We start from the raw sequence: 71,122 nt of genomic DNA, 5'->3' as shown, positions 1-71,122 counted from the left end.
TATGGTTTTTCCTTCTTTAATCTGTTTGTATGGTACGTTTATAGATTCTCCAGCATTAATTCATCTCCGTATTCCTGGAATAAACACAACTTGATCATGACACATCGTCATTTTAATACGCTGCTGAAATTGATTTGCTAATATTTTGCAGGGATTTTTGCAGTTATCTTTTTATTACTAGCTAATTTAATTGCTTCCATCGTCCTGGTGAGAATGGCCCGTGGCTTTCTTTGGCACACAGTTTGCTCTCGGCTATGCTGGTCATGCGCTGAGGAACGAACGTTCTCTCTTTCCGTTCTCTGGAAGAGTTTGTTCTTTTCCGGTTGAGATGATCCGTTCCTTGCCAGTTTGGTGGAGCCTGCCTTATGAAGCCAGCTGGGCTCGGTATTTTCTTTGCGGGGAGATTTGTAATGACTAATTAAATCTCTTTAATGGTTCAGGGAAAATTCAGGCTTCTCTTTTTTCTTTTTTTTTTTTTTTTAAGTGTCAGCATTTTTTTGTTTGTTTGTTTTTTAAAAGATTTTATTTATTCGACAGAGAGAGACACAGCGAGAAAGGGACACATGCAGGGGGGGGAGGGTCAGAGGGAGAAGCAGGCTTCCCGCCGAGCAGGGAGCCCGATGCGGGGCTCGATCCCAGGATCCTGGGACCATGACCTGAGCCGAAGGCACACGCTTCACAACTGAGCCACCCAGGCGCCCCCTCTTTTTTCCTTTTGAAAAAAATTTTATTATGGAAAATATCCACCACACAAAAGTAGAGAGGATGGTATGGTGAGCCCTCATGTACCAGCTTATAACCGCATCTTTTCATCTGCACCCCCACCCACTTCCCCTGCCCACATCCTAGACCACCTGGAAACAAATTCCAGACACCTTATCATTTCATCTGTAAGGATTCTACTAATTCTCTCCAAAAGAGAATGATTTTATTTATTTATTTTTTTAAAGATTTTATTCATTTGAGAGAGCGCACAAGCAAGGGAGGGGAAGAGGGAGAGGCAGGCTCCCCACTGAGCAGGGAGCCCGATGCGGGGCTTGATCCCAGGACCCTGGGATCATGACCTGAGCCAAAGGCAGACACTTAACAGACTGAGCCACCCAGGGGCCCCAAAAGATAAGGATTTTAAAAACACAAAATGTAACCCTTCTATATCATGCCTACACAAATTTTTTTTTTAAACTTTTTTTTTTTTTTTAAGATTTTATTTATTTATTTGAGAGAGAGAATGAGATAGAGCATGAGAGGGTCAGAGGGAGAAGCAGACTCCCCACAGAGCAGGGAGCCCGATGCGGGACTCGATCCCGGGACTCCAGGATCATGGCCTGAGCCGAAGGCAGTCACTTAACCAACTGAGCCACCCAGGCGCCCATGCCTACACAAATTTAACAATTCTGTAATATTAAATAGTCTGTTTCCATCTTTCCCCAGTTGTCTTATATGTTGGGGGGTGGGATTGGTGGTTTTGTTTGTTTCAGTTAGTTTGTTTGAAAATCAGGAGCCAATTAATGCCCATACATTGTGACAGGTTGATGTGTGTCTTCAGAGGCCTGCCCAGCATGAGGGTTCACGCCCCCCAGTCCCATTTGTTTCCACTTCTCCGGCCATGCACAGGCCCCCCTCCACGGTCATCCGCACCCCCAAGCCACTGAGCAGCCTTGCACTTTCCCCAGGAGAGCAGTGCACCTGCTGCCATAACCCCAGGACATGGGTCTCAAGGGTCCACACCCAGCCCACCCCCGGTGAGCCCGCGGAGTCCCCGAGACGTTGCTTCGTCCCATGACTTCAATTCAGCCCTAGCTGATCAGAACTAGGACACGGACCAGTTGAAAACGGACTGAGTAGGTGATATCACAGTATTGCTAAATATATTAGGAGGGGACAGAAAGCAACAGACAGGCCACTGGTGGTGGCTCCCAAGGGGGCAGGGGCCAAGGCTCCTGCTCCGTGGCTCCAGGGACAGCGGTGCCAGCGGCAGCCCTAGGCACCCTGCTCCCCAGGGTCCCCCGCGAGGCCTCCTCTCTCCCCGCGGGTGCTGTTCCTGCCGACGGCGCGAGTCCCGTGGGCCTTTGCTCCCTCGCAGTCCCCTGCGGCTGCACAGGCTTCTGTGGCATCCTGTCCCCCGTGTGTGCGGGGGCACATGGGACATCCTGGGCACCGGCTTCTGAGCGCGCTCGTTCTCATTCTGGACACGCCGAGGACGGGCGGCAGGCCAGGCGCTGCACGCGGGGGCCTCCCAGCCTGCTCGGGGGAGGGGGTCCACCTGCTAGGAGCGCCCCCGGAGCAGCAGAGACTCGGCTGCGTCAGAACTGACGGCGGGGGCGGCGGGCGCGAGGGTGGGGTGACCGGGGCCGGCTGTGGGGCACGGAGCCCGTGCTGTGCGGCTTCGCTCCCAGACAGACCGGGAAGCGGCTGCTTGTGGGGCAGACACCGGGCCGGCCGGGCCCCCTCCGGAAGCGGGAGGCACAGTCCCCGCCGACACAGGGCCGCCACGTCTGGGCCTCTCCCTGTGATCCTACACGCTCTCGAACGCACGGCTGTCTGGCAATTGCAGGCTGCCTTCCGGACAGTTTTCCGGCTACGGTCTGCCCCTCCTCGCGGCCGCGCTGCTCTGCCATCTGGACCCCGCTCCGCACGGTCGCCGTTAACCACGTGGTCCTCCTGTTTCTGGCGGGAAGATCCCCGGGACGGGAAACGGACCGCCTCCACCGTCCAGGGTGCAGTTCCGTGGTGGTAACCGCATTGACACTGTTGTGCGACCATCCGTACCACTGGGCACTTCTGTTGACCCCGTCCCCGCCCGGCTGCCATCCGTCACCGGGCCGGTGGGGTGGGTTGAGGGGCAGGTCCTGGGGCCCCTCACTGCTGCCGGCTGAGCCTGCTTCTGATTCTGGCATCTGCCTCCTGTTAGGGACTGTGTCTCCCCCACCCCCCCCAAATTCATATGGCAAAACCCTCCCTCCCCATGTGATGGCATTGAGAGGTGGGGCCTCCGGAGATCAGGGTTCGAGGAGATCGTGACACGGAGCCCTCATGATGGGATTAGGAGTGGAGAGAGAGCATGCTTCCCTGCTCCGCCATGTGAGGACACAAGGGGAAGTGGGTCATCTGCAAGACAGCCCTCGCCCGGCCATGGGGGCACCCTGATCTTGAAATTCCCGCCAACTTCTGCTGCGTAAAAGCCACCCAGTCTATGGAATTTTGATAGCAGCCTGAACTGCGACACAGCCAAAGGTGGTCCGTCGCGGTCCCACTTCTCAGCGTCTCATACTGCCCAGGCTCCTTGTTAGGCTTTGTAGGCAGGACACGTCTCACTCCACATTTTCAGGGGTGCAGGGGATGTGGTTTTAAAATGTTTCTGTGTAACTTACTTTGTATGTCACACCTGCCGCTCCCCTGCAGTGGTAGAAACCACGTCAACGGTGGAGCTTTTCCTAGGACACGTCTAAATACTGACCTGATACGAAGGCATTTTAACAGCAAGTCAGATCTCTGCAGGTGCGTCTCTCATCCTTGCTCCCCAACCCCGAGCTAGCGCTCACTCTCTGCCTCCTTTGGCTGCCCGTGTATTTTGCCCCTATGGACACCATGGCCTTGCCAGAGAGCTCCGAGGAGCAAGACCCCCCTTGTTGCTGCAAGGCATGGTAAGAACGCCCTTCTCTCTTCTGTGAGGTATCACGTCGTCATCATCCAAACAGTTAAATGCCATGCGAGAATCCCCTCATTTCCAATGACACTAGGAAACCCAGCTCCACGGCAGCATCAACTGCTGTCAACTCTGGCCCACGGGGGTCAGCCACCAACAGCTCCCAGATGACTCAATGCCCCCCTCACTGTCTCATCCCCTACTGCCTCAGCAGAGGGACATCCTCTGGGCAGCCGCCGAAGAACAGTCGAATAGGGGCGCCTGGGTGGCTCAGTCGGCTAACTGTCTGACTTTGGCTCAGGTCATGATCCCGGGGGTCCTGGGATGAGCCCCACGTGGGACTCCCTGCTCAGCAGGGAGCCTGCTTCTCCCTCTGCCCCTCCCCCCCCGCTCATGCTCTCTCTCTCTCAAATAAATTTTTAAACTCTTTTTTTTTTTTTTAAGATTTTATTTATTTATTTGACAGAGAGAGATATAGCAAGAGAGGGAACACAAGCAGAGGGAGTGGGAGCGGGAGAAGCAGACTTCCCACCAAGCAGGGAGCCCGATGCGGGGCTCGATCCCAGGACCCTGGGATCATGACCTGAACCGAAGGCAGACACTTAACGACTGAGCCACCCAGGTGCCCCAAATTTTTAAAATCTTAAAAAAAAAAAAAAAAAAGGAACAAATGGTGAATCTTCTGGTTTTATGTAATAAACCCACTCTAAGATCCCCACTCCCCCTGAGCCTTCAGGCTCCTTCTTCCAAACTCAGCCAAGGCAACTCTGGCATCTCCAGGTCATTGACTGAGGCCACCAATGTGTCCAAACTTCTGGAGGCATTAGGATAAGCTCTGGGTGTTCTTGGCAGGACTTTAGGTCTTGAGTCATGGGAAATGCTCCCATTACCAATCAACTCGTTACCCAATATTATATATCCCACCACCATCTAGTACCCTCAGGATCCACTCCTGCATGTGCTGCCCTTAGGTCCTGTGGTTAGACCGTTCCTGCAACTTTTTGGGCAATTGAGCTATTTCCTCCTAGAGGAAGGACTGCGCTTCACTGCTGAGGCTAAGCGGAGCCCAGTTCTAGTTGTTGGTCTGGAGGCAATGGGCAGAGGTGATCTCCACAGTGATGAGCATCATTTCGTAAGACAATCGGCTCAGGTGCGATCTCTGCATGGCCTCCGGGCAAAACGAGGCTATTCTTCTCTATCAAGGGGGGGGAAGGAAGCAGCAGCTGCTGGCCAGGGGCATTCGGGGGCTCTGGGGCTCAAGATCCTTAGGTATATCCACCCAAACATCCCCATGCCAGGCCTCAGGATCGCATTCCACAGCACCCCCCTCGATGGCCTGACTTTATAGCACAGGAAAATTGCTGTGGATGACGGGTCTCCTCTGCAGCTCTGCAGCCCTTACGATCACATCGTGGGCCTCGCTGCCAGCATGCTCTGCTTCCTGGCTGCAAAAGTGAGCATTTCCTTACGTTGCCTCAGGAGACTTTCTGGCTTTCATATCACGCCCTGTCAAGGGGGTTCACTTGAGCCTTATCTTCTTTCAGTAAAGTTTCTAAAGCAGGTTTAGAAAAACTAGCCGCCTCCATAATCCTTGTAGCTACAGCTGCCCTCCTATCTTTCAAGTGCCAAAGCTACTCCATAAGCCAAGCTCTCCCTTCCACTTCTATCTTATTCCAATCTATAGAAGGTAAGAGTCTCATGCTCCAGGACGCAAGGGGTTAGCACCACCCACTGACCAATAGTGGTGAGAAGTCACTGTTGCCTTCTGAATGGTGGATGAGCCATAGTTCTAGATTCCTATCCCCACAGTGTCCCTTCTAGGGCTACTCCCTACTGTTTTAGCTTGCATCCCCATAAAAGCTTGAGCCTAGAACTTGGGTGCAGTTGATTTGGTAGATGAATCCAGGAAATGGGAGAGAGGGAGTGAGGAGAGTGACACAGGGCAGAAGGAAAAGTCAACAAAGTCTATTTTGGCTCCCATCCCTTATGGGCTGAAGGCATTCGCTTACCTGCACTCCCAGGCTAGGCCTGTGGGGTTGAGAGAGCTCCTGAGGCTTAGGAGAAAGCCACAGTAGACGCTGGAAATGAGGCACTGACAGTGTCCACGGAGCCATCTACCCTTGCTGTGGCTGAAGTCAGAGGTGGGCTGATTGGATGGAACCAAAAGTTCCAGAACATCTAGTACACCTTTCTTGCCTTCGCAGGGATCAGAAATCTGGGACAATACCAAAGGCCACACGCCGTCGGCTCCCTGGGACTCAGCTGCCTGCCTCTGTAGACCTCTGTGCGTTCTAGAAGTATGTGGAAAGGGCCTACTAAGTGTTGTTAAGGACTTTTCTACAATGAGATGCAGGAAAGAACAGAACGAAAAGCCCTGAGGAGCTTATGTCCTAGTGGTGGGGGGCAGAGGAGACCAACAGTAAAATAGCATGCCAAGGGGTTACGGACGTTAGAAAACAAAACGGGCAAGGAGGATCCGTTGTCCCACTTTGGTTGGGTTGGGAAGAAGACGGACTCCTTTAAACAGTCATCAGGGAAAACCTCGCTGAAAAGGTGATATTTAGGCAGACATCTGAAGGAAGTGAGAGTAAGACCAGCCAGATACTGAGGAGGAGGAATGGGGAGGGAGGAGGGAAATAGTGCCCAGGAGCTCGTAGTGCCTTGGAAGCCAGGTGAAGACAGTGTTTCCAGGAGGAGCGGGAGGGGTCAACTGCAAGAAATGCGGCTAATGGGCCAAGACGAAGGCAGAGAATTGGCCAAAGTCAATAACATTGGAGGGTGATGGCGTCTGTAAGGAGAGCAGGCTGGGGAGAGTTGGGGTTGAGAAACCCAAACTCGAGGGGGATTAAGAGCGAAGAGGGAGGGGAAGAATTGAGGACAGTGAATACAAGCAACTTTTTGGAGTTTAGTTACAAAAGGAAGCAGAGAAATGGGGCAGTAGCTGGAAAGTCATGTCGGGTCAAGAAAGGCTATGTTTTCCAAGATGGAAGATCTACCAGGTTCTCTACTTCCATTTCCCTTCATCTTCCCTCTTGCTGTTGACAAATCTGTGACCTTTTTGACCTCCCTCTTCAAGCCCAAAAATATTTTTTGCAAAGCTCTAGATACCCAGAGAGTTCTGAGCTGTAGGAGGTGAAAGCCACAAAGAGTCCTTTGTTCCTGCTTTCTGCTCTGTCACATCCTTCCCTGGGGCAATGAGCCCGGCTGCCTCGTCAGGGGGTGAAATTCCACAGCAGAAAGAACAAAGTCAGATATCTCAAAATATCATCCTGCTCCATTTATTTTGGGCCCTTTAGCCACTTGGATGCCTTTCCCTAAACACGGGGCTCCCTGCCTGCCTGCTGCTGGTCTAGCAGGACAGATACTTTACTCTAGAACTATTTATTTTCAAGTAGTTTGGCCAAAGCAATATTCCCTAAACTTTAGACATTCTTGGATCGCTGTTACGATTTTGGCTATTTTCCCATACCTCATATAGTTTTTACTCCATGTTTTTATATAAAGCACTTTCCTTTACATTTTTTTTTATTGTCTAAAATTTGCCTAACCTAAAACTCACTAAAGTGTATACAATTCGGTGGCTTTTAGAACATTCACATTGTTGTGCCACCATTACCAAACAGTTCCAAAACCTTTTTATTCAGTCTAAAAGGGAACCCTTCACCTGCCAAGCAGTACCTCGCTCCTTCCCACTCCCCCCAGTCCTTGGTAACCACCAATCTGCTTCCTGTCTCTATGGATTTGCCTATTATGGATATTTTATATAAACAGAATCATGTCAGGGTGCCGTGGCTCAGTCGGTTGACCGTCTGCCTTCGGCTCAGGTCATGATCCCAGGGTTCTGGGATCGAGGCCTGCATCGGGCTCCCTGCTAGGCGGGGAGTCTGCTTCTCCCTCTGCCCCTCCCCGACCCCCCCCCACTCGTGTAATCTTAAAAAAAAAAAAAGCAAACAGAATCCCAAAATACATGGTCCTTTGTGTCTAGCGTCTTTCACTTGTATGGTTTCTCCATTAGTCCCTTCTTTTGGGTTTGATTTTTTTTCTAGTGTATCATTTTGATTCCCTTCTCATTTCCTTTTCTGTATATTTTTTTTCTTATTTTAAAGATTTTATTTTTATTTATTCTTTTTAAGATTTAGTTGAGATAGAAAGCATGGGGGGGAGAGGGAGAGAGAGAAGCAGACTCCCTGCTGAGGGTGGGGGGGAGGCTCCATCCCAGGACCCTGAGATCATGACCTGAGCTAAAGGCAGACGCTTAACCAACTGAGCCACTCAGGTGCCCCAAGATTTTTTTTTTTTTTTAAGTAATCTCTACTCCGAATGCAGGGCTCGAACTCGCGCCCTGAGATCAAGAGTCACTTTGCTCTTCTGACTAAGCCAGCCAGGCCCTCCCACTTTTCTTAGTTATTTTAAAAGGAAAATTCATTTCACCATCATAACTATTTTAAATACTTTGTTTAATATAGGTTAATGTAAATATAGAATTATTAAAATACAAAAAAGCACTGCTCAAAAGAAATGTTTTTCAATTTTGTGTCTAATGACCTGTTTTGTATTGTTTTGCTGCTTGAATGAATAAGGACACATCTTCATACAAAGCAGATGTTTAGTAATCCCTAGTCTGCGCCTGAAACAAAGGCTGAGGCAGGACACCCACTTCTCTCACAGCTGTCATATGGCCCTCGAGAAATGTGTCCCCAGTCTCAAGTTTCAGTGGATGCAGAAATGCACTGTCTATATTCCAGGGAAAAGGTTAGAGATTGCGAGGACCAGTGTCACCACAAGTACAGTCCACTCCCCAAAGCACCTTATATAATACCTCGTGTGGACGGGGGTTGGGGAAATGGGCTCCCCACGTCCTGGGAAAGAACACGGACCCAGAAGGGATCTAGGAAGAGATCAAAATCAGACACCTACAACAAGGAAGGAGTGAAGCGACCAGGAGGTGACAGCCGCACTTCAGCTCAAGGAAACTGGGGCTGGACAGAATGAAGGTCCAGGGTGGTGGCCAAGACTCTTCTTCATGAGAACACAGGAAATCTGGATTTTTAATGTGAAATCTCCAAATTCTTAAATGTTGGCAACGAATGCAAAATCTTTAAGCAACGTGGGTGGAGCAAATCCTATCTGTGCACAGGATTTGCCCCGGAGAGGGCTTGTTTGTACCCTGGGTCAGACAAACCCTTTCTTCTACGGAGGAGAAAAAGCGAGGCCTGGAACAGCGAAGCGACTCGCCCAAAGCCACACGGCCAGGTGGGAGAGGCTGCGCCCAGGTTCGAGAAAGCTGAGTAAAACACACCTACTCTGGAGCCAGGCTGAAACCCCCTGGCCCGCTCGGCGCCTCTAAACCGGGGCGGGGGGAGCCAGGAGCGAGGTTCCCGACCCCGTCGGCCTGCCCACCTCCCCGCACCCTCCAACACCGGGCGCCCAAGGTTTCGCGGCCCCCCAAGACTCGGTCCTCGGTCCCTCGGGCCCAGAATGCCCCTGCCCGCTCCTTCTTGCCGTCCTCGCGCCCCTTCCCCGCCCCGCTCCGTGGGCACTGCCGGCTGCAAGCCCGGCTCCCCGTCCCGCGTTCCCAGCGGGCCGCACACACACACCTTCCTCCACAGCCCTATCGCGCCCTCCCGGGACCGGCTGCTGGCTGAGTCACCCGTCCACACTGGGCACTAGGTGACCGTCCCTACCCGCGAGTCGGGAGCCCGCGCCGGGCCCGCTTCGCCGCCCACGAACGCGCCCCGGCCGGCGGCGAGCAGCGAAGTGCGCGTGCGCCGCACGGGCTTTATTGCGTCAGCGCGACTCCAGAGCGCGCGGCTCGATCATGAGCGCGCCGCTCGCGCCCTCGCGCTTGCGCATCTTCCTCTGCCAGGCGCGCGCCGCGGCCGCCGGGCTGGCCTGGCTGTCGAGCTTCTTCTCCAGCAGGTGCATGCGCGCCGTGGTCTCCGTCAGCATGTCCATGAGCAGCTCCTGCTGCAGCTTCAGGTAGTTGTTCTCCTCCAGGAGCACCTGGCTCCTGACCCGCGGCAGCGGCGGCTTCCAGCCCGAGACGGTCGGCGAGGACAGCGGCGGCCGCGACCGCACCGGCAGCCCCTCGGCGGTCCAGCGGCCGCCGCGGAACACGAAGGCCTCGTCGCTCAGGCGCGTGCGCGGCGCGCCGTAGCTGAGGCCCAGCTCGGCCTGGCGCGTCCGGTGGTCCAGCAGGTAGAAGGTGGACATGGAGGAGATGCGGCGCAGCGGCGGGCGGCGCGGCGAGAAGCGCCGCGAGCAATGGTCGGCCCAGAACTGCCGGAGCTGCTCCCACAGGCGGCCGGCGTGGCCCGAGGCCGGGCACCGGAAGGCCTCCAGGGCGAGGGCCGAGTGGGCCTAGTCCGGCGCGCGGGTGCCCGGTGCCGAGCCTCGAGGACGGGGACGACCGGGGCTGCGCCCTTGCCTCCGGAGCCCCGGTGTCCGGAACGATGAAGGCGAGCCAGGGGCACTGCTGGGGAGCAAGAGTCCGGGTGAGCAGCCTGCTTGGACGGGCTGGCCCGTCGGGCCGCGAGCACCGGTGGGCAGAGCTTAGCTCTGAGGCCGGCACCAGGGGCCAGCCAGCTGCTGGCCGCTGAGGAGCCCGTCCCTGCGCCCTGGGCCGACGGAAGTGTCCTGAAACTACCTTCCCCAAAGACCACTGTGCGTCAGGCGCAGGGGACGTGTGTGCAGACGGAGGACCGCAACCCTGGCTTTCCGAGCCTCGGCGGGGCTGCTGGAAGGGGTTAGGGGCCCGGGAGTTGGGCATGGTAGAGACAGGGACTTACAAGTTAAGCAGGGCTTTGCTAGGTGAATTGGGGGTAGATGAGGGAGAGGGCCCCTAGGCAGAGTGAAGAGCCGGGCACGGCTTGCCTGTTCCGGACGTGAGGAAGAGCTTGGAGTAGGGTCGGTGTAGGGTGCTCGGCTGCGAATACAACAGGAAGCTGGAAGGGGGACCAGGGCCTAAACTGCATTCTGGCACCGCTGGTTTACAAAGCCAGGGCTAGCTCTGGATTCAGAAAAGTATTCGGTAGGATATCTGAACTAACCAGTGGCATCATGCGCCCTGGGCCAGACCTGGTCTGGGCAGGGGTTCTTAGCCTGTGGCCGCCCTCAAGATGCTCCTGGTCCAGCTTGGAACCCAGATGTGTGTGTGGATGACAGTAGTTCAGTATGCTCAGTGACGTGCCGTGGGCTAGGACCAATGCTTAGGATTCGAGGCCATAGGGGGTATGCAGACTACATCCTCAAGGAAGCTGAAGGACAGGTAACAAGTCTCATTCTCTGTCTCCCCTAAAGCCTGGAAGTGCTGACTCTAGTCTACGGGAAAAGGACTATATGTTCCCTCTTCTCCCACATGGAGGGTGAAAAGGGCAGGAACCCTCTGTCATGCCTACATCGATCCAATACACACGTGTTCCTCTTGCACGTAGCTGGGCTGAGGGGATGGTACTGTCCCCTAGATCTGACTCCGGGCGACATCCCTGAAAGCCCCAAGAGGGCCCGAGAGGGTGCAGCCGGCCCGCGTGCAAGGCTGCATGCTCCCAGAGGCCCTCCCCAGGAATCCTCCCTGCAGGTTGGGCCTCACCTGGAGGACGCGCCGGAGGTGCTGAGCTGCTGCCCCGGGCCTGGCCCATGTCTGAGCCGCTCAGCTGCTCTCCCCCAGCTGTGACTCACAATGCCGCCAGGCCGGACTAGCCCAGGACAGGAGGGCTGCCCACAGTCCGGCCATAAAGCAGCCTCTGCGCTCTCCCCGTATTCCCGCAACACATGTGTAGAGTGTTTGCTGCGTTCCCGGCACAGCTCTGCAGAGCCGGAGATAGGGATTTGATGTAAGGGAACGAACAAGGTAGTCCCCCGTGAGGCTTACCGAGGGTGGTATGGGTCAGGTTCCCAGAAGCAGAGCCAGAGGTGAGAATTCTTGTTTGAGTGATTTACTGGGGAAGTGCTCTCCGGAGAAGGGTGTGAGAGAAACAGGACAGGGCAGGGAAACAAAGGAAGCAGGAGAGTGGCCTCAAGTGGAAACTAGCTTCAGCCCCATCCCCCAGGTAACTGCATAAATTGCACCACAGAGTTAGGCCTCCTTACCACAGGAAGGCCAGTCTTTTGTACCCTCCCTTCTCTCCCACACCCTCATTTCCCATCAGTTATTGGCAGGGGCAGCTGTGAGTTGTCAGCCAACACTTAGGGCACATGTGGGGTGAGTGCATCACCAGGAAAAGGGCTCTGTGGGGCCCCAACAGCACAGAGGTGGGAGGAAGGGAATAAATAATAAAAATGAATAGAAGGGGCCCCTGGGTGGCTCAGTGGGTTAAGTGTCTGCCTTCGGCTCAGGTCATGATCTCGGGGTCCGGGTATCGAGCCCTGCATCTCGGGCTCCTTGCTCAGCGGGGAGCCTGCTTCTCCCTCTCCTTCTGCCTGTCACTCTGCCTACTTGTGCTCTGTCAAATAAATAAATTTTTTTAAAAGTTTTTTTAAGCTGTACATCCAACGTGGGGCTTGAACGCATGACCTTGAGTTCAAGAGTCAGGGGTGTACCAACTGAGCCAGCCAGGCGCTCCATAAACAACATATTTAGGGGCGCCTGGGTGGCTCAGTCGTTAAGTGTCTGCCTTCAGCTCAGGTCATGATCCCAGTGTCCTGGGATTGAGCCCCACGTCAGGCTCCCAGCTCAGGAGGGAGCCTGCTTCTCCCTCTCCCTCTGCCTGCCTCTCTGCCTACTTGTGCTCTCTCTCTCTCTCTGTCAAATAAATAAATAAAATCTTAAAAAAAATAAACAACATATTTATAATGTACAATTCGATATGTTTTTATAACTTGATGTATGAAATCATCACCCAAATCAAGATAATGAAGACATCCATTACCTTCAGAAGTTTGCTCTCATCACTACATAGTCATTTGTATTTTCCAGAATTTTATATAAATAGAATAGTATGTCCTTTTTTGGACACTAGCTTCTTGCAGCATAATTATTTTGAGATTCATCCATGTGGTCGCATTCATCAACAATTTCTTCTTATTGATGAATATTTCCCATTGTATGGAAATACCACGGTTTGTTTTCGCGTGTATTTGATGGAAATTTGGGTTGTTTCCAGTTTGGGGGCTTTTACGAATAAAGCTACTATGAATATGTGTGGCCATATACTTTCATTTCTCTTGAATAAATACCTAGGAGTGGAATGGCTGGGTCATATGGTAGGTGTACATTTACCTCTTTATGAAGCTACCGGACTTTTTCTGGAATGGTTGTACCACACCCCCAATAGCAGTGAAAGAGTTTCTGTTCTTCCACATACTTGCCAACACCTTGTATGGTAAACCTTTTTAATTTTCGTCATTCTGGTGGGTATGTCTAAATTGTGGTTTTAATATCATTTCCGTAATGGCTAATGATGTTGACCATGTCTTCATGTGCTTGTTACCCTCTTTGGTAAATTAAGGTCTTTTGCCATTCTTTTTTTTTAACTGGATTGTTTGTCTTACTGAGTATAAGGAGTTCTGTAATGCTAGATAAAAGTGGATATGGTGGATATGTTTTGCAAATATTTTCTCCCATTCTGTGGCTTTGCCTTTCAAAGTGAAAGTTTTTAATTTTGATAAAGTCCAGCTTATCAATTTTCTCTCCCGTAGTTCCTGCTTTCTGTATCATACTTAAGAACTGTTTGCCAAACCTAAGGTCACTAAGATTTTCTCCTCTGTTTTCTTCTAGAAATTTTATGGTTTTAGCTTTACATTTAGGTCTGTGCTACATTTTGAGTTAATTTTTAAAAAATATTTATTTGAGAGAGAGGACATGAGTGGGTGAGGGGTGGGGCAGAGGGAGAGGAGAGGCAAACTCCCCGCTGAGCTGGGAACCTGACATGGGGCTCAGTTCCAGGACCCTGAGATCATGACCTGAGCTGAAGGCAGACACTTAACTAACTGAGCCACCCCAGCGCCCCTTGAGTTAATTTTTTTAAGATTATTTATTTTAGAGAGAGAGCACAAGTGGGAGGGGCAGGGGGAGAGGGCGAGGGAATCTCAAGCAGACTCTGCGCTGAACTCAGAGCCTGACATGGGGCTTGATCTCACAACCCTGAGATCATGACCTGAGCTGAAACCAGGAGTCGGACTCAACTGACTGTGCCACCCAGGTGCCCCTTTTTTGAGTTAATTTTTGTTTTTAGTGTGAGGTGAGAGTTAATATTTTTTTTCATATAGATGTCAATTTGACCTAACACCAATTATAAAAAAGATTAGGCCTTCTCCCTAGTTTCAATCCTGTCATTTGTCCTGTGACTGTCCGAGTGTTTCTGGGCTTTCTGTTCCTTTCCATTGGTCTCTTTATCTATTCTTGCCCCACATCGTATTTTCTTTTTTTTTTTTTTTTAAGATTTTATTTATTTATCTGACAGACAGCGAGAGAGGGAACACAAGCAGGGGGAGTGGGAGAGGGAGAAGCAGACTCCCCGCTGAGCAGGGAGCCCGATGTGGGGCTCGATCCCAGGACCCTGGGATCATGACCTGAGCCAAAGGCAGACGCTTAACGACTGAGCCACCCAGGTGCCCCCCACATCGTATTTTCTTAATTATTGTAGCTTACAGGAAGTCTTAATATCTGATAAAGTACATCTTCCAGCAATATTCTTTAAAGATTGCTTTGGTTTTCTAGGTCCTTTGCAATTCCATATAATTGAATTTCCATCCTAATTTTAGAATTTGAATGTCAGTTTCCACAAATAAACCCTCATGCTCACTGTTCAAATCTCTCTCTTCCTATCACGAGGACACTTGAGAGCTCAGATCAGCCCTCAGAAGGTTGTCTGATGGACGTGGAATCAGAGCCCAGGAATATTTTAATCGAGCCAGTGATTCATTCTCTCTGTGTCTCTCCAAATTTGTCTGTGTTATTAAAGCTAATTTTCATTAACAATCTCAGTATTTCAGGCAGGTCATGGGTGGCCATGGTCTACAGTAACTTTCAATTTCCCCTATTTCCTTACAAAAAAGGAGAAAGCTATAAAACCCAAGGAAGTCTTTATTTGATGATATGAATGGGAAAAGTTTAGAGATGATGAACAATTAACATCTTAACTCCTTTCACAAGCAGACCTTGATTCTGAGGAATTAAGAAACTGTGTCGATGTCCTCACTGAAAAGACTAGACCTGGAGCCCTTCAGTAAAGGAGCGCCAGGTACCGACAGGTCCGAGTTTCAGAACATAAAGTTCATTCTAAGGGCACAGAGGAAAGGAGAAGAGGACCTAAAAATGAATTTTCACTTCCTCACACCACACGCAAATGCCATAGCAACTGTGAATGTCAGTGGATTGGATCCCTTCTCTTGGCAACCAAGAATACTCCCAAAACCAAGGAAGTGAACTCTTGTTTTGCCCCAAGGCTATTTCACTTGGTTTCTGAGATACTCTTCGTGACATTTGCCCTTCCCTGAAACAATGAGACGTTCTCTGTGCTAACATAGTGAATTAAAAAAAAAAAAAAGAATCCTGCTTTGGTATAATAAAACTTGATAGAAGTCATTTAGATAGTACAGGGGTGCCTGGGGGGCTCAGTCGGTTGAGCGTCTGACTCTTGGTTTCTGCTCAGGTCATGATCTCAGGGTTGTGGGATTGAGCCCCACGTCGGGCTCCGCACTGGGTGGGGAGTCTGCTTGAGATTCTCTCTCTCCCTCTGCCTCTGCCCCTCCCCACCATGCTCTCTCTCTCTAAAATAAATAAGTAAATAAATAAATAATATTTTTTTAATAAAGTCATTCAGATAGTACAGAACACATAGAACATAGTTATAAATAATGCACATGCTTCACTCGGCCTTTTTTTTTTTTTTTTTTTAAAGATTTTATTTATTTATTTGACAGAGAGAGACACAGCGAGAGAGGGAACACAAGCAGGGGGAGTGGGAGAGGGAGAAGCAGGCCTCCTGCGGAGCAGGGAGCCCGATGCGGGGCTCGATCCCAGGACCCTGAGATCATGACCTGAGCCGAAGGCAGACGCTTAACGACTGAGCCACCCAGGCGCCCCCACTCGGCCTTTTTATGAAGCTCAAATTAAACAGGAAAGGATGTCCACCTGCTCTGTGGCTCATCCTTCCCTTGGGCTTTTTTCTTCTTTAGCTTCTCCTCCAGCCTTCCTCTTGGGCTTGGCGGTGACAGCAGTGGGGTGGGGGGCAGCACGCAGGTTGGCCCCAGTAGCAGTCTAGAGGTGGCTATGATTCCCCATGCTGCTCCAAAACCATTGTACCTTAAAATTAGTTCCATGCATGTGCTTTGGGATCTGTAAGTAGTCTATGAAAAAAATGTTTAAATTCTCTGTTTTAGGGGTGCCTGGGTGGCTCAGTCGCTAAGCGTCTGCCTTTGGCTCAGGTCATGATCACAGGATCCTGGGATCAAGCCCTGCATCTGGCTCCCTGCTCCGCGGGAAGCCTGCTTCTCACTCTCCCACTCCCCCTGCTTGTGTTCCCTCTCTCACTGTGTCTCTCTCTGTCAAATAAACAAAATTAAAAAAAAAATTCTCTGTTTTAATAAAAAAAGATCTGGAAAAAAATGTTCATGCATGATCTCTCTGCCCTAGATAACCACCTTCTAACCAGGAAGCACCACGGAACCCGAGAGTCTACATCTGGGCTTGAGTGGTGGAGGCTAAGGAGAGGGGAAGGCGCGCAGGCAGGCGTGAGAACGCCAAGCTCCGCTGGTGAGGGGAAGATTGCAAAGTCTTTCCGGAGAGTCGAAAGTAGACCGAGCCTGTGCCAGCTGAGCTCCAACACATTTGCCTTGGGGCACTGGGACCAGGTCACAGGGCACATAGCACTTATTTTCAGCAGAAAAAAAATTTTTTTTGTTCTCCTACTTAAATGTGAATTTGAATATTTTTGACTAATAGGTAATTTATACGTTTATTATGCTTTTATATTTGGAAGTTGGAAATCAATGAATGTATGGTAAGTTTATGTTTCTAGGTGTTTGAACAAGATGGTAAGGTGGGTTAATATTTTGGAATTTTAGCCCCTGTATAGTTTTTGTCCTAAATAGTTCTCTTTTACACAGGTACCTGTTATCACCTAAATGGAAGTGAGGCTTTCTGCAGAAAACAGAACAACTTTTTGGGCTTTCAACTTCCAAAATAGGCTCTGAACAATTGTGTTGGATTGTGAAAGCCTGACTTTTTTTTTAAGTTGTAAAGTTGGAAATTGTCCAAGGAGGGGCACCTGGGGGGCTCAGTCAGTTAAGCGACTGACTCTTGATTTCACCTTGGGTCCTGATTTTAGGGTTGTGAGATCAAGCCCTGGGTTGGGCTCCTCGCTGAGTGTGGAGCCTGCTTAAATTCTCTCTCCCTCTCCATCTGCCCTTCCTCCCTCACCCCTGTTCGTGCGTGCTGTCTCTCTCAAAAAAAGTAATAAAATAAAATAAAATAAAAATTGTACATGGAACACCTGTATACCCTTTATTTTATTTATTTATTATTTTTTATTATTAACATATAATGTATTATTTGTTTCGGGGTACAGGTCTGTGATTCATCAGTCTTATACAATTCACAGCGCTCACCATAGCACATACCCTCCCCAATGTCCAACCTCTATACCCTTTATCCAGATTCCCCTACAGTCAACATTTTACCCTATTTCCTTTATCATTTCTGAGCCATTTACATATATCATGGCCCTTTGCCCCTAAATACTTCAGTGTGTATTATCTTATATGACCAGAGTACAGTTATCAACCTTATGAGTTTATTTCGCTACAAATTACTTCTTCTTTTGTTTTAAGATTTTATTTATTTGACAGAGACAGAGCAAGAGAGGGAACACAAGCAGGGGGAGTGGGAGAGGGAGAAACAGGCTTCCCGCCCAGCAGGGAGCCTGATGCGGGGCTCGATCCCAGGACCCTGGGACCATGACCTGAGCTGAAGGCAGATGCTTAACAACTGAGCCACCCAGGCGCCCCTTCTGGTGGTGATTCTTGCCTGAGCCAATCCTTACCATCATGTTTGCAAAGTGGTGCTTTTCCAATGCTAGCACTAACTTCGTATTTGTGAGTTGGCTCTCCATTCTACTATAAGCAAGAGGTCTCCATTCTCAGGGCGCCAAATAAATAAATAAAATCTTAAAAAAAAAGAACCACTTAAAAAGAAAAAGAGGTCTCCCTTCTCTATTAGTATCGTGAGATAATAGAAAATCTATATACTCTAGGGTCACCCGGGTGGCTCAGTCGGTTGGGCGTCTGCCTTCCGCTCAGGTCATGATCTCAGGGTCCTGGGATCGAGCCCCACGTCCGCCTCCCTGCTCAGTGGGGAGCCTGCTTCTCTCTCTCCTCCCTGCTTGTGCTCTCTGTCGCTATCTCTGTCTCTCTCTCAAATAAAATCTTAAAAAAAAAAGAAATCTATATACTCTCTGTACTGCCCCCCCCTCAATTCCGGACACAGGGCTTCTAAAACCCTTCTAATTTCCTAAGTGGTAACAGTACTAGGTGCATCTTTTGCTGTCATATTTGGTCTTTGACCCTTATTTTTGATATAGACCTTCCAAATCCCTTGGAATTTCCCGGGTAATAGCAGTGTCTTTTGTTCTAACGAGGTGGGTGTTGGTGGGCTCCTGGCTGGGGGCTGGTCACCAGAAGGACAAAGCCATGATTAGAAGCTTGGAACTTTCAGCCCCATCCCCCATTCTCCCAAGAGGGAAGACGGGTTGGAAATGGAGTTAACCATCGATCATGCCTTTTCTGATGAAGCCTCCCTAAAAACCCCCAAAGTATGGGGTTCAGAGAGCTTCCAGGTTGGTGAACACATCTGTGTGCAGGAAGGATGACATACCCCCAACACCACAGGATGGAAGTGTCTTTGCTCGGGACCCTCCTAGACCTCGCCCGATGTATCCTTTTATCTGGTTGTTCATCTGTATCCTTGGTCATATCTTTTCATAAGTTGGTAAACATAAATATTTCCCCCAAGTTCTGCGAGCTGTTCTAGCAAAGAATCAAATCCAAGAGGAGGTCGCAAGAGCCTCTGATCTGGAGCCAAGTTGGACAGACATTGTGGGTAACCTGGGGACCCACTACTTGTGATTGGCATCTAAAGTGTGGTCAGTCTCATAGACTGAGCCTTTCACTGGTGGGATCTGACGCTAGCTATCTCCAGGTAGATGGTGTCAGGACTGAGTTAAATTGTAGGGCACCCAGCTGGTGTCATAGAATTGCTTGGTGTGGGAAAAACTCCCACACATCTGGTGTCAGAAGGGTTATGAGTATGGTACTGGTGTGAGTAAAGGGGAAACACAGGAGCGTAGGTTGGTTTTTTGGGTTTTTTTTAAGTTTATCTATTTTTAGGTAATCTCTACACCCAAAGTGGGACTTGAACTCACGACCCTGAGATCAAGAGTTACATGCTGTCCAGCTGAGCCAGCCAGGTGCCCCTAGTTTTTGTTTTTTTTTTTTTTCTTTACACTTTAATTTCTATTTTTTTCTTTTTAAAAACTTGTTGAGGGGCACCTGGGTGGCTCAGTCGTTAAGCGTCTGCCTTCGGCTCAGGTCATGATCCCAGGGTCCTGGGATTGAGCCCCTCATTGCGCTCCCTGCTCAGCGGGAAGCCTGCTTCTCCCTCTCCCACTCCGCCTGCTTGTGTTCCCTCTCTCGCTGTGTCTCTGTCAAATAAATAAAATCTTTCAAAAAAAAAAAAAACTTGTTGACATTTTCATTTTTCACTGACTTATAATTCTTTTGAGTTTCAAATGGCTGTGCTCTCCCCCTAGAGATTCTGATGTAATGTTCTGGGGGTACAGCTTGGGCACTGGGGTTTTTAAAAGCTTTCCAAGTGATTCTAGTGTGCAGACAAGGCAAATAAATATCCCGTGCAATGTGAAACATAGAGGCCAATGCAAGAAAACAGAAAAAAAGCAATGTCTAGGGAAGACACACAGAGGAAAAAAATCTTCAACTAAAAGTATGTGAGGGTAGCAGCCTGGTGAAGTGAGGAGATCAACAATTCTCTCTCCAGAAAACGATGATAAAGTTGGAGGAAAAAAGAAATCCAAAAAACCATTTAGCGTTCTGGAAATTGACCAAAAGCAAAGGAGAAATTGAGAAGCATTTATCCATGGAAAACCACTGAACTCTAGGTGAGAACAGAGAGTCTGTGGCATACTTGCCCGGGCTGCTCACAGTCCCCCAGCCTAGGCAGCAGGGCAGCCGACCACGACCGGGCAGGCCGTACCATCCAACAGTTTCGCTGCCAGAGGGGGCTCACTGAATTTGGAAAAAACCACAGCCAGATGCTCCTACACACCCACTAGAATGGCTACAACAAAAAAGACAGACCATAGCAAGTGTTGGCGATGCTGTGAAGAACTGAAACCTTCCGGCGTGGGACTGTGAAATAGAACAACTACTTTGGAAAACAACTGGGCAATTCCTTCTAAAGCTAAACATAAATTTACCACATAAGCTGGTGGTCCTACTCCTACATAGTATCCAAGAGAAATAGAAATGTTTGTATAAATACTCGTATACAGATGTTCCTATCAGCATTACCTACGATAGCCCCAAACTGGAAACAATCGAAAGGTCCATCAGCTGTTCAATGGATAGATAAATTGTGGCATATCCTTGCAATGGAATATTATTCAGCAATGAACAGGAATGAATTCCTATACATGCTGCTACATGAATGAACTGCAAGAACATTATGCTTTGTGAAAGAAATCAGATTCCAAGACTGCATATTGTATGATTCCGTTTATTTTTTAAAATTTTTATTATTTTAATTTTTTAATTTAAATTTAATTAGCCAACATATAATACATCATTAGTTTCAGATGTAGTGTTCAGTAATTTATCAGTTGCCTATAATACCCAGTGCTCGTCACGTCACGTGCCCTCCTTAATGCCCACCACCCTGTTACCCCATTCCCCTCCAGTATGATTCCATTTATATGACCTCTCTAGAAAAGGGAGATCAATAAAGGGAGAAAGCTGTTCGGTGATTACCTGGGGTTGGCTGGGAGTTGACTGCAAATACATACAAAGGCTGACATATCCTAAACTTGGATTGTGGTAATGGCTAAAAATCACTGAATCATTTACTGACAATGGGCTAACTTTATGGTATGTAAATTATATGTCAATCAAATAAAAAAAAAAACCTACTTGAGGGTAGATTAAATAGATTTTTACATTTATTTATTATTTTTATTTTTATAGATTTTATTTTCTTATTTGTGAGAGAGAGCATGAGCAGGGGGGAGAGGGAGAAGCAGGCTCCCCACCGAGCAAGGAGCCAGACATGGGGCTTGATCCCAGGACCCCGGGATCATGACCCGATCCAAAGGCAGATGCTTCATTGACTGAGCCACCCAGGCGCCCCATAAATAGATTTTTTAAAAAGATTTTATTTATTTACTTGAGAGAGAGCGAGTGAGCACAAGTGGGGTCAGCAGCAGAGGGAAAGGGAGAGGGAGAAGCAGACTCCCCACTAAGCAGGGAGCCTGATGCGGGGCTCGATCCCAGGACCCTGAGATCATGACCTGAGCCGAAGGCAGACGCTTAACCGACCGAGCCACCCAGGTGCCCCAAGAGATTTTTCTGATGTGCAAGATTTCAACAAAACCTTATTCCACAGCTTGGGCAGCAACAGGAAGACGAAATTACCAACTGTGGCAGTAAACCAAAAAAAAATGGAGGATGTTGGGTTATTAAGAGAACATTAAAAGATATGTCTGTACAGAGAGTCTATAGCAGTTTTATACCATACAGTCCCAAATTGGAAACAGCCCAGATAACTGTTACTTGGTGAATGGATAAACTGGCATGCTCATACAATGGAATACTACTCAGCAAGTAAAAGGAACAAATTCGTGATAAATGTTACCATATAAATGAGGATCTCGGAAAAATTTGTTCAGAGAAAGAAGCCAGACACAAAACATATATACGATATGGTTCTATTTATATGAAGCTCTAGAAAATAGAGATCTGTAGTAACAGAAATAAAGTCAGCTTTTGCCTGAGGCTGGTGGTAGGGATGGGCTGGGAATCGCTATGAGGGAATGGTAGTATCATAAAAATCGGTCTTTGTTCTGGGTTCCTGGTGCACAGCTCCTGAAATCCTTGGAATTTCCTGAGCGATAGGAGCGTCTTTTTTATTTTTTAAAATATTTTATTTATTTATTTTGAGAGAGGAAGAGAGCGAGAGCAGGGGCAGGGGCAGAGGGAGAGAGAGAATCTCAAGTACATGCCACACCGAACGGGGAGCCTGACGCTGGGCTTGATCCCAGGACCCTGAAATCATGACCTGAGCCGACATCAAGAATCAGACGCTTAACCAACTGTGCCACCCAAGTGCCCCAGGAGTGTCTTTTGCTGTTCCTAAGGAGCCCCTTTCAGCCACACCTGAGTTTATGCTAATAAGGTGATTACTGGTGGGTCCCTAGAGAGATTCAGGTTGGAGGCTGGTTACTAGCCTAACCAGAGAGAAAGAACTGAATAGGAATGTAGGGTGCTCCTTCTGGCTGTGTCCCCCCCCTTTCTCTTTCAAGCAAGGGAAGGTGGGGATAAGCAAGAGTGAGAGCGACTTGCAGAAAGGGGGGGGGCAAATTAAGTTATAAGCAGCAATTGGATAAGAAGGACGGATTGGTCAACAGTTTTGTTTGTGGTGAGTTTTATTTTTTTTATTTTATTTATTTTTTAAAGATTTTATTTATTTATTTGACAGATAGAGACATAGCGAGAGAGGGAACACAAGCAGGGGTAGTGGGAGAGGGTGAAGCAGGGAGCCCGATGTGGGGCTCGATCCCAGGACCCTGGGACCATGACCTGAGCCGAAGGAAGTTGCTTAATAACTGAGCCTCCCAGGCGCCTCTATGTTGAGTTTTAAACATTTCATATTTTAAAGCTAAACACAAAAGTGGACGTTTACGTGATTTTAAGTAAGCTCTATTCCCAATGTGGGGCTTGAACTCATAAGCCCGAGATCAAGAGTCACATGCTCTACCAACTGAGCCAGCCAGGTACCCCCATTTAGGTGATTCTTTATTGAAAAAATAACATATGCACGTTATTAAAAAGCCTCCTTTTCACTTTTCACTTGTGGAACCGTATATTGCCCAGGAGGTACCTGAAACTTAAGTCAGAAAATGAACAAATCCACAAGTGTGGTTATGGCCGAACCAACAAGCAGCCAAATGCCCTGACAGATAACACTTGGGTTTCTCCATCTCTTGGTAAATATGGCATTATCTGCATGGACGATCTAATTCATGAGATCTTCACTTGGAAGTGCTGGAAAATACTTCAGAGAAGCAAACAACTTCCTGGGGCCCTTCAGATGATCATTTCCAGGAGTGGAATGAAGAAAAAGACCACCCATTTTGTAGAAGGTGGAGATGTTGGCCACAGGGAAGACCAGATTGGCGGGCTTATTAGAAGGATGACCTGAGGTCTCTACAGTGATTATTTTTGTAATCTGGTCAGTTAATCAACAGTGACTGCTTTTAAATTGGAGGAAAGAAAGATATTCCTTGGGGTTTGTCCTTTGCTTCCTTTTTTTTTTTTTTTTAAGAGTTTATTTCTTTGAGAGAGAGAGAGAGCACAAGCAGGGGGAGCGGCAAAGGGAGAGGCAGAAGCAGGCTCCCCGGTGAGCAGGGAGCTCTGCTTGGGGCTCTATCCCAGGGTCCTGGGATCATGATCTTAACTGACTGAGCCACCCAGGTGCCCCTTGCTTCCTCCTCTGAAGAACATTATGCTTTAGAAAAAAAAATCCCCAGCAGGACTCTTAGCAGGATCTCGAGTCCTGCTCTGTCTTGGGCCCAGACAGGATCCCCAGGATCAGCCAAGTTTGAATTCCCTCTTTTTTGGGGGGCTATACAGTTCACCTCTGGTCACCCAGGCTCACACTCCCAGTGTTGGCTTTGACTCCTCTCTTTCCCTAGCCTCCTGAGTCCAACAGACCATTCTTCAGCGTCAACATTTAATGTTTTTTTTCTATACATGAGGCCATTCCCTAACCCTGCCCTTAAATCACCTCCAAGAAGTGGCTTCCTAATTGGCCTCATAGTCTCTCTCTTTCAGACCTCCCTGGAATAATACTAAAATGATCTAAAATCCAAATCTAAAATCTAAACCATCTCCCTTGCAGACTCCTTGGCTTGGCCTTCAAGGCCTGCCCCATACCCAACCCTGGAACTGACTCCCATCACTTTCTTAGATACCTTTCTCTGGCCAAAACACTCTTTCTTGGACACCTTTCTCCAGCCAAAGAGATAAAATCTTTAAAAACACTCCAACCTAAACACACCCTACCCATTTTCCTGTCTTTGCCTATGCTGTTCCCTCAGCTAATGAAGCCTTCAACCCTCCGCCAACTCTCCAGCTATAGAAGTCCTGCGTATCTACCAGGTCCAGCCAAGTCTTACCTCTTTCCCTGTCCATTCTAGATGAAAGCAGTTCCTCCTAACTCAAAGCTCCATTACCTTCGCTCTCTCTTTTTTAAAAGATTTTTATGTATTTGAGAGAGAGTGAGAGCGAGAGAGATCACAGGGAGAGGGAGAAGCAGACTGGCTGCTGAGCTGGGAGCCCGATGTGGGGCTGATCCCAGGACCCCTGAGATCATGACCTGAGCCGAAGGCAGACGCTCCAGGGACTGAACCACCCAGGCGCCCCTCCATTACCTTCTCTTTACTATCTATCTATCTATCTATCTATCTATCTATCTATCTATCTATCTATCATCTATCTATCTATAATTGAGAGAGAGGACAAGCAGGGTCGAAGGAGAGGGAGAAGCAGACTCTCCGCTGAGCAGGGAGCCCGAGGTGGGGCTCCATCCCAGGACCCCGGGATCCTGACCTGAGGGGAAGGCAGACGTTTAACCGACTGAGCCACCCAGGTGCCCTTTCTCTTTACCTCTTAGCACCTTTACTGGAGTAGCTCTTTTGCTCACATATTGTTCCTGTAACTACATTGTTTGCAACATGTGGCCTTCGAAATATCATAAGTAAAATTCTCTTACATAGATCTGGGGGTTGAAGGACTGGAGAATACTAAACTCAGGCAAACACCAAACTCTGACTCCTCTTTTCTCCTTCCAAGTGGCAGGAGGGAATAATGCTGGTTCCTGGGATAAGCGATACACCTGCTGATTCTAGTTTTTTCCATCCTAAGATTCAGCCTTCGGGCCTCCAAACAAACGGAAGACCAAGACCAGGACCTATAAACGTCTAGAAAAACCATAGGCCATTTCCATTTTCTGACGTTCTCAGCATATTAAACCTGAAGATGTGTTAAAAGTGGGTTACACAAGTTGTGATGGGTCTGAAATCTTCCCATCCTTTTCTCCCAACCCAGCCGTCAGTCCGTCTCTGTGGCCTTACGTTTAATCTTACTTAAGGAAACATCGCAAACTGAAAATGGAAATAACCTTGGGTTATATCGTATTCTGGACTCTGTGTTGGATAAGGAGGCGGCAGGCTGCTGCGCCCAGAGAGATGACTCTGCAAGAACGGTGGCGCCTGGTTACACAGCGCCGTGCAGTCAACTCCAGGCCGGGCCAGGGGAGCCCGCGCCGGGTTTCCTCCGGGCCCCGCACATGCCGCCTCCGGGCACAAGCCTTTCCCAGTGGCCCAGAGGGTCTCCCACCCCTTCTGCCGGCTGCCATTTGCCCCTTGAGTAAAGGGAACCCAACGCCCATCCCGGGGGCCAGCTCCAGGCACCGGCGGCGCAGGCACCGAAGAGGCGGGGACGAAACGCCGGGCAGCGGGCCCACTAAGGCATCAGGGCAACCGGGCGCCGGAACAACTGCCCGGCCAGCCCCGCCCCAGGGCGCGCGCGCCCCAGGTTCCCGATTCCGCGGCGGCCCGCCCCTTCCCTCCCGCCCAACCAACAGCCACTTCCTGCCTCACTCCCAGCCAATCCCCACACTCCACGAAGAATAGCCCTAGGGGGCGTATGGGAAGGTGCAGAGAGCGATGGCCACATCGGCCAACCAAATTCCGGAGCTTGCGTGAGGGGGCGGGACTTGGCGCTGGCCCTAGCTACTCAGGAGCGAGGGGCGGACGCAGGGCCGGGCTCCGCGCGGTGGGGCTCGCTCGCGCGGCAGCAGCGGTAGCCGAGGCCTCTTGGTTCTGCGGCACGTGACGGTCGGGCCGCCTCTGCCGCTGTCTCCACTGCAGCGCGGGCCAGGTGTGCGGGCGGGTGGAGGCGCGGGCACCGCCGGCGGACCCCGTAAAACTCGAGGTGAGGCAGGAGGCCCGCGCGTGTCCTCGGGCCTGTGAGGACCTCGGGGGGCCTGGGTGCGCGGCGCGGCGGCCCCAGGGCCGGGCGTGGCCGGGGCCGAGGGGGTCGGGCTGGGTGTGAGGGCCCAGGCCCCAGCAGACGCGCCGGCCGCGAGGGACGAGGCCCGACGCGGGCAGCCTGGTGTGGGGAGCCGGGCCCAGGCCGCGCCGCCGGGGTCGGGAGGCGTGGCAGGTGCCCTAGAGGCTCCCTTGACCTCTGGGTAGCTAACTTCTTCCTATGGCTTTGCTTCTAGGGCTTTCGGAGGCCTTTTACTGGCTGCCCGGGAAGCCGCGAGGTGGGTCGGAGCGAACGGGGAAGGTCTGCAGTGGGGCAGGGCCTAGTCCGTACTCGTAGCAGCGGGAGAAGATGGTACCAGACCGGGAGCGAGTGTCTGGGATTAGCAGCATCACAGGTTCAGAACTGGAAAATAAAACCGCAAAGCGGAGACCGAAGCCTGGCACCCCGAAGAGGGTAGAGAATGTGCCAGAACACGCCTGGGTTGAAGAACTTCAGCCTTAACGTTTACACCTATTCGGGGGTGGGGAGTAATCCAGTCGGGAATTCAGTGGACATTTTTAAAAGCAGGATAGCACCCAAAAGCCCACTAAGGGCATGGCGTTTTATGGTGGAGGAAGCTGAGACCCAGAGCTATGAAATGACAGGCCCAAGGTCATGCCATTAATTTTACGATCACGTTGGGGATTATAGTTGAGGGCAGGGCAGTTTTGGTGTAGGGGTTAAGGTTACCGCCCTGGTTCGAGCCCTTTATGGCCCATTTGTTGTTGTGTGAACTTAGGCAATTTACTTACCCTCTGTGTCCTAGTTCTCCCCAAATAATGGACATCATAATACCTGATGGAGTTGTTGTTAGAATTAAATTGGGTGTACAATAAGATAGGGAGGTCTGACACATCATAACTGTTGTATAAATATTGATTGCATTAAGTTACTATAATCCAAATGCTCTTGGTCCACTACACTCACATCCTGCACTTTGAACCAGCCCCTGTTTACCAGTATCTGAAGTCACATTTACTTATTTATTTTTAATTCAAATTTTAGTTAACATACAGTGCAATATTGGTTTCTGGCTGAAACTACATTTACAGTAATGGGAGGGAGAAATGGATCTAGTGGGTCAACTGCTGGGCTTGGCACACGTGAATGCTGGTTGAGGGAAGTTAAACTGAGCTGAATATTAAAAGCTTGTGAGGACAAAGGTGAGCCACAGTTAAGTCTCTCTACCTCTAATTTAAGAAATGGAACATTTTGTTTAATTTTTTAACGAGTAGAGTTCTGTTGTTTTTAAGAGAAGAATTGTGTTGAGTTTTGAAATCATTCTGTAGCTTAGCTTTTCCCGCATTGTTCGAGGGTCATGAATAGAATCACTGCCATGTTGTACGCTTGCTGTAATTATACTTAGAGCAGACTCGGAACAGAGGTAAAGCACTGTGTGGGAGTTCTTTGCACCATCCTAGAGTGCACAAGCCAGCAAACCTGGTAACTGGATCGTGAGGAGGCTAGAGTGAATGAACTATGTATTGGAGTGAACGAGTCCTACAACGACAGACTTTCTGACCTATCTGAAAACGGGTGTTAGCATCCCGCTCCACCTAACTATATTAACCGGACAGACAGTTCAACTAACACATTATCTCCCAAGAACCATGAGAGGTAAACGTTTAGGCAGAAGCTGTTGCTGCCGTTTTGGCAATCATGCTCTTGCATCCTTTCATGAGAGTTCGCTTTGCCCTGCGAGATAGCTTCAGGGACAAAATGACCGTTGGTAAGCAGAATGCAGAGTCTTGAATTCCAGGCCCAGCATGGTAAGTAACTAGCTTATGAACCACCTTGGTTTCCCCATCTTTAAAATGGAAATGGGAAGTCTCCTGGCTGCCTCAACTTTCGGGGGCCACTGGGAGGGACAAATAAGATGGGGAACAGGGAACTACTTTGAACAGTGTGCTGCACTGTGCAGACAGAACTGGCAGTCCATAACAACTCCTGGGGAAAATAAAAGGGCCCAAACATAGTTGTAACCCATATAGCTCGCTGTAGAACTGCATCGGGAAAGTACTGCTAGTTGGGCGCTTTTTTAACTGCAGCAGATGTACTTTTATTTTTTATTTTATTTTTTTTCTTTTTAAAGATTTAATTTATTTGAGAGAGAGAGAGAGCGAGAGAGAGCATGAGCGGGGGATGAGGGGACAGAGGGAGAAGCAGACTCTCCACTGAGCAGGGAGCCTGACATGGGGCTCGATCCCAGGACCCTGGGACCATGACCTGAGCCGAAGGCAGACGCTTAACGACTGAGCCACCCGGGCGCCCCTGACTGCAGCAGATGTACTTTTAAATTAAGCTTAACTGTGAGCTGTGAAACCTAGTTGGAGATTTTTTTTTTTTTAAGAATTTAGAGGATCTTCAGCAATGTACTCTGAGTATTCACATGTTAAACCTACTTAGGTTATAGGAAAAAAGAAAGTGCTATGGAAAAACCAATTATGTTCCAGTCAACGAAAAACAAAATTCAAAACTGTAAACAAGGTAGTATAGATATATTTTTAAATGGTTGAGCATTCCCAATAAAGATCATGTTTTATGTAGTTCCCCCTTCTTAAATGCTTTTACTTTTTGACTAGATGCATGTGTAATACAGTGAGAAGGTATAAAGAGTAGTAAAATGGTTCATCTGTGACTGGAATCAAATCCCTTTTAACTGGTTCCTTTCCAATTTAAGGCTTAAAATTTCTTACTTGCCTTAAAACTTAGAGTTTTAGAACCATTAAGACTTACATGGTATCACTGGGCAATACCTAGTAATAGTAGAAATCACTGCTAGCGTTGCTCGTATGTCCTGTAAGCCAGGCACGTGCATTTTGTTTATACAGTGACCCTAAGAAGTATATAGTGTTGTTGTTCTCATCTAAGAGCTGAAGAAACTGAGGGCCCTGAAGTTAGTAGTTCACTCAGTGGGCCAAGTTACTGGATATCCAGGAGGGATTGTGACTTCTGAGCTCCTGCTCATATATACCGCTGTATGTCCAACTGTGACCTCGGACAGTTTCTGTAATTTCTCTTAGCTTTAGTTTTCTCCTGTGTCAGCTGAGGGTGATCAAACCTCCTGGGGTTCTTGTGAGGATTAAGTTAGACAACCCAAGATACTTAAACCCCATAAGACCAACATTTTGAAAAGGGTATATTAATAGATGAGTGGATAACCTGCATGAAAGAAAGACTGCCTCATTTCCTATTATATGCTGCCTTAAAAAAAAAAAAAAAATCACTTTTTTTTTTTTGAACAAGAACATTAGCTAGGTTATTTCTTCTTTTCCTCTTTCTAATTTCTCATGGATTAAAGGAATTATTTGAAATACCTTAACTTCTTTTAAGAGACAAGTCCCACAAAGAAAAGCCAGGAACCAAATGGCTTTACTGGTTAAATCTACCAAATACTTAAAACAAGAATTAACATCAGTCATTCACAAACTCTTCCAAAAATAGAAGAGAGCACACTTCCCACTCATTCTATGAGGCCAGTATTACCGTGATACCAAAACCAGAGACTTCACAAGAAAACTGTAGACCTCTCTCTTTGATGAAAATAGGTGCAAAAACCCTCAAAATAGCTAGCAAATGGAATCCAGCACCATATAAAAAGGACTATACACCATGCCAACTGGGATTTATCCCAGGAATGCAAGGTTGGTTGAACATACAATAATGAATGTAGCACACTACATTAATAAAGGACAAAAACCACATCTCAGTAGACACAAAAAAGCATTTGACAAAATGCAGCTCCCTTTCATGATAAAAATACTCAACAAACTGGGAATAGAAAGAACTTCCTCAACCTGATGAAGAGACAAATAGTCCCTTCCTGGGGATTTCTTCTGTTCCTCTTTCTAATTTCAGATGGATTACAGGACTTAGAGTTGAAATTTCCTAACTTCTTTTAAGAAACAAAGTCCCACAAATAAAAGCTGAGAACCAAATGGCTTCATTGGTGAATTCATTCAGAAACCTAGGGAAGAATTAATAGCAATCCTTCCACAAACTCTTTTGAAGAATAGAAGAGAGAGAGTACTTCTCAACCCATTTAGTAAGGTCAGTATTCCTCAAATACTAAGACCAGACAAAGACTTCCCAAGAAAAGAAAACCATAGACCAAAATACGTATTTTTTTTAACGTAAGCACTGCGCCCAGCATGGAGCTTGAACTCATGACCCTGTGATCAAGAGTTGCATACTCTACTGACTGAGCAGCCAGGTGCCCCAGACCAATATTTCTTATGAAAAAAAAAATAGACTAGACTTGATAAAATACAAAAATTTAAATTTAATAAACTTAAAAACAATAATATAAGCCTCCATTTGTTTTAAGGATCTTCTTTTTCCTAAATAGACCCTTATTGAGAATAAAGTTTTGTGCCTTACAGGGTGCAAATTTACTATTTTTTTAGTGTGCCTATTCCTAAAGATCTAAGTGGTTGTCCGGATTTGCTGAAATTCAATGCAGATTTGTCTGTTTCTGTTAAATAAGATATTACGTGTTCAGGTGAAGTCTCATGTACATTATTAAATGTATGTAGTAAAATAATTGGGATTGTCTTTTTTCAGAATGTGCTGAGAACAGAATTACAATTAACCAGAAATAAATTGAATTTTGGAGAATTCATGAACAGAAATCAGTGACTAAGCAGGAAAAAAATCACAGATAAACATGGGACATTTCTGTACACAAATGCTAAAATTATAGAGACACCATTGCAAGGAAGAGTTAAGAAGTCATATAGTGTGATTAGAGGAAAGCAAGTTTTTCTGGCTATGCAAAATTATTCAGCTTTGCTGAAAAACGTTGGAGGAGGAGGCAGATGTATTAGACCTATGGGTCTACTATGAGAACTGAAGGTGTATTCACTCTGATTGTACTAATTGTGCATCCAAGAACAAACTATTTGCATATACCTACCTATAAAGTCCTGGACTCTGATAGACTTTGTATTATTTTTTTCTATTTTCACAGCAGGCCTTCCTGCCAGTAGTACTATTACCCACATCTGTAAAATAGGGAAAGAAGACTCCTGGGAGCTCAGTAAGCTGAGCAGGGCCAGATAGAGGAGCAGGGGAGTCTGGAGCCCAGGTTTCTCTGACATGACAGGTTACACCAACCACGTGCACTGTACGGCCTTGGGTTATCAGGAATTACTTTTCTGAACCGGCAGTTTTAAGATAGGAAATTCCCGTCTCTAGAAGTCGAAATGAATTCACTCTTTTAAAAGTTAAAAAGCATGGACTGCAGTATTAAAAGTGAGTAGATTAGGTGCTCTTGAAGCCTCCTGTCCCTGAGATTTTGAGAGTTGGACTTTTTGCTCTGTCCTTGGGAAATTGGGAAGCAAGCCAGAAATCATATATATAATAGTATAGATTAAACGTACATGTGTTTCATTCCTGCTTTCTTGGTTTTGTGTATGTTTGTCCATGCGAACCCAGAGGCTGGAGATACTCTGGCCTGGATATAGATAGATAATTACATTCGATTACCAAAAACAAAACCCTTATAAACTGGAAGGAAAAGAGAAAGACTTGACCTCTTCAAGTTCAAATTTCTCATCCAGCTCACGTTTCTCAGTCTTCCTTTATAATTTCATGCTTTACAGAAGTAGGTCAGTTTAAAGCTGGTGTCTGGACAACTTTGCTCAAGTCTAAAGTGTCATCTTCGTTGATCCAGTATACATCATTTTAAAAAAGCATTTAATTTTGAACTAATCATAGACCTGTAAGAAGTTGCAAAAATAGTACAGAGCAGTCCCTGGTACCCATCACCCAGCTTCCCCCAATGGTAGCATCATCTTTTCTTTTTTTTTTTTTTTTTTTAAGTAGGCTCCATGCCCATTGTGGAACCCAGTGCTGGGCTCGAACTCATGACCCTGAGATCAAGACCTGAGCCAAGATCCAGAGTCAGACACCCAACTGATTGAGCCACCCAGGCGTCCCCCCAGTGGTATCATCTACATAACTATAGTACAATCTCGAATCCAGAAAATTGACTTTGGTATAATCTACAGACCTTATTCATAATTTACCAGGATTTGCATGCATGTGTATGTATACAGTATTCTGTGCAATTTTGTCATGTTGAGAATTCATTTTTGAAATTGTTACTTTTTTGGCATTATTTTTGTAGAAAGAGAATACTAGCATGAGTCTTAAGTGGTACTAACAAACCTGTGCATTTTTTGCAAGTTAGATAAAGAAAAGATAGGTTATAATATTACGAGTTTATTTTGATATTGACCAAAACCCCCCAAAATTGATTTGTAGAACTAATACTACAGTATATTCATAAACTCTGAAAACATAGGCGAGTATACATAATGTCCTCGAGGTCACTTTTAATCTATAAAATATTTTTGTTTCCAGATTTTTTTTTTAATCCCTTTGCCTCTTATGTTTCCAGACTTTATGGACACCATATTATAGATTGAGTTCCTGAAGGTCAGAGACCGACTTTTTTTTTTTTATATTTGATACCTACTTGGCAGTCATGGAATTGGATGCCATCAGCAAACATTGGTTTAGTGTTTCACTCTAGCCAGGTTTTCTGATGGGCATTAGATGGTTTTCTCCTTTAACCCGTTTGTAATACATAATTCCCAATCTAAGCCTGTGATTGCCAGAAAACACTTTTGAACTCTGCCACCCAGCTTTTATGAGAAGTCCAGTTGATTGATTGATGAGGATTTGAAGGATATGCAGTCTGTTGATTTCTCTAGAGCCTAGATATTGTAGGTTTTATTTTTATTTTTTATTTTATTTTTTAAAGATTTATTTATTTGAAAGAGAGCACGTGCGCTTGCAAGCATGGAGAGGGGCAGAAGGAGAGGGAGAGAATCTTAAGCAGACGCCTGCTGAATGGGGAGCCTGGTTTGGGGCTCGATCTCCCTACCCTGGGATCAGGACCCCAGCCGAAATCTAGGGTCAGATGCCTATCGGGGCGCCTGGGTGGTTCAGTCGTTAAGTGTCTGCCTTCTGCTCAGGTCATGATCCCAGGGTCCTGGAATCGAGCCCCGCATCGGGCTCCCTGCTCCGCAGGAAGCCTGCTTCTCCCTCTCCTACTCCCCCTGCTTGTGTTCCCTCTCTCACTGTGTCTCTCTCTGTCAAATAAATAAATACTTAAAAAAAAAAAAAGATGCCTATCAGGAGTCAGATGCGTAACCAACTGAGCCATCCAGGCGCTCCATAGGTTTTGTTTTTAGGTCTAGATTAACAGAAATCAGAACTTGGATCATATGGTGTTGGCCCCCATAGTATTTTGGGGTTTTTATTGACTTAGTCTTTGCTTACATTAAAGGATATCTTAAGACAGAGCCACACAAAACTCACATTTGTATATAACTTAAGGGCATTTTTGAGACAAGTTGTCCACTTCAGTAGATTCATAGATGTTAAAAGATTTTCTTGTTTGGGCGCCTGGGTGGCTCAGTTGGTTAAGCGACTGCCTTCGGCTCAGGTCATGATCCCGGAGTCCTGGGATTGAGTCCCACATCGGGCTCCCGGCTCAGCAGGGAGCCTGCTTCTCCCTCTGACCCTATCCCCTCTCATGCTGTTTCTCTCTCTCTGTCAAATAAATAAATAAACAAAATCTTTAAAAAAAAAAAAAAAAAAGATTTTCTTGTTTGTGCTTTTGTTTTTTACTTGTGGGCTGTCCTGGAGGTCCATACCTGTAGTGATTATAATTTGACTAAGATAGGAATTTAAGCAGCCCACTGTGAAACTTTTTCTTGTAGCACTGAGCTAGTTACAGGTCATGCATTCACCCAGCATTTGCATCCTGGCTCAGAGGGACTTTGCTGTAGAGTTTAAGGTAAGAGTCTTGCAGTGATAAAAATTACGAGAGACAAGGAGAGAAGATGGCCCCTGAAAGAAAACCAGAAAATGAAGTGGTCTAAGAATATAATGGCTTAAAGTCGGGGGTGGGGGACCGGACTGCTGTAATGGCATGCAGGAATGCGGGAAACCTTGCCCTTGAGGAGCTGATGATACCTCTTAGCATGAACTGTGAAACAGAAGAGAATTTTAGCAAATGTGGTCAGTGTTTCTTTATTACGGGAAAATGTTTCTCGGTTAAGGGCGCCTGGGTGGCTCAGTCGTTAAGCGTCTGCCTTCAGCTCAGGTCATGGTCCCAGGGTCCTGGGATTGAGTCCCACATCGGGCTCCCTGCTTGGCAGGAAGCCTGCTTCTCCCTCTCCCACTCCCCCTGCTTGTGTTCCCTCTTCCGCTCTCTCTCTCTCTGTCAAATAACTAAATGAAATCTTTGAAAAAAAATTAAAAAGGTAATTTCTTTATTCACTTTTACTCCTGAACCTTCCAAATCTAGGAACCACTTGCCCTGTGGCTCAGGGGAAGTTGGGGGGGGCTGTGTGTGTGTGTGTGTGTGCTGTTTGTTTTCTAAAAGCATTCTTGCTTTGTTGTTGAACTCCTTGTTATATATTTCCTATTGATAATCTTAGAACCAGGAAAGCAAAGTGACAGAAGTATGCTCTCTGCTTAGGATTCTGTCAGCGTAAAGACAAATGAAGACTTTAAAAGGGAGGAAAAAAACCTGAAATCCTCCTAGATGCTAAAATATGTGGAAAATCACGTTGGGTCTTTCAGACAAAAGCATTTGTAGAATTACCAAGTAGGGTGCACTGCACCGGGATGCAGGAACCTTGGCTTCTGATCCTGATTCTGCCAATAACTGCTTGTTGGCAAGTCGGTCTCTGGACCTTAGTCTTGTCAAAAAGGAGAGCTAGACTAGATTCCTATGGTATATTTCAGCCCCAGGATATTTTTGAAGGGGTGGGAGATCAAACATTTGAAGCATAATCGTGGAACATCTTTTTTTTTTTTAATTAATTTTTAGAATAGTTTTAGATTTACAGAAAAATTATGAAGATAGCACAGAGGAATCCCAGTTTCCCCTACTATTAACAACTTAAATTAGTGCAGAACGTTTGTTACAATTAATGAACCAATATTGATACATAAATATTAACTAAAGTTTTCTTTAATTCAGATTTTCTTTGTTTTTACCCGTTGTGTTTTTTCTGTTCCAGGATACATTACATTTAGTCATATTTCTTTAGGCTCTCCTTGGCTGTGACCGTTCTTTAGATTTTCCGTAGTTTTGATGACCGTGACATTTTTGAGGACTACTGGTTAGGATGTTTTGTAGAATGTCCTTCTATTGGGATTTTGATTTGTGTTTTTCTCATGATTAGACTGGGGATAATGGATTTTTGGGAGGAAGACCACGGAGGTTAAAGTCCTTTTTTCATCACATTGTGTCAAGGGTACATACTATCAACATGACCTCTCACTGTTGATGTTGACCTTGGTCACCTGGGTGAGATAGTTTTTGCCAGGTTTCTCCAGTGTAAAGTTCCCCCCCTCTCTCCCCCTTCCCATACTGTGTGCTCTTAGGGAGGACATCACCTGGTGCAGCCACGCACACGTTAAGGAGTGGGGAGTTAGGCTCTCCTTCCTTGAAGGAGGAGTAACTGCATAGATTAGTTGGAATATTTCTGCATGGGAAATTTGTCTCTCCTTCCCCATTTATTTCTTTACCCATATATTTGTGTCAGTATAGATCCATGGATATTTATTTTCTACTTCAGGGTATTATCTAGTACCACTTATTTTGTTGCTCATAACTGTTCCGCTTTGGCCACTGGGCACTCTTTCTTGTGTTCCTTTGACATACCCGCCCCCCCCCATCATTATGGGTGTTTTATTTTTGTTTTCTTTTTTGAACACTTTACTGGCAGTGTCAGATGTTCCAGGCTCACCTTGTGTATTTCCTGCCCCAATCCTAGAGTTGGCCATTTTTCCAAAGGGCCCTGTTCCCTTTAATTGGAGGTGGTATTAAAAATCAAGATCTCGGGGGCGCCTGGGTGGCTCAGTTGGTTAAGCGACTGCCTTCGGCTCAGGTCATGATCCTGGAGTCCCGGGATCGAGTCCCGCATCGGACTCCCTGAGTCTGCTTCTCCCTCTGATCCTCCCATCTCTCATGCTCTCTCTCTCTGTCTCATTCTCTCTCTCAAATAAATAAATAAAATCTTTAAAAAAAAAAAAAAAATCAAGATCTCGGTACTAGGTGTATTTATTGCTACAGAGATGTAGTTTCTTTTAGGCCCTCAAGGTGACACAGGAAGGAAACGTGTGCATACTAACGGGCATATATGCGCCTATCTATAAATACTACTGTATGTAAGCCTCTGTAAATTAGCCACAACATGAGTTTACATTGATGTCTCCAGCTCTCTCCCGTTACCGTAGGGACTCTTCCAGCCTCTTTCCTTTGCTTACCCGTCAGTTCCCACACCCAGTGGTGAGAACGTGGCTCCCGCCATCCACCACCCATATACTCGTTCAGTTCCAGCATACGCATACAGCAGCATCAGCTTTGTTAACCTGTCCCTGTGGGGGTAACTTACCAGCTGGAAAAGTGCTTTCGCACCGTCTGGTTTACAGATTCCACTTGTTTCTGAAGTTACGTAGGTCAGCATCTTCCCTCCATTCCTTCCAATGAGGTGGTTAATATATCTGTAACACAGAACAATTGTCACATCCTGTGTTGCTGTCCTTGGGCCACCTGACCTAAAGGATTTTCTAAAATTTTCATCCACTGAGATTCATTCTCTATGCAGTGAAGTGTCATGGGTTTTGACAAATGCATATAGTTATGGATCCATAATCATAGCATCCTACAGAGTAGTCTCACTGCCTGAATTATCACCCTGTGCTGATGTGTTCATCCTGACCACTTCCCCCAAACCTCTGGTAACCACTGATCTTTTTACTGTATCTGTAGTTTTGCTTTTTTCAGAATGTCCTATAACTGGAATTATACAACACGTCGCCCTCTCGGGCTGGCTTCTTTCACTTAACAATATGCACTTAGAATTCGTCCAAGTCTTTGTATGGCTTGAGAACTCATTTCTTTGAGTTGCTGAATACTATTGCAGTGCAGTTTGTTTATTCATACAGCTATTGAAGGATATTTTTGATCCTTCCAAGTTCGCGGTGGTTATAGGTAAAGCTGCTAGAAATCCTGGTGTGCAGGCTTTTGTGCATCTGTAAGCTTTCAGGTCAGTTGGGCAAGTACCTAGGAACATGATTGCTGAATAGATGGTAAGACTCCGTTTAGTTTTGTAAGAAATTGCCACACTGTCTTCCAGAGGGGGTATGCTATTGTGCATTTTCACCAGCAATGAATGAGAGCTCCTGTTGGCTTCACACCCTTGCCAGTGTTTGGATCTTGGCCATTCTAATATGCGCATGCTGGTATCTTGTGGTTTTAATTTGCAGTTAGCTAATGGCAAATGATATTGAGCATCTTTTCATATGCTTATTTTCCATCTGAGTATCTTTGGTGAGGTATCTGTTCAGAATTTTTTGTCCATTTTGTAACTGGATGGTGTGTTTTCTTATTGGTGAGTGTGAGTTCTTTGTACATTTTGGAAACCAGTCTGTTATCAGATGTGTGTTTTCCAGGTATTTTCTTCTTGTCTGATTTGTCTTTTAATTCTCTTAAGTCTCACAGAGTTGGTTTTTCTTTCCATATATCTTACTTTCAATGTTTTACGTAAAAACTCACAAGATCACCTAAATTTTTTCCTATGTTTTCTTTTAGAAAGCATAGTAGTGCAACATCCTGTATAAATACCCACCCAGTCAGTGCTACCTTTTGGATTCCATTTGGTGTAGGGGGACTGAAAGAAGATGGGGGGGATTCTGTGTCTTGGTAATGTTGGATTTTCATTAACAAAGCAGAGAATTAAGGTCACCTTAAAACGTCTTGTTGAATTCTTTGTAAGTATGGACAAATCTCTAACAAAACTTGGAACATTTAAGCTGACTTACTGGTGATTCTTGGAACTAGAATAGACCTATTGGCTGTAGCATTTTGGGGGGGGTATTGGCAAATTCCTGGTGTTAACGCAGCAGATATAAAGCTGGCAGAGGGTAAGGCTCATTAAGTGTAAGAGCTCTGAGAGGCATGGTTTGGCGAGCCTGACTCCTCACAGGTTCCACAGCCTTCTGAATAATGTGAAAGGAACCGATGAATGCCTGCACACTTCTCTCCCCTAAAGAACCAGGTTCTGCACCTCAGAGTGTAGAGGAAACGGCAGTGGGCGAGGAGTGCATTTTCTGAAGCTTGCTAGAGACTTTCTGTGTTGTTCCTGACAGGACAGGTAGCCAGCCTTCTGCTCTCTGAAAACGGTTTTCTTTGCAGGGGGACCACTCTGCCTCCCCAACACAGATGCCTTCTTTCCCCCTGTTCCTTGGCCCACAGCCTGGGCTCGCTGTTCTGCAGTTGCTCTGCCCTCACTAACCCTATCTGGAACCCCCCCCCCCCCCCCCGGACATTCCAGATCACTCTCTCCTAAAGGCTCCTCCTGCCTGGTCTTCCTGTCTTCTGTTCCGTTATACCTTCTCAGTATGCAACTACACAGTAGCATTCTGTCTCGTGTAATAGAAATACAGGATTTGCATTCTTTGAGTCTCACTTATTAGTTGTGATAATAAGTAGTTTGTTTTGATTTCATTAAGTCTTGATTCCTAACGTGTAAAATAAAATGAGAGTAATACCTCACGGGAGGTTTACATGAGCAGTGTACATGAAAGTGCTTTATAAACTGGAAAACAGAGCCCAAATGGATTATTCATAAACCCTAAGCGATGGTTCTCAAAGTGTGGTTCCTGGGACTTGTTAGAAAGGTAAAAATCCAGGCCTGGACTGAATCAGAAACTCAGACTGAGCCCCAGTAGTCTGTTTCAGCAAGCCCCCCGCGTGATGCTGATAGCTGTTTAAGTTTGGGAAACACGGCTCTACATTGTACTTAAAAACCAAAGGAGAGCTATTGCAGTCTGCCTAGGCTGCTGTATAGAATACCGCGGCAGGGTCCTAAACAATAGGAAATTATTTTCTCTCAATTCTGGAGGCTGGAAGTCCAAGATCAAGGTGTTGTCAGGCTTGGCTTCTGGTGAGGATGTTTCTCCTGCTTGCAGAGAGCTGCCATCTGGCTGTGTCCTCACGTGGACTCGCCTCTGTGCATGAACACTCCTAGTGTCATGTGGACAGCAGTTTCACTGGATTAGGGCCCTACCTACCCTGTGACCTCTTAACCTTAAGTACTCTCTTGAAGGTCATGTGTCTAGATACAGTCCCATTGGGAGTTAGGGCTTCATCATGCAAACTTGGGCAGGGCAATACAATTCAGTCCATAGCAGCAATATATCAACACATTAAAACTTATTGAGGAAAAAAAAAATCAGTCCTACCTTTTTTAAAGGTAAGTAGTTAGCCCACCAGACCATCTCCCTGATTAGTTTTTTTCCTTGGACAGCGGTGTTCCAGCACCAGTACTCTGTTCTAAGTAATCCATTGCTTTGTACTTTTAATTACTACTAGTCTTAACATATTTTATTTACTTTGAAAAAGTCAGCTACATACTGTTTTAGCTGTGTTTGGGGCTAATTTGGTTTTGTAGCTTATACCGGGGAAGCTAATCACCATTTATAGCATTGTTTCTTTTCTTTTCTTTTTTAAATATTTTATTTATTTAGGGGCACCTGGGTGGCTCAAGTCAGTTAAGCCTCCGACTCTTGATTTTAGCTCAGGTCATGATCTCAGGGTCTTGAGATGAAACCCCGTGTGGGGCTCCATGCTCAGCGTGGAGTCTGCTTGAGATTCTCTCTCTCCCTCTACCTCTCCCCACGCTTGCACGCACTCTCTCAAAATAAGTATAATCTTTAAAAAGAAAAAAGCCTGTGCACCAGGGGGGTGGAGCAGCAGAGGGAGAGGGATAGGCAGATTGCATGCTGAGTGCGGAGCCTGAAGCTGGCCTCCATCCCAGGACCCTGGGATCATGACCTGAACCAAAGTCAGATGCTTAACCGACTGAGCCACCCACCCAGGTGCCCCTATAGCATTATTTTTATGAGAGAGAGCTTGGGAGTTGTATAAAATTGATTTAGATAAAAGGGTTGAATCAGCCTGTTTAGTTTCAGAGAGTAAGTTGTAAATCAAACAGCAATACTGCTATGCCATTGCAGAAAACAGAGGTCTTTCCAGTGAATAAATGAGAGATTACTTGTATTTTTTAAGTATATAAGAAACTGAAGCAGAATGTTGACATTAAGAGTTTTTTTAAAAACTAATACGAGTCCTAGAAAAGGTAATGAATGATTTTACTTAGCACTTTTATTTTCCGTACTAAATGCTAAGCATTTAGGAATCCAGTCTCTCCCTTCTTTCATTTTGTGAACACAGTCCTAAGATGCGTAAGTAAAGAAATACCACTAAATAATGCATGAAAATCTAGTTCTTTGTGTCAGGTTACTCACTATAAAGGATTATAAAGTTTATAAGGAATTTGGCATTAAATTGAGCATTAGAATAAATTGATCTGCATTTTTCTAGAAACTCAATTGGTCAAAATGGCAGCATTGGTTATGAATTGGGGCCATTCGAAGTTTACGAAGGAGCTCCTTCAGGTTTTTTTCTTTTTCTTTTTGCACTTTGCCTAAGAAATAAAGGTCTCCGTTGTAAACAAAAGACCAGAAGTATTAAGCTCAGATGTTTTTTCTTAATTTTTTTTGTTGTTGTTGTTGAATTAAAAACATAAGATTTACTATCTTTTTTAAAAAATTAATTTTTGTTGTTGACTTACTATCTTCAGTGTTATTAAGTGTACAGTTCTGTGGTATAAAGTATATTCACATTCTTGTGCACTCATCACCTCCATCCATCTCTAGTACTCTTTTCATCTTGCAGAATTGAAACTGTACTACGTACTGTTGAATCATGTTGTGCATCCATGGGACTCAGCTTTTATATCTTAAAGATCTGTGGTCCTTGAGAAGAGGACCCACTGCCACCCATGACAGTCTAACACAAGACACAAGGCACCTAGGTGTTTGAAAAATAAGATAAAAGTAGCTGGTCCTTGGTTTAATATTTTTGTTAGTCTTAAAACACTAATTTAAAACCATATCTAAACTTGATGATCTTTGAACAATAGCTATTAAATCTTTAATGTGAGGCTATTCAGCTCTTCTGTTACCATGTGATTGTAAATTGTAAATTAATATGCAGAAGAGGCTTTTGTCCATCATCAAACTCTTTAAATGCAAGCAGTTAGTTTGAAATTGCATTCAGACACCCTGGGTCTGGGTAGCCAACATTCTATATGGGGACAATTGTTTTGAGTTCCGTTTTGGAATTTTCTTGAAATTCAGTCTTTTAACTAACTGATTTTGGGTAGACCCTCTTCATCTCTCTGGGCTCACTTTCCCTTTTTTTTTTTTTTTTTTAAATATTTTATTTATTTATTCATGAGAGTCAGAGAGAGAGAGAGAGGCAGAGGGAGAAGCAGGCTTCCCGCCTAGCAGGGAACCCCATGCGGGACTCAATCCCAGAACCCTGGGATCATGACCTGAGCCGAAGGCAGACGCTTAACCATCTGAGCCACCCAGGCGCCCCTGGGCTCACTTTCCTTATCTGTAAAATAAAATAGTCACAATAAAGATCTTTTAGCTCTGATTTGAAAGCCTTAATTTTATTTTTATTTTATTTTACTTATTTATTTTTTTAAAAGATTTTATTTATTTGACAGAGAGAGAGAGACAGCGAGAGAGGGAACACAAGTGGGGGGCGGGAGAGGGAGAAGCAGGCCTCCTGCTGAGCAGGGAGCCCCATGCGGGGCTCGATCCCAGGATCCCGGGATAATGACCCGAGCCGAAGGCAGACGCTTAGCGACTGAGCCACCCAGGCGTCCCTTGGAAGCCTTAATTTTAAATAAGAGAGGGGTCAATGATCTTTATAAAATGTTTAAAAGGAAGTGATAACATTTCACTGATTGTACTCTTTTTTTTAATATTTTTATGTGTAGATGATGGAAGGGAAGTGGTTGCTGTGTATGTTACTGGTCCTTGGAACTGCTATCGTTCAGGCTCATGAAGGACACGATGATGATATGATTGATATTGAGGACGACCTCGATGATGTTATTGAAGAGGTGGAAGACTCCAAATCAAAACCAGATTCTAGCGTTCCTCCTTCTCCAAAGGTTTGAAATGGTCTTTGAATCTATTGGTTTTATCTCTTGAGATAGTCAAAGATAAAGGTAAATTTGGATCCTTTTCCAAGGGGAAGCAAAGTCAGCTAAAATAGCAGCCTTTCTTATATGTTGCCAATGATAAATTATATATATATATATATATATATATATATATATATATATAATCATGAGCCAGCTATAAAAATTTGGGATAATTGAAAGCAAATCTTACTAAGAAGGGAATCATGCTGAAAATTGAAATTCTTGATACATTTTTATATTTAACACAGGTCACCTACAAAGCTCCGGTTCCAACAGGGGAAGTGTATTTTGCTGATTCTTTTGACAGAGGAACTCTGTCAGGGTAAGTGTTTCTTAGGGGAAAATGTCTTAGAGGCAAACATCATGTAAATATGATGTGATAGTGGATTCATTTTTGGATAGCATTTTATATAGTAAAATGTCTTAACTATTTTATGTCCCCAGTGTTCGTGCTCATTTAGGAGAATTTAGAACATGTCCATTTAGAAAAGTTTTTTAGAATATGTGGGTCTAATTTCCATTTCTCTTTCCCCCTTGACCGTATATATTGTTCTTTTGAACTGAGGAATTTTTTTCTCTTGAGTCTTAAAAAGAGTGGAGGAGCACCGGGGTGGCTCAGTCGGTTAAGCGTCTGACTCTTGGTTTCAGCTCAGGTCATGATGTCACAGTCATGGGATCAAGCCCTGCGTCAGGTTCCATGCTCTTTGCATAGTCTGCTTAAGATTCTCTCTCCCTCTCCTTCCCAGTTGTGCGTGCTCTCTCTCTAACTAAAATCTTAAAAAAAAAAAAAAATGGAATTATTTCATGGGTTTGGTACTTTTTCTTATAGGTTTGTGAGTTGAATAGAATGTATTACTGTTTGTGTGGCAGATTTAAAAGTTGAAAGTAGTGGAGTGGTTAAGTAGGCTAAGAAGACTTGGATAGATCTGCTTTTGTTAGTATTTACATTGTTTCTTTTCACAGGCTAGCCATCGTTTAAATCTTAATTTGGGGGTTTGTCTTAATTACAGGTGGATTTTATCCAAAGCTAAGAAGGATGACACTGATGATGAAATTGCCAAATACGACGGTGAGAGTCCATTTGATTTACATAGAATAGCAGATTGAGGCTTCACGTGTGGTTTCTATAGTGTCTCTTAAGGCTGGTTTGAAAAGAGTATGTATACATTTTAAGATTTTTCGTTGGAAGCTTTGCTGTCTGTGTGTTCATAGGGTTAGACCTGTTGACTGCTTTGCACCATAAAATGGAGAGGTAATGTGTCACCTGTGGTGCTGTCTATTGGAAATGGAAGGTCTTTCTAGGTATTGATGAAGTGAACACGCTACAGGTTTAAAAACCATATCCTAATACTTGTCACGTGTGTGTGGTTAATAGGCTAGCTCTCATAGGTAAATGGAATAGGTTAAAAATTTGCCAGTATGATAGATGTGCACAACTTGGAGTTTTGCTTGTTACCATTTAAGGGATCTTCAAAGGCATAATTAGGAAGTGGATTTTTTTCTGATGTCTTACAGGAAAGTGGGAGGTAGATGAAATGAAGGAAACAAAGCTTCCAGGTGATAAAGGGCTTGTGTTGGTGTCTCGGGCCAAGCATCATGCCATCTCTGCAAAACTGAACAAGCCCTTCCTGTTTGATACCAAGCCTCTCATTGTTCAGTGAGTGAAATGTTTGCTTGATAGAAACTTCCCAGATCTCAGGAAATTATTACTCTACTCTAAAAAATTACAAGAATAATTATATATTACAGTAGCGGGTTTGTGGTGTATTTAAGTATCTTGTAATCCAGTATTTTTTTTTCCTTCCCAGTAAATTCTTTTGAAACAGATTGACTTATTTTTCTCCTGATAGCAAATGATCAGGATTTTACACTGGGAATCTGCATTAAAGTTTTGTTTTATTTTAACTTACATTTGGGGGGTGGTTGGGTAGCCATTCAAAAGCAATAGAAAATGAGGGGCACCTGTCTGGCTCAGTCGGTAGAGCATGCAACTCTTGATCTTGGGGTGTGAGTTGGAGCCCCAGTTGGGTGTAAAAATTACCTTAAAAAAAAAAAAAAGTCTTCAAAGCAATAGAAGATGGAATTTTTCTTAAGGATGAAAGTATGACCTGTGATAAAACATGGGGGAGAGGGGAAGTAAATTAAGAAATTTGATCTTTCAGAATGCCTTACGGTTTTCTACTTTTCTCTTTGAAATCAGATATGAGGTTAATTTCCAAAATGGAATAGAATGTGGCGGTGCCTACGTGAAACTGCTTTCCAAAACCCCAGAACTTAACCTGGTAGGTCCTTCCTGTTTCCTTGTGGCCACCCACAATTGTCTTTTGAGAATCTTAGAGAAAAGGAAAGAGAATCTTGTAAGACCTGGGAAAATGAAGGCCTCCTCTCCTACTGTTGAAATATTTAGAGGATTGGGAATATTGACTTTGACTCTTCTTTGGTTTTTATTTGAAATGTGAATTTCAAAGCCATCGTGCCTTATCCCTGATTTCTGTTCTGTGTAATTTTTAGTTTTGGCAAAACTTATTTGTTTGTTTTATGAAAGAAGCAGTAACTATCTAGATACATGCATTACTCTTTTTTTTTAAAGTACCTTCGTATATCTTCATGTAAAGTTCTCTGGTAATTTCTGGTTATTCCTTTTCACTGGTATCTATATAAGCCTCGTAAATGAATTAACTTTTTCTTTAAGGTGCCAAAAATTTACTTGGGATTTTATTAGAGGAAATAGCATACTTTGAAAGTTTGCTTTTGAACACTTTGATTGAGTCACTTAAAAATAATTCATTTTTGTTTCTGAAGGATCAGTTCCACGACAAGACCCCTTATACGATTATGTTTGGTCCAGATAAATGTGGAGAAGACTATAAATTGCACTTCATCTTCCGCCACAAAAACCCCAAAACCGGTATATATGAAGAAAAGCATGCCAAGAGGCCAGATGCAGATCTGAAGACCTATTTTACCGATAAGAAAACACATCTTTATACATTAAGTAAGAAAACATATTAATTTGGGGGTTTATGGCACTATACATTTATCATCTGTTTAATTTAAAGATCGCACATCTACAGAAGACCCACGCCTGCAAATAAGAGTCTCTGTTGACTTAATATCTTAGTGGTAAAAAGGACTTAATTTCTCAGTGCTAAGAAAAGCTTCTTTTCCCGTAGGTTAAATTGAGAAGTGGGGTTTGAGACCGTTCTAAGAGTAAGCTTTTATGTTCCATAAAGAGCTTTGCTGATTCCCCTCATTTTCTCCCATTGTGTATTTTGTTGTTGATAACATGTTAAATAATGGGACACAATAGAAATATATGTACGTTTTTTTCAAATTATCTTTCGATTGAACTTTGGGTGCTCCAATACCTAGATAGTTGGGGTTTGTGTGTGTGTGTGTGTGTGTTTAAGATTTTATTTGTCAGAGAGAGCACAAGCAGGGGGAATGGTAGGGCACAGGGAGAAGCTGGCTCCCCGCTGAGCAAGGAGCCCGATGCGGGACTTGATCCCAGGACCCTTGGGATCAAGACGTTTAACCGACTGAACCACCTAGAGTTGAATTTAATCATTTGGATGTTGGAATGCATTTTTTATTTTATTATTATTATTTTTTAAAGATTTGTTTGTTTGTTTTTGAGAAAGAGAGAGAGACCGTGCAAGGGAGGTGAGAGGCAGAGGGAGAGAGAGAGAGAAATCCTCAAGCACACTCTGCACTGAGCCCAGAGCCTGGCATGGGCTTGAGACCAGGACCTGAGCTGAAACCAAGAGCCAGCTGCTTAACTGACTGAGCCACCCAGGGGCCCCTGGAATGTGTTTTTTATTTTAATGAAGCTTTTCCTGCTGGTTTGAGTATATGTGGACATGTCTCTTTTCCTAAAGAATACAGTAACCTTTTTTCTGTATAACAAAAGTAACACATGCTCTGTATAGAACTCAAAAGCTAGAAATAAGCAAAACAAAAGACATTTAAAATTATCTGAAATATCAACATTGTAGTATGTATTTGGCTATATGTGTATAAACACACATAATGTTTTATTAAAAGTTGAACGTGCTAGGGGCGCCTGGGTGGCTCAGTCGGTTGAGTGGCTGGCTCTTTTTTTAAAGATTTTATTTATTTATTTAATTGACAGAGAGAGAGACAGCGAGAGAGGGAACACAAGCAGGGGGAGATGGAGAGGGAGAAGCAGGCTTCCCACCGAGCAGGGAGCCCGATGCGGGGCTCGATCCCAGGACCCTGGGATCATGACCTGAGCCGAAGGCAGACGCTTAACCGACTGAGCCACCCAGGCTCCCCGAGTGGCTGGCTCTTGATGTCAACTCAGGTCATGATCTTGGAGTCGTGGGATTGAGCCCCGCGTCTGGCTCTATGCTCAGCAGGGAGTTGCTTGAGGATTCTCTCTTTCCCTCTCCTTCTGCCCCTCTCCTTGCACACATGCACGTGCTTTCTCTCTCCCTCTCAAATAAATTAAAAAAAAAGTTGGACGTGCTATATTTCACTCTCCTCACAAAAGTAGGAATCTCTCTGTGAGAGTACATATGACTGATAATTGCTGGTCTCATGATCACTGATGTCAGTGGTATGGGCACCCCTTGCTTTCCATAGTATTCTGGATGTGCCTGGACTTAGTCAGGTGCCTGTGACACATTTAGGTGTGGGATCCAGGCTTCAGAGGAAGTCTCACTTAAGATACCTTTATGGACTTAAAGTTCCCCTGGACTCCAGAAGTACAACCGTAAGTAGACATGTGGTTTAATAAATAAGATCAAAAGCTTGTGTACTTTGAAATTTTGGTGACATATATGGTAGTAGTACCAATTCAAAAAATGAGGAAATGGGCTTTTTTTTTTTTTTGCTCAAAGGTGATGGTTATAATAAATTAACTTATTTGCCTGTTGACTGGTGTGTAACCATTTGTGTCAGACTATCATTGCATGAGTTCTTTGGTGTTTTGATGTTTTTAATGTCTATAAGTAGTCTTCTGGCATTTTAAATTTTATGTATCATTTACTTTAATTTTAAAATCCTGAGGAACTAGCATTTATGATTTACAAATAAGGAAGAGACAGTTAACTTACATAAGGCTCCAAGACCATGTTCTGACTGACACCCTGAGGTCATTACTCTGTGCTTCCGTTTTCTATTAGAAATATGATCTGCTGTGGTAAAGAGAGCTTGGGGAATGAGTGGTTAATTTATTTTTTTTTAATTGCATTTCATTTTTTTCAGTCTTGAATCCAGATAATAGTTTTGAAATATTAGTGGACCAATCTGTTGTGAATAGTGGAAATTTGCTAAATGACATGACTCCTCCTGTAAATCCTTCGCGTGAAATTGAGGACCCAGAAGACCAGAAGCCTGAGGACTGGGATGAAAGACCAAAAATACCAGATCCCGACGCTGTCAAACCAGATGACTGGTGAGTCTTTGCAGTGCAGCATTTCATATGTTCCACATGGCTTAAGCAACTCAGTGTTGGCTGAGATCTCATAATTTCAGTAATCTGTGATGCTGTCTAAATGGTAGGAAAAATGGAGACCACTATAGCTGAAAAGGGGCAATAATGGTCATCTGGATTGCCTAATACCATTTTACAAGCCACAAAATGCTGAAGTTGATGAGTTTGCCTGTGGTAACATGGGTGGTTTGTAGCAGAACCTTTCTTGGCCTGGCTCTTCCAGTGCTTTTATGAATTAACATTTGAAAGTCTTGAAATTTTATTTATTTTTTTAAAGATTTTGGGGCGCCTAGGTGGCTCAGTTGGTTAATCGTCTGCCTTTGGCTCAGGTCATGATCTCAGGGTCTTGGGATCTAGCCCTGTATCAGGCTCCCTGCTTAATTTTTATTTATTTGAGAGAGAGAGAACTCATGCGTGCACAAGTCGGGGGGTGGAGGGGTAGAGGGAGAGGGCTCCCCTCTGAGCAGGGAGCCCAAAGTGGGGCTCGATCCCAGGACCCTGAGATCATGACCTGAGCCGAAGGCAGTTGCTTAACCAATGGAGCCACCCAGGTGCCCCGAAATTTTAAATTTTAATTTGAAAAATAACCTTTTCCCCATTAAATAACACTCAAGACATCTCTGCTCTGTATTGGGCAATGGAATACAAAGCCACAGGGATACCAGCTGCCCACATGACTCCCAGTCCAGTTGTAAGATAGGCAGGTGAAGTTGGCATGTATGTGGTGAGTGATCTAATAGTAGGTATTAGTAAGTGACCAGAGCACCAAGTATACCTGGTCCAGGGGTGGTTTCTTGGAGCAGAGCAAGTCAAACTGGGACTTGGAAGTCGGGTAGGAGTCAAGCAAATGGTGAAGATGGGAAATGATATTCCCAGCTTGTGCAAAAGTAGAGGAGTAGGAGTGAGCTTGACATGTGTGAGTGAACTTGAGTATACGCTGTGTAGCCTTTCTTGTAGGATACGAATTGGAGAGTGAGGAAAAGTGAGAACAACAGGGTTGTACTCTTGTGTATGGCCGTGTTTGAACTCCGATACAGTGACTTTCAGAAATGTCAGGAAGTGACAAAGAGCCGTTAAATTCTAGCTGATGTTTTTCCTTTCTTAAAGTATGTGTACCTGAACTTTTATGCTGCACTAGTGTAAACGCTGAATTTATTTGTGTATTCATGAACATAGATCTGGATTCAGCCTATTTCAGTATCAGGCTCCTTAACTAGCGGATTTATTTTGGGGGTAGGAGTGTGAATGTTTAGCTTCATTAAAAGGGCCAGCTGAATGTTATACAATGTTCTCATGCAATTAATTTAAAACAAGCATGAGTCAAAAAGAAGCATAATCCTGATAGAGGATAGAAGATGTCTTTGCTTACCCGTTAATATGGTATGTTTCATAGTAACTGTGTAAAACTTTGAAATTAGTTACTTGATGAACTTTTATTTTAAGAATAATTGTTTGAGTTACAATTCACATACTAAAATCCACCCTCTTAATTGGTACAATTCAGCAGTTCAGTATATTCACAGAACCATCCTCACTGTCTAATTCCAGAACATTTGTATCACCCAAAAAGAAATCCATACCCATTAAGCGGTTACTTCCTGTTTCCCCCTTCCACCAGCCCCTTGGCAATCACTAAACTACTTTCTATCTCTGGATTAACCTATTCTGGACGTAGCATACTGTAATGTATGACCTTTTGTGTCTGGCTTCTTTCACTGAGCATAATGTCTTCAGGGTTCATCCATGTTGAAGCATGTGACCGTACTCCATTCTTTTTTCTGAGCGAATAATACTCCATCGTGTGATAACCGCCACACTTCATCCATTCCCCGGTTGACTGACGTTTAGGTTGTCTCCCTGTTTTGGCAGTGGTTATGAGTCCTGCTGCTATGAATAGTCGTTACAGATTTTGAATGGTTCTGCATTTTCATTGCTCTTAGAGCAGAATTGCTGCTGTTTTTAACTTTCCCACCAGTAACGTTATGAGAGTCCTGGTTTCTCCACATCCTCGCCAGCACTTGTTTTTATCAGTCATTTTTCTTACAGCCATCCTAGTGGGCATGAAGTGATCGCTTATTAGGGCTTTGATTGGCACTTCCCTGATGGCTAACGATGTTACACATCATTTCGTGTGCTTGTTGGCCCTTTGTGTATCTTTGGAGAAATGTCTATTCACATCCTTTGCCAGTGTTTAAGTTGGGTTGTCTTTTTATTATTGAATTGTAAGAGCTCTCTATTCTGAATACTAGACCACTATCATAGGAATGAATTATTCTCTTCTATTTTCTAGGAGGAATTATTTTAAATTTTGAGATTAAGTGTGACTGAAATATTTTCAGATTGCCCTGTTTTAGATTCATAACGTGGGATCATATTGTGATTTTTCGGTCAGTGTTGTCATAATTAGCTTTTTCTTTTGTGTTTAAGGGATGAAGATGCCCCTGCTAAGATTCCAGATGAAGAAGCTACAAAGCCTGAAGGCTGGTTAGATGATGAGCCCGAATATGTACCTGATCCAGATGCGGAGAAGCCAGAGGATTGGTAAGAGCTTCAGTTAACTTTTTAAATTACTGCTTTTTTATTGAAGTAAAAGTTAATGATTAAATATAGCCAAGTGTCCACCTTAAGTGTAGAGCTCAGCAAATTTAATTACGTGTTTGTCTTTAATGCATCTGTCATGAAAAACCCTTGTTACTGGAAATGCAGGAATAAGATGATACTCCAGTGACACAGTATGACCCTGAAAGCATTACTGCAGGATTTCAGGGGAGCCCCGGCGTGGCCATCCTAGTCCCGCATCACAGAATCTATTTGTAATTTGTCTGTGTCTCCACAGGGATGAAGATATGGATGGGGAGTGGGAGGCTCCTCAGATTGCCAACCCTAAGTGTGAGTCGGCCCCTGGGTGTGGTGTCTGGCAGCGACCTATGATTGACAACCCTAATTATAAGGGCAAATGGAAGCCTCCCATGATTGACAATCCTAACTACCAGGTTTGTGCCTCCTGATGGTTGAGTTACCTCATTGATCTGTTTGTTTGGATAGAAGTTTTGTCTATAGCGAGGCTGCGTGGTTGATCACTGTATTCAAACAATTGAATTAAAAGCAAACTTGAGGGGCGCCTGGGTGGCTCAGTCGTTGGGCGTCTGCCTTCGGCTCAGGTCATGGTCCCAGGGTCCTGGGATCGAGCCCCACATCGGGCTCCCTGCTCCACGGGCAGCCTGCTTCTCCCTCTCCCACTCCCCTTGCTTGTGCTCCCTCTCTCGCTGTGTCTCTGTCAAATAAATAAATAAAATCTTTTTAAAAAAAAAAACTTCAGGGGTGCCTGGGTGGCTCAGTCAGTTGAGAGTCCAACTCCTCATCTCAGCTCAAATCCCAAGAGTCAGGGTGGTGACTTGAAGCCCCGCGTTAGGCTCCACGCCCAGCTAAAAAAAAAACAAAAACCCAAAAAACAAACTTCAGCATTGAGAGAGAGCTTATATGCTAGGTGTTGAAAAAACACACCTAGGGACTGGAAAGAGGTTTCATAATTGCTTTGTAACTTGCGTTTAAAAACAGAAAAGAAAAATGGAAAGCTTGTTATTTGGGCACCCTGCTGTTGTGTGGTATGGGGTGTTGCAGCCACTGGATCCAGACTGGCGATCCGTGGGGTGTGGTGGGTAGGGCGTGGAGACGGGAGGGGGCTCCCTGACCCCGAGTCCGCCCAGTGCTCCACCTCGGTATCTCAGCTGTGAGAAGACCGCACACATGCTGGTGTTATAAAGCTGCAGCTCTGCCGCAGACGTAACCACTCAGACCTTGGTCTCTTCGGTCTCTGTCTTAGTCACATGATTTGCCATCATTAATTTCCACTTTTTCCCCCTTTACTTTATCTTATTTTTCACAAAATATTTATTTCAGAGAAAAAGCACGAGCATGCAGTGGGGAGGGGTGGGAGAGGGAGAGAGAGTGTTAAGCCATCTCCGGGCTGAGCGTGGAGCCTGACATGGGGCTTGATCTCAAGACCCCAAGATCACGACCTGAGCCCAAATCAAGAGTCAGACATTCAACCAACTGAGCCATCCAGGCATCCCTGTCCCCCTTTAAAATGTAAGGTATGGGTGTGTGTCTCTGTGCATATGCTATGTGTATACTTTTCTGTTTGTAAGTGTATTTTTAGTTGTGTATTCAAGCAATGAGATAAATTAAAATTGCCCTTGAATTAAAACCGCCCTTTAGCTGTTCTGTGGTTGGCCATTTGGGTGGATTGCCTTCCACCCATTTTTGCTTTCAGAGTCTTTGCTGCAGTGATCACCCTTGCGCGTGTCTGGGTATGTGTGGTAACTATTCCTCGAGCTAGTTACCAAGAAGTACAATTGCTGGTTGAAGGTCACGTACATTGCGAATCCCCACTGAGCAAGCCTGTGCTTGTTCAAGGCTATTCGTTGATAAGAGTCTTGTTGGAATGTGCCAGGCAGAGCGAGGTGTTGGTTTGGGTCAAGGTCAGGGTTGAGGTTAGAAATTGAAAGTAGTTGGAGTCCAGACATCTTCATCATTTTCTCCCTGGTACTCAGTTACATTTTACAAAGTCAACACTACCGTCACTGATCATGCAGAATTGGTCTTAACTCTTATTTGTGTTGTTCATTATCTGAAATGTTGTGTTTCTTTTTTTTTTTTTAAAGATTTTATTTATTTATTTGACAGAGAGACAGCGAGAGAGGGAACACAAGCAGGGGGAGTGGGAGAGGGAGAAGCAGGCTTCCCGCTGAGCAGGGGAGCCTGATGTGGGGCTCGATCCCAGGACCCTGGGATCATGACCTGAGCAGAAGGCAGACGCTTAACGACTGAGCCACCCAGGTGCCCCTATCTGAAATGTTTTATTTATTTGAGAGAGAGAATGAGATAGAGCATGAGAGGGGGGAGGGTCAGAGGGAGAAGCAGGCTCCCTGCTGAGCAGGGAGCCCGATGCAGGACTCGATCCCGGAACTCCAGGATCATGACCTGAGCCGAAGGCAGTTGCTTAACCAACTGAGCCACCCAGGCGCCCCTATCTGAAATGTTTTAAAAAAATATATATTTTTTTTTTCCAGGGAATCTGGAAGCCCCGAAAAATACCAAATCCGGATTTCTTTGAAGATCTGGAACCTTTCAAAATGACTCCTTTTAGTGCTATTGGTTTGGAACTGTGGTCCATGACCTCCGACATTTTTTTTGACAACTTTATTGTTTGCGGGGATCGAAGAGTAGTTGATGATTGGGCCAATGATGGATGGGGACTGAAGAAGGCTGCGGACGGGGCTGCCGAGGTTCGTGCTCACTTGCTTCTTAGGCATTTATGTCTGTTATTGCTGGTGACAAATTGTTCCTTTTGTGGCAGGCAATCTTCTAGGATTTGTCTTTTCCCTTATTTGAGAATATTGGCATAAAATGTGGGACTGGATGCCTGCTAAAGACAAAATACTGGGTGTTTGGACATGATTTCGTTAGTCTAATGTAATGGCTTTAGATTCCCTATTTGTGTTAGGGTAGGGTTTTTTGTTGCTTTTTTTTTTAATTAACGTGCTAAAATATGTTTAACAAAATTTGTCATTTAGGGTATTTTAATGCACTCTTAAATGTTGAATCTTGGTTTACCAGTATATGCAATTTTCACACAATTGGCCACATGGTCGAACTGTGAGTGGGGGAGCCAGAGGTACTGAGCAAGGAGTTCTTCATTCACTGGCCCTGAGGTTACGGGGGCCTCTGGCAGATGATTAAGAAACCCGTGTTGACATCTGTGAAAGGGAAATCACCTTGATGATAAGAGTGGGGGGAAAATGGAGGCTTTTCTCTTATTTCCTTTTTATATTGTCTGAATATCTTGGCTCGAACCCTTTGACAAAGGAGGAGCCTGAGTAGTGCCTCGCAGAAATTGAACAGTGCAGCCTATATTTGGTGTCAAAACCGAGGACCTGAAGTCTGTCCTATCCTGTTTTTCAGCCAAGTGTAGTGGGGCAGATGATTGAGGCCGCTGAGGAGCGCCCGTGGCTCTGGGTGGTCTACATTTTGACCGTAGCTCTGCCCGTGTTTCTTGTTATCCTCTTCTGCTGCTCTGGAAAGGTATGAGTTTTTCTGTTTAGTCACTTTTATATATTAGTATAACTAAGATCTTTTGCCTGAAGTTTTCTCGGCAATGACTGGGTCACATCTGAAACCTTAGTCACTGCTCTCAGTGGCCATATATTGTGCCCAGGTGGGAGTAGGATTTACAGCCCTTCGGTTTCTAGTAGTATTTAAGCCTGCTGTATTACTCTTCCCTAATATTTGGCAGCAGTTTTCTGGAAAACAAAAATAAAAAACCCAACAACTTAGATACAAAACCAGCCATCTGGACCCAAACCAGCTTTTCCTCCTTGTCATAGCTGTTTGTATTCATATACTTTATAACAGTCTTTGATTTTTTTTTTTCAGTATCCATTCTTCCCTCAGCATCCCCACGCTCCCTCCAAAAATACATGTGGGGGTAATCCAGCCTTATTTTAAAGTTTTTCTAATTTAGTCTTTGTTGCATGCAATCCAAAAACCAGGAAAGAAAATTTTGTTTAGGTGCTCTACTTCTATTAAATGAGGATTGTGTTTCACCTTGCATTCGATGTTTTGTAACCTGATCCCCAAGTTTCCTTTTTCAGTCTTCTCCCCCCACCACGCTTCTGTCTGCGTGTCTGTGCCTCAGTCATCTTGACTGTTTAGATCTGCATGTTCCTGCCTCACCCCTTTGTTCTTACTGTGCCTTCTGCCTTTGACACACACACATGCTCACTGAAGAGAGAGCTCTCGGGGCAGGAATTCTTCCTTAACATTTTTATTTATCTATGCCAGTATATGGCCTTGTGCAGAACTTTATTCATAGGCATTCAATAATTATGTGATAATGTAGTACATAAAAATGTGAACAAAACTGTTGGTGCTTTGGGGGAATATTTCAGAAACAGTCCAGTCCCGTGGAGTATAAGAAGACCGATGCTCCCCAACCAGATGTGAAGGAGGAGGAAGAAGAAAAGGAAGAGGAAAAGGACAAGGGAGATGAGGATGAGGAGGGCGAAGAAAAACTTGGTAAGTAGACCCCAGAATATCTGCTTTACGCCAAGACCCTAAGATGTTTCAAACTCAGAAGCAAGTGACGATGCTAAAGATTGCCTTAGACTCCAGAGGTGTGTCCTAAGGCTACTGGTCTCATTATCAAAAACAAGTATGAGGTTTTGCTCAGTTTGTTGTACTTTTGGTCTCTGTCTCAGAAGAGAAGCAGAAGAGTGATGCTGAAGAAGATGGTGGCACTGCCAGTCAGGAGGAGGATGACAGGAAACCTAAAGCAGAGGTAACGGCAGAGGGTGTACGTATTCCAGCCCGAGCAGCTTGGGGGAAGATGCATTTAAGTAGGGGCTTATTTTCAGAGAGTAATTTTCATGGGCTGTGGAAGTAAAAAAAAAAAAAAAAAAAAAGCTAGAATTAATTTTGTAAGAGTGGAATTCTTAGCAACACAGGTACACATTTCCTTGAATCATTTTAAACTACATCTGAATCTCAGAAGTATTTTTCTGTGCTGCAGATGGTTTTCTGGAATAAGCAGAAGGTTTCAGGGGAAAACCAATAAAATGTTTGCGAAAATGGTAACTTCAGGTTATTATTGAACACGTCTGTCTCCTCTCTCTCCCCACTGTGCCCTGAAAAAGTATTTCCTTCCCTGGTGGTCTAGTGGTTAGGAGGAGAAAAAAAAATATTTCTTGAACAATGATTTCATTGTATTCTAAAATTTTTGTCCGTGTGGCTTATGGATTTGTTCATTCAACAAATATTTATGGAGTGCCCATCATGGGCTGCACATTGTCAGTGAACAAGACAAAGATACCCTTCCTTTGGGGGGGCCTAAATTCCATTGGGAGGAAATTGACAATAAGCTGTAGGCGTTATAAGGAAGTAAATGAATAGTATGTTAGGAAGCGATAGGCCATGAAAAATAAAAGTAGGACAGGAAAAGGTATTGGAAGTACTGGAGGTGGGATGGGATGGGTTGCAGTGTTAGAGATGGTAGGCCTTGTTGAAGAGGTGACCCTGGGGCAGACCGGAAAGAGATAAAGGACTTTGCCGTAGAGGTGTCCATGGGAAGAATGTTCCTGCGGAGACAACAGCCAGTACGGAGGCCTGAAGTAGTAGTCTAGAAGACCCTGTGGCCAGTAGAGTAGGGGCCAGAGGAAAGCAGGGTGGGGAAGGCTCCAGAGGAGGTGGGGCCTCCTAGGCCGTGGTGTGGGCTTGGCTTCTTCTGGTGAAATGGGCAGCCATCGCAGGCTTTGGGGCACAGGCGTGACAGGATCTGCTTAGGCTGGCTGCCGTGGTTTCTACAGAATCAACGAGGCCAGGTTGGAGGCTGCTGCGATAATGCAGGCGGGATCCGCGGGATCCCCGGGATCCTGTGGCTCCGAGCAGGGTGATAGGAGAGTGTGAGAACTCACTGGGCTTCTGGGTCCAGATTTGGGTGCATTGGATAGGATGTATGAGGGAAAGAGAATGATCTACACTTTCCTTGCGGCCCTTTTCAGTCTGCTCCTTCCTGGAAAACCCTATGCAGTTTCCATTCCAGCTTCTACAACTGCCCCTCCATCGATAAAGGTCAACGCTGTTTCTATTTTCTTTGGCTATATTCTGTGTCAACTACGATGTAGACTTTCAACTAGATGTGCTTCTTTCAGGCAGGGACCGGTCTCACACACATATTTTATATTCCCCAATCTTCCTCACTCTGTAGAGTAGGAGGAGCCCTGGGCTTACAGTCTTGAGTGTTGTGTGGGGCTCTGCTAGGATCATCTTCCATCCCCTGAGATCCTAGCTTTCCCAGCCTCAGAACGGGGCCGATGTGCCCACAGGCCAGGAGGTTCGGTTATTCAGGATTCAGCAAGATCACGTGGGAAAGCAGGGCATCTGGTCCTTTTTAAAGCAAATGTTGATGGGTTAGATTGAGGAAAGTGGATGTTTACAGAAAACCATACAGACTAAATTAGAGCACACAGAACCCTGCCACCTCTGAGATAGCCGTTGTTTTTGGTGCATTTTCTTCTAATCATTTTTCTTCTCTTATTTGGTCCTCAGATGGGTTACCCTGAGCCTGGCTGATCTTGAAAGCTTGGTGAAGTTTTAACTTGTTTAAAGCATGCTAATTATAGCGAATTTTTTATTTTTTCAACCAACAGGAGGATGAAATTTTGAACAGATCACCAAGAAACAGAAAGCCTCGAAGAGAGTGAAACAATCTTAAGAACTTGATCTGTGATTTCCTCTCCCTCCCCTTCCCCTGCAAGCGTGGTCCTAGGAGAGGGCCTGGCACACCTTAGGTTGAAACTCAGAAAACCTCCAGACGTCACCATCGACAGGCTCCAGTCGAACACTAGCCCGTGTAATTGTAAACATCTAAGCAGTCAGTAATTGCAGTTGTGACATAAAGGACCCTGTTTCTGTAGAAAGCAAGCATATAACATTAATGGTTGTGAAATGTAACATGAAGCAACTAACTCGTATTTTTGTTTTTGTTTTTAAACATCCTTGTTTTTTAAAATAGAGTGATAGAACTTTGCCAGTCTTTAAAATCTTGGCTTAATTTAATATATTAATCTCTCCATGCAGAAATAACACCAACCTTTAGAAATGCTAGGGGGATGAATTGCAGTTTTTATAACCAAATTTGTTTTTTAAGTTTGGTATTACAAAACATTCAAGTGTTCTCTGTCCCTTAAAATGGATAATCATGTTGAAAGTACAGTCGTTACATGGTTATAATCTTGTTTGGCTTGCTTCCATCACCCAGTTTCTCTTAAGGAAACTGAGGGGATGGACTGGATGGAAGCCCAAATTTATAGAAAGGTTCTGTTTCATTTGTATTAAAAATAGACATACAGAAGAAACTTTTCCTCTTGATGTTGGTTAGACCATACAGTGCGTGTGTTCTGTTGCCCTTGGAACAGCTGTGTTCCCAGACAGTCAGTGGAGGAGGTGACATAAGGTGGCACTCGGGCAATCATGCTTCCCAAACTGGGAGAGTCTGGGCTCCAGCCTTCCGGAGCAGGTGGCTGTGTAAGGAATGCTCCCAGGGCACGGGAGCTCCCAAGTAGATGCAGATGTTTTCATCACTTCTTCCACTGTGTTGACACTGTTTCCTTCCCTGTTGCCCCAGATCCCCGGCTTTCTCCTCTGCTATGCATTTTCTTCACAGCGCAGCTTGCAGTCCGTCGCTGAAAATGATTATAAGCTCCGCATAGTGTTAAGCTTTATTGTGATTAAGTGTATGTTTCTTCTTCCTTTTTTCAGCAGACCCACACCTTTCCAGGGTCAAAGTACAGGATAGAATACTGTCTTTCATTTTTATCCATTTCTTTTACTCTGTGTAAAGACTTGAGAAGTCTGAGCCAGAGGTGAGCCAATTCAGAATTGACTGTAATTGAACATAGGCGAAAAGTATTTATGGGAGGAGTGACATACAGCATGAATTTTCTGATTTTTTTTTTTTTTTTTTTTTTAGCTGCTAAACTTTTTAAGTCTTCATTTGCAGTTCATGTAACCTTTGTGTCTTAAATTACATGATAAAGCAGTCCTGTTGAAAAGAAATTTTTTTGTTTGGGTATGTGGCTTGTAGAATTCTTTAAAAAGTGATCTTAGATTTGTTTTTTTCATGTGGAATGCAGATGGGTGCTATCAGAGCCTCTCCCCCATCACTATAGTGTAATATCATTATTACACCACACTGAAATGTATTCAGAGTTGTTTTAGCTTTATTCTTTCTTCAGAGGTGTTTCAAATGTACCGGTGATACTGTTTCTTGCACTGAATATATAAACACTCCAAAGTGTTTATATTGGGGAGATTTGGGGAGGAAGTATATTCGTAAAAGATGAAGGCTGTATCTGTTTATTTTGTTTATCTTCAATTTTTTACTGGTTCACTGAAATTCTTACAAGGGTGGGATGAATTTTTCTTGCTGTTCAGTGCTTTATCCTTTTCATCTGTTGTTCTGTGGTCACAGTGACCTTAGCTATGTAGCAGACTTTCCCAGATGTATTGAGTGCAAATAAACAGTTACTTAGCAAGACCTGAAAATATGTCTGCAGGTTTCTCCTTGAAGCAAATGTGTGGGATTATTGCATTTCCAGAAACCTGCCTTCACTGACCGTTGACGTTACATCTTGTGTCTCACTTAACAGTTTCTTCCAGCCCAGGTGTGGAATGACAAGTATAAACTAGAGTGTTCCTTTGCCTTTCCAGGATTACTTAGCAAAGTTTGTCAAAAAAACAAAACAAAAGTCTTTTCTTGGTTCTCTTTTTCACTCTTTGTTGAAGGTGCACCCTTCCGATTAAATGTCTGACACATCAGTGAATGACCAGCAGTGTTTAGCTCTTCAAATGCACTTACATTATAGTTTTACGTGCTGGCTGTCTGTCACAGTGTTGTAAAATGCCCACTCCATCAGATGTGTTCCTCGATTTCTCTTATCCACAAAATACTCTCCATTTTTCTCAGATTGTCACGTCACTAAATGGTATTACATTAAAGCCCTCTGTTAAGTGTCTGCTTTTGACTGAACTTCTTCATGGTAACTTTCAAGTCAAGTGTTTTACTGCAGAAAATGTGAATGGTTGAGTATTACTTCATGTCTTCATGTGGATATGATCCAGTCAATTCAGTGTAGATTCTGCCGCCTTTTTCTGCTGGATTGGGGGTCAGCAGTTTCTGTTGTATAATAGGGATAGCAGCTCAGAAGGGGGGGGGGGGGGCAGTAATTTGTAGATTTTTTTTTTTTTTTTACAATTTTATTTATTTGACAGAGCACAAGCAGGGGGAGCAGCAGAGGGAGAGGGAGAAGCAGGCAAGGATCCAGAAATGGGGCTCCATCCCAGGACCCTGGGATCATGACCTGAGCAGAAGGCAGATGCTTAACTGACTGAGCCACTCAGGCCACCCCCTCTTTAAAAAAAAAAAAAAAGGTTTTATGATAATATTCTTTAAGATATATGGGAGCCATTGAACTTTTAAATTTTTATTAGAGAATGTTCAGAATCAGACTCCCATCTTTTACATATTCTTAAGTATTTCAAGGATATTTTTGAAAGTTAGACCAAAACTTCTTAAATATGTGCTATAGGCTTTTGGATTGCTTACTGAAAGAGAAGTACACAGTGTAGTACTCTTAGTTACTATTATCTCCCCTATTAGAAAATTTAATTCTAATGTAAAATACATATGTTTGAAGACTTGGAAAAAAAAAAACTATTGATGTGGCCTTCATGAGCTCTAGACACTTTTGCCTTGGGCCACTTGTATTTATTTTTTACTTCATTTGTATAAAAATAATACTTGAATAAGAACTCATTTTTTTTTCCCTTCTGATTTTAAAATATTTTTGTGGGCCCTAGTAAAATGTTAATGTAACAAATGTTTGAGCTGTTGGTGGTCCTGGCACCTCCTGTTTAACTTCTTAGCAATTAGGGTGCCCATGACTGTTTCTTGTATCTCTTGGGCCAAAGCAGGCTTAGTTACCTAGTTTTAGTACGGAGTCACTGCTCCTGTTTTTTTGCCCCAGTCTCCCACCCCCTATGCCTACTGGTTGTAATGCTAAACGTAATTGTCTCTGGTTGGATTTTGTTGAGTGACTCAGTTTAACCTAAGCCACCATCCTTAAATGGCAGGCCAGGCTCCCTGTTGTTTTGGCTGAAACCTCATCCTTTATAGTTCTAGTCCCCACTAACGGAGCTAGACTCTTCTTCACACCCTCCTCTTCACATCTGCTGGGGCTTTTTTTTTTCTTAAGTAGTACTGAGGAAACTTGTTCAAACTTTTATATTAAGTGGAAACTGCGCCCCAGTGATTCAGAATGGTGCAAGAGGAAGCCTCTTCCAGTCTTCCAGCTCACTCGTGGACAATTCCGACCAATTATGAGGCCGGATGTAAGGAATGCGGTCGAAAAACAGCTGACACTGAAAAAGCGTGACTACTTTGGAGTTTATGAAAACAACTCAAAAAGGCTGCAGGGCAGAAAATGGTGAAGCGCTGTAGTGTCAGGGGGCCGTCTGGGTCGGGCGGTTACGCTCCGCGGCGCGGACTGCCCCTTTCCTCCGCGGGCCCGGAAGGGCCTGCCGGCGAGGGGTGGCCTTTGGGACCGGCTCCTGTCGGTCATACTTGGCCCCGTGCCCCGCACTGAGGCCCGCCCAGGGGCTTCCCTCCGCCCCTCACTTCACAGTTCCTTTTAAACTCCGCTCGGGAGCCCCCGCGCGCCTCTTGCGTGCTCGCCCCCGCCCCTCGGGCGGCCCGCTCTTCCTGCTCTGATTGGCCGCAGTGCCTGCTCATCAGCCGTGACGCCGGGGTCGCCCGCCGGGGCCCCGCCCTCTTCCGAGAGCCCTGAAAACAATTTTAAGATGGCGGCGGCGGCGGCGCGGAAAACAATGGGGCCGGGGCGGCGGGGACAGGCCGAAGCCTGAGGTGGGCAGTGAGCGCCGGCCCGGGTCGGGCCGAGCGGGGCCCGAGGAAGAGCCGCCGCCGCGCGCGAGCCTGCTCCGCAGCCCGCGGGGCCATGGCGCGGCCGTGAGGCGGCCGGGCCGCCGGCGGGGAGCGGAGCCCGCAGTGCCAGTCGGCCCCGAGAGGCCCGCCCCGGGCCCGGCCCGTGCAGCCCGCGGCCCATGGTGCTGCCCACCTGCCCCATGGCGGAGTTCGCGCTGCCGCGGCACAGCGCGGTCATGGAGCGCCTCCGCCGGCGCATCGAGCTGTGCCGGCGCCACCACAGCACCTGCGAGGCCCGCTACGAGGCCGTGTCGCCCGAGCGCCTGGAGCTCGAGCGCCAGCACACCTTCGCCCTGCACCAGCGCTGCATCCAGGCCAAAGCCAAGCGCGCCGGCAAGCACCGGCAGCCGCCCGCCCCGGCCCCGGCCGCCGCCCCGGCCCCGGCGCCCGCCACCGCCCCGGCGTCCGCCGCGCCGGCCTCGGCCCCGCGCCTGGACGCCGCCGACGGCCCCGAGCACGGCCGCCCGGTCGCGGTGAGTAGGGCGTGGGGAGCAGCCCCCTGTCCGCGAGACGCTGCCCCTGACGCCGCCCGGCTGCCCTGAGGCTGCCCCGGTGCCCGCCGCTCCTCGGGTCTGGCTCGGGGCGGGGGCGGGGGGGAGGCTGACATGGCAGGGACTGAGCGGTTGTCATCTGCGGGAAGTGGCACTGTGGCATTTACTTTGGGAGAACATGACCGTGAGGACCTTACGTTCAGGCCCCGGCTGGGGGGCTGGGGAACGGTGGCTGAAAGGTAGCTCTTCCAGGCTTGATTCCACATTTTCATAACTTTTTTGGGGAACAGACTGGCATAGAGTTACCTCTGATAGTGGCCTCATTTATTCTGCGAATATTTATAAGGTCCTTGCTCTTTGAAGAGTCCGGGCTTACATATGGAAATAAGTCGATCCGCAGTTGTCCAAATTAAACTGTTCTGAACGGAAAAATCCAAAGATCTTGAGAAATCGTAGTAAAAGGCATAATACTGCTCATTGAGTTGCAAAGAAAGTATTGCCTGTTTAGGCAGCGCAGAAATGTGTGAACTTGTGATTCCAGCAATATTGTTGACAATTCCCGTTTTAATTTTTAAGCCTCTTTAAAATCTCTGATGATGTTAGAGAATTTGTTGGTTAGAGGTTTACCTCCCTGAAACTGATTTATAGAAGGAAGATAATAAGATTTTTTGTTGTTGTTGTTTTCATGGTGATTTAAAGTTTAAAACAAGTGTTACCAGTCTAGTTTGTTCTGTGTGTTTTTTAAATTTGTGCCTTTATTACCTCTCACCTAGGCTCTTGCTGTACTCTTCCCTGACTAGGCTTCAGTCTTTCTTGCTCTCAAGTGCTCTGCCCCCACAGGTCCTGTGCTCTGGTTGAATTCATTTCCCCATTCCCTCCTACACTGGGCTGCTGGACATTGCATTACTAGTTGTATGGACTAGTCCAGCCTAATGAACCTCACTTACTCCGTCTGTAAACTGTGGGCGTCATTTAGCTGCTTATCCTCCAGGGTTCTTCTAGGACTCCAATGAGTGCGGATGTGAAAATATTTCATAAGGATCCTTCTCCCCTTTCAGAATCCTGCCATCATCCTTCAGCTCGTCTTCCTCTTCTTTAAAGCTAGTTTCTGACCACCCTAGCCCACAACCAGAGTCTTCTTTGTGAAAACATTTAGAAAAGGTATGGTCTGTGCTATTTATTTTTAGCACATAGTGGTACTGCTTTAAGTCATGGCTTGCCAACTAGACTGTAAGCCCTGGGAGGCAAGGGGCAGTTTGGCTCAGTCCTGTGTACGTAGGCCCTCAGCACATGTTTGTTGAGTGATTGATACTAAACTTTGTAGTACTTTACTCAGTCATCTATCCTCTTACGCACTAACCTCGCAAAGTAAAATGGCTTAATTTCATGAGCCACCTTTACTTATAACTCTTGTTTTAAGGAAAGCCTTTAAGAGTAGTGGGTGGTCATGCCAATTTAAGTAAACAATGAAAGCTCATAAAAATCCTAGTTTTATACTCAAATAGTTGCCTTGAATACCCTGTAGAAGGTATTATGGGTAGTGATTCAATTTGTTTAAAGAATGAAAGAGCTTAGACCCTCTATGTTATTTTTAGTCCTGATTTACTGGAAAGAAATGAGGCACGCTGTTTGAAGAGAAATTAATTCTGAGTGTGCTAGAACTTGAATCTGGCTTGTCTGTCATTCCTTTGGGTGTTAGAGCCTGATCAGATGAGCCATGTTATGTCGATGTCTTATCACATAAAACTTTGACCCATGGATTTCATGAGTTTAAACTTCAGAGTGGAAGTGCTCTTCCGCCTCCTCCTAGGAAGGGGGACCCTTTTCACTTCAGTCTACAACTGACTCTAGCTGAGCTCTTTGGCCTTGGAATGGGGTCGTAACAGAAGATCAGTGTTACTAAGAAAACAGTGGTGTTTTCCATTTTAATGGCTTACTCGGTTCAGAGAGGAGAGCGTCCTTGCCTGGATAGGACTTTGACTTGGAGAGAGAGCACAGCTTTGCACAGAGAAATGGAGAGAAGGTGCCTCTTAGTCACTGTTATTTTGGACAGTTCTATGTATGTACTTGATCTAATTAATATCCCTTACATAGGGAATATTATTAGTACTTTTTTCCCCCCAATGTACTATAATACTGGTAGGCAGCTGTTTCATCAGCAAACCATTTGTAAAACTGAAAAGGGATCAGATTTACAATAGAGTTCACCTTCAGGTTTTTTCCTTTCTCAGGATGTCCCACCACCAGCAGTCTTAACCTCTATCTGCTTATTCTGTTGAAGATGGGTAAGAAACAGTGCCTCAGACTTCTTTCTATTCTAGTTGTCAAGGAATGACCTTATTGGGTTTTTTTTATACTGTATGTGTATTAAAGACCAGATTGTTGTTGTTTTTTTTAAGATTTATTTATTTGAGAGAGAGAGAGAGCAAGCAGGGGGAGGGACAGAGGAAGAGGGAGAGAGAGAATCCCAAGCAGACTCTGCCAGCTGCAGAGCCCAGTGCAGGGTCTGATCCTAGGACCCTGAGATCATGACCTGAGCTGAAATCAAGAGTCAGACGCTCAACTGACTGAATTGAGCCACCCAGGTGCCCCCAGGATTGTTTCCTAATGACAGTTAAGATTGACTTCTTTTGGGACGCCTGGGTGGCTCAGTCGGTTAAGCATCTGCGTTCGGCTCAGGTCATGATCCCAGGGTCCTGGGATCGACTCCCGCATCGGGCTCCCTGCTCAGTGGGGACCCAGTTTCTCCCTTGGCCTGCTGCTCCCCCTGCTTGTGCTCTCTCTCTCTCTCTGATAGATAAATAAATAAAATCTTAAAAAAAAAAGATTGACTTTTTATTAGGAATGCAAGATTATAGAAAATTACCCAACCACTTTATACAAGCATTCATTCTGTAATGAAAATAGTCTTATGCAATAGCTTGAACATTTTCTTTTAGTAAAATGCCATAAAGGTTTATGCCTCATCCCTTTATCCACCATTGTTACGGTTTTGCTGCTTATTCCTTTAGTAGCTGTGAAAGTCTATGGAGAAATATGACAGTTGCCTGCCAACCATTCGTGGAAGTTGCATTCCCTGCTTAGTTTAAGTGTGAAAACTTTCCCTTTCTCTCTCTCTTTTTAATTTTTTATTTGTACATAATTTAAAACTTAGAGAAAAGCTACACAAATAGTACAAAGAACATCTGTACATCCTTCACTTAGATTCTGCCCATATCACCGTTGTGTCCCATTTGCTTTATCATTTGTCCACACGCTCCTTCTCTCCTGTCCACATCCAGCCATCCATCTCTTTCTCTCTTAAAACCTTTGTTCTCTGAACCATATGGGAGCACTGCCTGCAGACCTCACGGCTCCCTACTGGCAGACACCCCAGTGTGTGCCTTCTAAGGGTTAAGAAACTTGTACAGCATTTTAATAATGATTTTGTGGAGCAAACTGTGTTAGAATTATGCAGATAACAAATTACTTCCAGGGAGTAGATATTTCTGAACGTAAAACAGATATTGTACTGTAATCATGTGGGATAGTTTTAGAGAGAAGATGACTAATGTGGCTTTAGGATCCCATTTCTTCCTATAGCATCTGGGACCTTGTCCTGGCACTCTTTCCTTTTTTTTCTTTAGTATCCCCTTTCCCACCGGGCCCTTCCCTTCAGCTTGAAAACATAGGCAGTTATTCTCCTTTCTTTTGTCTTTTCTCATCCTCAAAATAGTATTCCATCTTTTTCCTTCCCTTTGCCCTTTCCCCTTGAACTTCCCATTTACTCATGAGCCCATTGTAATCTGCCTTTTCCCTCTTCTACTCTTCCGAAGTTGCCCCTTTAAAGAGCACCAAAGATGGAATTGCCAAATTCAGTGGCTTCTTAGTCATCATTCTTTTTGACTTCCTCTTTCTCAAGGCTCTTCTCTTAGCTTCCACTCTCTTCTGATTCTCTTTCCAGCTTTCTGGTTTTTTTCTCAGTCTCCTGCTTTCCCTTACTAATTAATGCAACGAGTACTTGAGTGCCTCCTGTGGGCCAGAGGGTGTTTTAGGCACTAGGAATACAGCAGTGAACAAGACAAATTAAAACTCTGCCTTCATGGAGAAAGAGATTGATAATTTTAAAAATTAATTTTTATAATATTATAATGCTAAGAAAAAATGAAAAGAGTAATGTGATACTGGTTGACTTACAGTAGTAGCTTTAGATAAGATGCTCTTTGGGCCTGATTGACAGGAGGTTATCAGTCAGCTGAAAGTCTCAGAAAGGAACATTCCAGTTAGAGAAAACCACCAGCACAAAGTCTTCTTCTGAGTTTGCCTGCAGAACAGAAAGGAGGTCAGTGTGGCTGGAGCCGCATGGCAGGTAAGCAGCTAGTAGGAGAGGTAGATAAGAAGGACCAGATCAAGTGCACTGGGAAGTAATTAGCAGGGTTTTAAGCAGAAGCATGTCCTATGTTTTAAAGGCCATTCTGGTGCTAGGTGGAGAATGCTTGGGGTTGGTGTGCACGAGAGTGGATACAGTTAAGGCTTTTGGGGTGGTCTAGACTGGGGCTGGAGGTAGCCATGGCAACGGAGAGGAAGAGATGGGTTTTGTATAGCTCCCAAAGGCAGAGGTGACAGGGCTTGGTGATGGGCCAGATGGAGTAGATGGGGGGGAGGGGGCACGAGAGAGGGGGAATCGAGGGGAATTCCGAGTTTTTTGGCTTGAGAAGCTTTCTTTGCGTGCCTTTTAGATATTAGTATTCCCCAGGTTACTCTGTCCTCTACTTTTTCCACTCAGTCATGTTTTCCTGGGTCATGTTATTGTTTCATGGCTTCATCTACCACCTATAATAATAAGATTCTCCAGATCTTTTTTCAAGTTTCAGATCCATATTTCCAGCTGTCTGCTGGACATTTCCACTTTTATATCCCACATATCCAAAATGGACTCTCCCTTTTTCCTGCCAATCTTATATTCCTTCTAAGTATTTTCCCTAGTCCCGTCATCCGAAGCAGAAACCTGTGAATTGCTCACTACTTCCCTGCACTTCCAGCTTTCCATTGGTCTGTTCAACCATTTGAGCTCCTGCTAGGAGCCAGGAATCATGGTGGTACTGGACCTATGTCGTGCAGCCTCACGGGGAATAGGTGGTAAGCTAGTTACTGCACAGCTGTGTTGAGGGCTACAAAGCCTGTGGAAATACTGGGGAAGGGATGGATGCCTCTTAGGTGAAGTTTGGAAGGCTTTAAAGACTTGACTTTTAAACGAGGTCTTAAGATTTTGCGAGATGCTTTGCCTAAAAGGTGTTCCATGGAACATTAACTTCACAGAATATTAAAAGAGTTCTAGAGTTGGAGAAACAAATTTAAACGGTTTCCTTTATTAGGAGTTTTCCAAACCTTTAAATACAACTAATACTCGTGGGGAGAGGGCACCTAATAGGATTTTGATCCCTTTGGGAAACTAAGCAAAAGCACAAAATTATGACAGTTAGTTCTTTGAATTTGGGGTTTCAAGTGCCAGAAGCTAGAAGATGAAGCTAGAAAGGTAGGAGTCATATCCTAAAAAGCCGTATATCTGATACTGGGTGTTTAGACTAAGTAATTTTGCAACACTGTGAACCCCCTCAACACATTTTTATGTTGACATCTAAAACTTCAGCCCAAGTTTTTAAGCTAATCAAAAATCATAATGCATTCATTGTGTTGATCAACTGTATACTTACTTACCGTAACTCGATTTATTAAGTGAAATATATGAAATAAGTATATGTAACACAGTCTTACAAGTGCTACATATATTCAGTATGAATCAACTGTCTTAAAAAGAGAAAAAACAGAAAATGCTATTTATAGTTTCAGGGGATGTAGCTTTCAGAGAATTATAAATATTAACATTTAAAAATAAGATGGTTACATCACTTTTTAAAATGTAGCCTGGTGGAATCTGAATACCTTAGTAATACACTTTCATCAGCCATTTAAAGAAGCTTTTCTTTCGTAGAAATTTTAAGTCCTTCCTTTTCCTCCTGCAACTTGCATTTCTTTAACACTTGCCCCACATAGTTTTATTCTAACATAATGTATGCTTTTTTTAAAAGTCTTTATCATTCTAGCAAATTTTTCAGCAACAAAAGTATAAAAATTGAAACTAAAAACTTTTCAATTTACTTTGACCATAAAGCTCTATGGATATTTTTGCTCTTTTTAAGAAAGGTTGATTTAGGGCGCCTGGGTGGCTCAGTTGGTTAAGCGACTGCCTTCGGCTCAGGTCATGATCCTGGAGTCCCTGGATCGAGTCCCGCATCGGGCTCCCTGCTCGGCAGGGAGCCTGCTTCTCCCTCTGACCCTCCCCCATCTCATGTGCTCTCTCTCTCTCTCTCATTCTCTCTGTCTCAAATAAATAAATAAAATCTTTAAAAAAAAAAAAAAAAGGTTGATTTATACAAAGGAAAAATATATGTAGCACTTATAAGATTCTGTGTGTTACATATTTCTTATTTCAGTAAGTTGAGTTATAGTAATTTAGTACACAACAAACAACAAATACATTATAAATTTTTATAAATAATTATTAAGCAAAAAGAACATAAGTTTATTAGAAATAATGCCTCCCTTAGGGGCACCTGGGTGGCTCAGTCGGTTGAGGGTCCTACTCCTGGTTTCGGCTCAGGTCATAATCTCAGATTGAGCCCCAAGCACTCAGTGCTGAGTCCATTTGGGATTCTTTCCCTCTTCCTGCCCCCCTCTCCTACTCTGCCCCTCTCCCCTGCTCTTGCGCGAAGTCTCTCTCTCTTTTTCAAATAAATAAATAAAAGCTTAAAAAAAAGAAATGCCTCTCTTAGTGAGATGGATGAGTCTTTTGCCCTCCTCAGTTTGTTCATGGAACCATGGGTGAATATTGTTGATAAAATGAGAGTTCTCAATTCTGTTCCTGTTTTTTGTTTTTTTAAATGTAAGCCCCAGTAATCCTTATTCACATTAATGCAAAAGAAAGGAAGAAATTTAGTTCTAGCGTTGTTATTCATTTTTTTTTGAAACCTGAGTTGTATGCCAAAAATCATATGGTGATCTATCATCAAAAATTAATTTACTAATTAACCTCATGAATTGGTTAGGTACTCTTTCAGTTTTATTGAAAACAATGAATTAGAAAGCCATCTTGGATCTAGAGAGTATAATGCTAAGTGAAATAAGTCAGAGAAAGACAAATACCATATAATTTCACTCATGTAGAATTTGTTTTTTAAAGATTTTCTTTATTTATTTGAGAGAGAGGGCACGAGTGGGGGAAGGGGCAGAGGGAGAAGGAGAAGCAGACTCCCCGCCAAGCAGGGAGCCCATCATGGGACTTGATCCCAGGACCCTGGGATCATGACCTGAGCCGAAGGCAGACGCTTAACCACTGAGCCACCCAGGCCCCTCATATGTGGAATTTAAGAAACAAAACAAGCAAAGGAGAAAAAAGACAAATCAAGAAGCAGACTCTAAAAGAACAAACTGATGATTACGATGGGGGGGGGGTGTTGGGGGGGAGTGGGAGGATGGGTGAATTAGGTGTCTGGGATTAAGGAGAGAGCACTTGTCGTGATGAGCGCTGGGTGATGTATGGAAGTGTTGAATCACTGCATTGTGCACATGAAACTAATATTACACTGTATGTTAACTGGAATTTAAATAAAAACTTAAAAAAATTAGAAACCATCTGCTTATGAAAGGATTAGTCTCATTAGTCATTCACTTACTCATTTACTGAGAAATATACAAAAGGCTTTTTCAAATCTTATCAATTGATTATTGATTATACCTGTTTCTCTTTTCTTAGAGGTAACCTTGTTTAACCTAATACTCTCAAAATTGGTTGGGCAGATCAAAATACTGTTCATTTCAATACAGTTTTGTCAGTACAGTGTTTTTGATAAAATACTTCTGTTGGCTTTAAATATATTTTCATCAAAACCTTACTGTGACTGTAGCTTGTTTAATATCTGAAAAGTGTGGAAAGTGTCCACCATGCAACCTAACTGGCAGAATCAATCTTTATTGTGAAATTATCCAGCCACTTCAGACTCAACTTTCTATCAGAAAAAGTTTGACTCTATTTTTCAGATACACATCCCTATGACTACCATCTCACTTCTGAATTCTAAGGGGGAGAGTTAAAGAGCATGGACCTTGTTGTGAGTTCTGTTACCTGCATCAGATACCACACATTGCCTTCATATTTCTTACTCCGTTCTCTCTGCTTTCTCGTGGATCATTCCTTCAAAGAGCTGGTTTGATTACTTGAGGATGGAAGAGTGATGTCTTTAAATGGAAAATATCGCAACTCCAGCTACCCACTCTATGGTGTATCTGACTTTAAAGCATCCTGACTCACAGACCAGGTGCTGGCCATTTCAGTGCTCACGGCCCTAAGGTCAGTGGAGAGCTGTTGTGTCTGGCAGAGCAGCGCAGCAGGAGAGACTTGGCACACGGTAGACATTTGGGGCAGCATTGGTGCTACCAGGCCTAGTGGAGCGACTTGGCCTTGGCGAGGCATCTGGTACCATGGGAATGAAGCCCGTGTGCCACCCTCTCATGGTCCTCCAGATACTTTGAATGCAGTTCTTTGAAAATGGCCTCAATTCTCTTGGTGTCATCACATGTATCTTTCAACATCTGCAGCTCCTCATCATTGAGAATTCTGCTCCTATCATCTTCTCCAGGACTCCTGTCAGGTCCCTCCTCAAGCTGGGCTAAGTGCTCAACCTCTGTCAGAATAACCACGTTGAGCTTTAATTAGTGCGTTTGCTGCTCTCCAGTAGACTCTGAGTAACCTGAGAGCAAGACAAGGAGTCTAGCACCATACTTGCTACATATTTGGCCATCAGCAAGTGTTTATTCAGGGAATCTTAATGACATTGTGGATGGACTCTGAATTGGGAATCATAAGCTGTATGTTTTTAAGCTGGGATCTTTTCAGAAGTGGAGTGGGCAGAGGTAAGACCTGTAGGCCCCAGTTTGCACTCCCATGTTCATTGCAGCATTGTTCACAGTAACCAAGAGGTAGAAGCAACTTAAGTGTCCCGTCAGCACATGAATGGATGAAGAAAATGTGGTGTGTACATACAATGAAATATGCAGCCTTAAAAAGGAAAGGAAGTCCTGTCATACGCTACAACCTGGATGAACCTTGCGGACGTTATGCTAAGTGAAATAAGCCAGTTGCAAAAAAGGCAAATACTGCATAATTCCACTTAATGCGATATCTAAAATAGTCAAACTCTCAGAAACAGAAAATAGAATGGTAGTTGCCAGGGGCTGAAGGGAAGGAGATGGGGGAGCTGTCTATTGGATACAGAGTTTCAGTTTTGCAAGATGAAAAAATTCTAGAGATCAGTTGCCATGTACCATACACTTAAAAAAGGTTAAGATGGTGTATTTTATGATACGGTTTTTGAAAAAATTAGCCACAAGATAAAAGCTATGATTTCACAAACCATATACCTTGAAAACTTCCTAGAAATTTTAATGGATTTTTAATTAAAGTCATATCAATGAAATTAGACCAGTTTCATTCAAAAATCAATCAGAGAGGGGCTCCTG

The 71,122-nt window shown here is 44.8% G+C and overlaps 2 protein-coding genes across 3 annotated transcripts; one reads left to right on the top strand and one right to left on the bottom strand.

The window, feature by feature from the left end:
• Positions 1-9,433: 9,433 nt before the first annotated feature.
• CBY3 (chibby family member 3) lies at positions 9,434-10,704 on the bottom strand. Its single transcript, XM_032395766.1, is given in 3 exon segments — positions 9,434-10,197; positions 10,520-10,571; positions 10,696-10,704. Coding segments are annotated over 3 exon segments (825 nt in total).
• Positions 10,705-25,687: 14,983 nt separating this feature from the next.
• On the top strand, positions 25,688-59,091 carry CANX (calnexin). 2 transcript variants are annotated; one of them, XM_032395736.1, is made up of 16 exons: positions 25,688-25,867; positions 26,160-26,201; positions 41,851-42,027; positions 42,309-42,382; positions 43,071-43,129; positions 43,576-43,717; positions 44,261-44,342; positions 44,863-45,055; positions 47,290-47,479; positions 49,946-50,059; positions 50,355-50,511; positions 52,591-52,806; positions 53,483-53,602; positions 54,469-54,595; positions 54,778-54,857; positions 56,725-59,091. In XM_032395736.1, the coding sequence occupies exons 3-16, from the start codon at positions 41,851-41,853 to the stop codon at positions 56,776-56,778; spliced, it is 1,785 nt and encodes a 594-aa protein (XP_032251627.1). In that variant the 5' UTR covers positions 25,688-25,867; positions 26,160-26,201; the 3' UTR covers positions 56,779-59,091. The 2 variants fall into 2 exon arrangements, with proteins under 2 accessions (XP_032251627.1, XP_032251626.1); XM_032395735.1 differs by lacking the exon at positions 26,160-26,201 and having other exon boundaries at positions 25,741-25,867.
• Positions 59,092-71,122: the final 12,031 nt, after the last annotated feature.

Source organism: Phoca vitulina, unplaced genomic scaffold (assembly GCF_004348235.1).
Source record: "Phoca vitulina isolate PV1807 unplaced genomic scaffold, GSC_HSeal_1.0 scaffold87, whole genome shotgun sequence".
Lineage (NCBI taxonomy): Eukaryota > Metazoa > Chordata > Mammalia > Carnivora > Phocidae > Phoca > Phoca vitulina.
This window is presented reverse-complemented; position numbering and strand designations above follow the sequence as displayed.

Bases quoted from the DNA above. Each gene is read 5' to 3' on its own strand.
- CANX (XM_032395736.1), top strand. From the start codon at position 41,851: ATGATGGAAGGGAAGTGGTTGCTGTGTATGTTACTGGTCCTTGGAACT. The intron at 43,718-44,260 runs GTGAGTGAAATG...CTTTGAAATCAG, and splicing joins ACCAAGCCTCTCATTGTTCA to ATATGAGGTTAATTTCCAAA. The intron at 50,512-52,590 runs GTTTGTGCCTCC...TTTTTTTTCCAG, and splicing joins TTGACAATCCTAACTACCAG to GGAATCTGGAAGCCCCGAAA.